At 31.4% G+C, this 69,413-nt stretch overlaps 2 protein-coding genes across 2 annotated transcripts; one reads left to right on the forward strand and one right to left on the reverse strand.

Annotated features, from left to right (window-relative positions):
- Positions 1-25,020: 25,020 nt before the first annotated feature.
- Positions 25,021-27,689, forward strand: LOC139847838 (uncharacterized). Its single transcript, XM_071837564.1, has 7 exons — positions 25,021-25,361; positions 25,494-26,094; positions 26,231-26,320; positions 26,432-26,497; positions 26,616-26,681; positions 26,788-26,847; positions 27,165-27,689. The coding sequence occupies exons 1-7, from the start codon at positions 25,123-25,125 to the stop codon at positions 27,306-27,308; spliced, it is 1,266 nt and encodes a 421-aa protein (XP_071693665.1). The 5' UTR covers positions 25,021-25,122; the 3' UTR covers positions 27,309-27,689.
- A 3,026-nt stretch (positions 27,690-30,715) lies between these two features.
- On the reverse strand, positions 30,716-35,002 carry LOC139846747 (NAD(P)H dehydrogenase (quinone) FQR1). Its single transcript, XM_071836241.1, has 4 exons — positions 34,813-35,002; positions 32,970-33,063; positions 31,697-31,959; positions 30,716-31,155 (listed from the first exon to the last, which is right to left on the reverse strand). The coding sequence occupies exons 1-4, from the start codon at positions 34,833-34,835 to the stop codon at positions 30,927-30,929; spliced, it is 609 nt and encodes a 202-aa protein (XP_071692342.1). The 5' UTR covers positions 34,836-35,002; the 3' UTR covers positions 30,716-30,926.
- Between the last annotated feature and the right edge of the window lie 34,411 nt (positions 35,003-69,413).

Raw genomic sequence — 69,413 nt, forward strand, 5'->3', positions numbered from 1 at the left:
ATTCATACTTTAATAATTCACTTTAATAATTCATACTTTAATAATTCACTTTAATAATTCATACTTTAATAATTCACTTTAATAATTCATACTTTAATAATTCACTTTAATAATTCATACTTTAATAATTCACTTTAATAATTCAAAAATCTATTATAAATAGAATTCAATAGGTTTCATTATTTCATAGAAACTTGAAAATATATTTCTCTAAACTCTCTCAATCGAATTACATATATATATATATATATATATATATATATATATATATATATATATATATATATATATATATATATATTTACTTAGTATTATTTCAAGATATTATTAGTGTACATAAAATACTACGACGGAGTTATATTCAGACGATTTCAAAATAAGTTTTCAAATGGGATAGAGCTAAGGAAATTATGGGTTATAGCTATGAAGGTTATGGGTATTGATCGAGGGTATTGCTCGTGAGGTCAACCTAACGTTTATCATTTTCGTTGCGTCTACGTACTTTCCTGCAATATTGAATCACAATATTGATACGTGAGCATTCATATCTTATCATTTATATATTAATAGTGTATCCCTGACTAGTGCTCGAGTATATATGATTATGCATGTTTGTATGCTTAGTTTCGTCGTTAAATAGTTTATGATAAATCACGAATTTGATACATATGCTACTGAGATAAGTTATATGATATGCATGTCGTTGAAAATCTGAAGAAAAAAATTAATAACTTTTCATTTAGAAATCGTGTGGTTTCGATGAACGGATTAAAAGATATGGTCAACTGAATTATCATTAATTTTAATATTATTATTAAAACGATTATTATAACTGTTATCAGTTGATGTTATTACTAAAATTATCTTTATTACTAAAAATTAATATTTTTATTGAAACTATCATTTTATTATTTTTATCATTATTATTATTATCAATATTATTTTATCAAATAAATATGCGTACAAAGATATTTTTACCACACGTAATGTAATTACATTAATAATACATACCACTATATTTTTATAATATTAAGTGAATTTTATAAATTTTATTATTTGAGATATATAAAAGTATATTTTTATCATATATGAATTTTAATATAAATTTTTATTTATTAATAAATGACTTGTATTATTTAGTATAATAAGATCTGATAAATATATTTAAATATATAAAACTACTATATATAAGTTATATAATAAACATGTATAGATTTTGGAAGTCATTTTGGGTCAAGTTGACTTTTGTTGACTTTTGCATGTCGGTCTCGAGCATTAGGATTGTGATACACTACGACTTGACCTAAATTGTTAGACAGATATTGACCACCATATAAATATATATACTTAATATAGGTTCGTGAATCCGAGACAAACACTGCACTTGTTCAGTGCCGTCATATACATAATTGCTACGAAATACAGTATTGTGAGTTTCATTTGCTCCCTTTTTATATATATTTTTGGGCTGAGAATACATGCGCTGATTTATAAATGTTTTACGAAATAGGCACAAGTACTAAAACTAATTCTATGTGGGTTTAAACCAGAAATATACACTTAGCTTGGTAACATTAAACTACTTGTCTATGTACGGTAGGCGCGAATCCTAAAGATAGATCTATTGGGTCTGACAAACCCCATCCTGACTATGGGATGCTTTAGTACTTCGAGGTTATTTTAAACACACCTGATCTGGTGTACTTCAGAGGGTAAAACATGAACGTTAAAGCTTGTTACCGGGTGCCTACAACTTATAGAATACTTTTATACACTTGCGAGTGTACGGATATTTATAGAAACTGAAATCTTGTGGTCTATTACTATTACGGAAATGATGGATTAGGATAAACTAATGAACTCACCAACCTTTTGGTTGACACTTTAAAGCATGTTTATTCTCAGGTATTAAAGAATTCTTCCGCTGTGCATTAGCTCATTTTAAGGATATTACTTGGAGTCATTCAAGACATACTTTGAAAGACGTTGCATTCGAGTCGTTGAGTTCATCAAGATTAATATTAAGTCAATTATAGTTGGATGTAATATGAAATGGTATGCATGCCGTCAATTTTTGATGTAAAGAAAGTTTGTCTTTTAAAAACGAATGCAATGTTTGTAAAACGTATCATATAGAGGTCAAATACCTCGCGATGTAATCAACTATTGTGAATCATTTATAATGTATATGAACGGGTCCTTTCAGTTGGTATCAGAGCGGTGGTCTTAGCGAACCAGGTCTTGCATTAGTGTGTCTAACTGATAGTTATTAAGATGCATTAGTGAGTCTGGACTTCGACCGTGTCTGCATGTCAAAAGTTTTGCTTATCATTTTTAGTCGGAAATCATCTACTTACCATCCTTAGGAAATTACCTGCTTATCATTCTTAAGTCTAGACGCGTTTTCCTACATTTATTGCATAATAGTGTATAGACGAATTCTTATCTTAGCATATCTGTTACTGTGAACTGTCACTGACATCTTTCAAAGATTCCTCCGTAATTTATGGGATTTTGGTATTATATATACATATGTAAATTATATATTGAAGAATACCAAATCTAAATTCTGCAATCTATTTCTTACCAAAAAAATTCTTTCCCTGATCATACAAGATGGATCCCTCAACCAGTTCGAGTTCCTCGAATTCCAACAGCTATGCCGATATGGATTTCCACATGAGCTCTGAAAGCAGCGTGACCGGAATGGATCAACCAATTAGCCATCATCTATTCTGGATGAATTAGGGATGGGTTCGTAATCTACTTAACCATTGGAAACAAGAAGAAGTCGATCCCTTTCATCCACCACATTTCCCTCTTGGCAATGAACCTGAAGCACTTACCGGCGAACCTGTCCGAAACACCATTTTCTCTTTCATTTCCAGAGTATCTCGTCATGATTATATACTACACCAAATTCTAGATCTTATTTATCCGCTCGTCTGAACCGACAATCACCCCGGTGTAATAGAAGAAGTCAACGAGCTTCGCGCTCGGGTAGTGGCTTTGGAGAATATGGTGCAAAGGTTACGAACACCAGCAGTAGCACCAGCAGCATAACCAGTACCACCATCAACAACATCAACAGTACCATTACCACCACCAACAACAACCGCATCGCAAACCTCAACTTCATAATCTGTCCCACGAGCATCGACGTCATACGCCATGTAGATACCAAGGAATACCACAACGATGAAGTATTGATTCATAACTTCATTGGGGAAACATTCTACGGCGATTATGTAATTTCTAAAGTTTAGAAATTATCTATCTTAGCCTTAACCATAAATCAAATGAGTTTAATTTAATATTAACTCATTAAATCAATATTACATCTGAAGAAATATACGCATATATATTTCCATAAAGACTGTAATAAAATTCTTTTGTACAAAATATTAATTGTGAAATTTTTTTTTAACGGGTAGGTAATACCCGAGAGATATATAAATTCACAATTAATATGTTACATTCTTCGAATCTGATTCAACAAATAATCCATTATACTCCCTACTTTCACAACAATATACATTCTTTTATAGAAATCAAAACAACCATACTCATTCAAAATCTAATTACATATTCTGATTTTGAAATCTCAGAATTCGATTCAAGATATAACCGAAAGCATCACTTTTAGATTCCTAAATCTTTCAAAACTATACTTTGACTTCAAAACTGTCCTAGAACCTCATTTCTATTCATGGAACTCACAAAAATATTTGTATCATTCAAAATCTTAGAACATCATATGCATATTAACAATTACAATATGTGTTCAAACACTTCGAAGTTCCTAAAGACATGCGAGATGATGATCCAACCACATATTACCCACTGTCATGCATCTGAAAAGCTCTCGAAACCAAAGTTATAGTTTAACACGTATCCGTGTCAGATCCTTTGATATTTATTACCAAATATAATTTTTCAATCTCTTTCCAAAATAGACAGTTTTGTCACAGCTCCAGCAAATCACCTTCATTTGTTTATATGAATAAACCTTATTATAACAATTACCCCTTCATCATTGTTACCGGGGAACCTTTCATATCTCGCCACATTAGCAGTAAACTTATCAACAACTTCATTAACCTTTGACTTAAGCCTCTCCGAAAAGCCACTATACTTATTCATTAAAACCCCATCATGTACTCACCTACATCCTGTAACAATAATTGTCACACCAACTACTGGGAATTAGCAATCAGTATTTTGAATTTCGCGACAATTTTACGTCAAAAGTTATACATATAACGTCTATCTCCTAGACTTACATACTTCGAATGTGAATTTTCTGAAAAACATCCCAAACTATGAATTAGTTCTCTGAAATTGGAAAAATGCTGATGAAGCAGCAAAAACTGTAAATGACTGTAACAGTCAAAAGTTTGATGATAAAGAATTGTATGGTGGTAAAGCTGAGAAAAAGAGAAGGTTTGAAACTGGAAAACGGATTGAGCAGACCATGAAGGAGGCTGTGGACAAATCACAAAGACTAAACCTGCCTTCAAAGGATCCAAATGATTCAGTGTCTACTGAAATCGTTAGCAAATACCTTACTTCTTATTCTAAACCTTCACAGACAAATCTTCTTCATCATCCATATTATCGTATCTTTTATTATAATATCTTCGATATTCCTGAAGATATTTTCACAACTATTCTTATCCGATATCTTTTATCTCTTCGCAATATCTGCGTTACAACATAAAAAGAAACTGTGTTAGTTTCTAAATTTAAAAAAAAAAAATTGAATTTAAAATAGGAATGTTTTTGAAGTAGTGTTGGGAACTGAAGCATGAGCTAGTATAATATAATGACACTTGATCAACGTGATTATATTACAGTAAGTCATGCTGAGTTTCTAATGGAACGTGATGATTCACAGAACATACCATCATCATGTACTGTTTACACGACTCTTACATTCTACCCAATTTTCAAAAATATTAAGAACATATCATCTTGATAGCTCTATATTTTTGGATATTCTGGTAATTTGCCAAATCAAGATCGTGCCATTACGATTTTCTTCTTGGAACATTAACTATGTTCATCCAAAAATTCATATCTACGAATTCTGGACTATTATCCGGTTGACTTAAGATCGGGAAGAGAAAATGAAAGCATGAAGCTCCGAAATATAATGGAGAATATAAAGCCCGATAACAACCCCGAAATTACAAACCGTGTATATAAATGCGTATAGCAATATAAAGACACGGGAGAATGAAAAACACAATAACCCCAAGGTAATGGTAGAAGAAAATAACTTCCTCCGGTGGTAGATGAAAAAGAAGAATGACAGATATGAAAGTTAAAAGTATATCAAGAATCAATACTGGATGAAGCATATTAACGACTGCTTTAAAGTATGAATTGGGGAGAAAGACTAGAAGGTGTGAGCTGTGGAAATAAAGAAACGAAGGGGGTGGAATTATAGTAAAATATCAGACAGAGAAATCGAGACAGATTATCGCATTTAATCAAAGAAGATCCTGATTTCCTTAATCGCCGAAGAACCAAATCTTATTGCAAAGATTTTCTTTAAATCCCATGAATTTCGGAAATCAATCATAACTACGTCATCGGTTAAAATGAATATACGTTTACTCATTTCACTCTCTTGCGATAGCTTCACTTATACTCTTCGCGTAATCAAATTGTTTTATCTATATTACTCAATGATGATAAAACTCTATTTATCAACTCATATTCGTCATGAAAACAAAGCAAAAGGAAAGGTAATAGCACGATTTGATTTGTCAAATTACCAGAATATCCGAAAAAGACCGAACCATCAAGAAAAATATTTTCTTGATATGTTTAGAGTTTAAATAGAATGTAAGAGTCATGTAACATGGCAAATGATGATTATAAAGTCTATGAATCATCATCTTCCATTAAAAATTTAGCACGGCTTACTGTAATATAATCACGTTGGCCTGACGTCATTATATTATACTAACTCATGCTTCAATTCCCAACACTTCTTCAAAACATTTATAATTTAAACTTGAATATAGAAACTAAAATAGTTTCCTTTATGATGTGATAAAGTTATCGCAAAGAGATAATTAATTGCGAACAAGAATCGTTATAAAGATATTTTCAGAAATATAGAGGATATTTATAACGAAAGATACGGTGATATCTTCGAATTTCTAAGATCGAAGGATGATAAAGAAGATTTGTCCGTAAAGGTTTAGAGTCAGGGGCAAGGTATTCGTTGATGACTTCAGCAGATACTGAATCATTTGGATTCTTTGAAAGTAGATTTAATCTTTGGGATTTGTCCACAGACTCCTTCATAGTTTGCTCAATCCATTTTCCAGTTCCAAATCTGAGCTTATACCATTCTTTATTATCAAACTTTTGGCCCTTAAGACCTTCTACAATTTTGCTGTTTCCTCTGCATTTAATGCAGTCATATTTGAATCTTCGGTTATCAATGGTTTCAAGAAATTTTATTTTTTAGATGATTAAACGCTGATTGTAATCGTCAACGGATCTAATGGTTAACGAATAGGCGTTATTGATTTTAAAAGTAATGAATGATAATTTCAGTGGTTTGATGTGATAATTCATTGCAGAATACAAATGAATATAATTCGTGAATGTAGTGATCTTTAGGAAGATAACACCTGCTAAAGCTTTACTTGAATTCCGATATGTTAATTTCAGAATGTGTAATTGATTTTGTATGAAGATGATTGTGTATCATTGTGAAGGTAGTGCGTATAATTAATGATTTATGAATCGAAATTGAAGAATGTACAGTAAATATTTCTCGGGTATTACCTACCCGTTAAAATATTTTCACAATTAACAGTTTGTACAATAGAATTTACAATCTTTATGAAGATATACGTTCATATATGTATTCTTCAGATATAATCATGGATTTAACGAGTTAATATATATTAAACTCATCTGTTTTGCGGTTTAGAACGAGAGTAAATAATCTCCAAAACCTTAGAGATTTCATAATTGTCGCGAAATATTTCGCTAATGAAGTTACGAATCAATACATTCATTGTTACAATTGATTTATTATGAAATGGAGTTTATTGTGTTGAAGCAGTGATTAACAATTGTTAAGTCATTAACGAAGGGTGTACATCATAGCATATTAGTGATATGAATTAACCAAGTAGTACATACTGGTTGAGATTCACACGTAATTGCTTAGTACGACAAGATTTATTATTGTTCTAAATCATAAATATATATAAGGTATACATATATAATTCTTCACGAAGAATGAGTCAATACATCTTAGCTCATTATTACTAATATTCCTTCGTATCTATGGGCGTATGATGTTGATGTTTGAGATACTGAGTGTGATGTTGAGGCGTGGGATGCGGATGTTGTTGTTGATGGTAATGATGGTACTGGTTATGCTGCTGGTGCAGCTGATGCGTGTAGATATCGCACCGTATTCTCTAGTGCCACCACTCGAGCGCGAAGCTCGTTGACTTCTTCTACTATTCTGGGATGATTGGCGGTTGGAACAAGGGGGTGAATAAGATCTAAAATCTTTGATATTATATATTCGTGACGGGATACCCTGGAAAGAAGAGAGAAAATGGTGTTTCGGACTGGTTCGCCGGTAAGCGCCTCAGGTTCTTCGCCAAGAGGTGAATTTGGTTGGTGGAAGGGATCACCTTCTTCTTGTCTCCATTGATTGAGTCGGCTACGAACCCATCCCCAATTCATCCAGAATAGATGATGGCCGATTGGTTCGTTTGTTTCGGTTACGCTACCGTTGGAGCTCGAGGAGTTCGAGAAATTCATATTATGTGTTTGGAATAGGGTTTGATATGAAATGGGTATTGAATACTGAATGATATATTCGTCTCCTTGAATACGTATTTATAGCAAAAAGATTTTCGTAATTTACGGAGGAAATTTAGGAAAAGTGGTAGACGAGGTCTATTGGGATAGATATGATAAGATATGATTTGTCTATACTCCAATAATGGCAGTATGACGTGTCGAGATTATAAAACGATAAGTATGTAATCTAATAATCTTTCGATTAAAGACTTTCAATTCGTATACTGTGATAACCCAATGACATTTTCCGGTTCGCAAACCGATGCATAAAGGTATAAGGCATATAGGTACGTGATATAACAGGGAGTTATATACGTTTGAGTATGAATAGTAACAATTATAGGAGTTTCAAAAATCATGGATAATATTTCATGTAATACATATGTAATACACAAAACCATGATAGATGACATAGGAATGTCAGGAATTTCAGAAATCATGGTGTCGCATTTAAATGCGGTGGCGTAATTGGATAATACTTAGGGAAGTGAGCAGAGTTCTTAGGTTGGCTCAGCATTCTAAGATAAGTAAAGTTTCTAAAGTATAGTGTAGCATTTAACAGTTAAAGGCAACAAGTGAAGGCACTACGGTCAAGGAAAGTTGTAGTCCAATATTGCTAAGGTACCTAATTGTATAAGGCACACATAAAATGCAATCCTGGTTCTCTACAACAACCTGCTCTGATACCAATCTGTCACGTCCTCCAGATAGGGCCTGAAAGAATAACGTGACTTAATATATCAATTCACAGTTGTATAAACGAGAACGACTCTACATGAGACGTTTTGTTGAGTTTTGCAGCGAAAGATAAATATGTCTTTAATTGATATGATATGTAATGAAGACTCCAAGCATAGCAAGCAATCATCATCAAAGCAGTAGATATACAGCGGAAGCAATATTTAAGTACCTGAGAATAAACATGCTTAAAAAGTCAACACGAGGTTGAGTGAGTTCATAGGTTTGTCATAAATAATGATTTCAGTAATAGTGTTAGACCACAAGATTTGTTTTTCATAAGTAGATCACTCAGATCCAGTCAAGTTGATCTCCCGTAGGATCAAAAAGTTATGCCAGTGCGTGATATTTAGACTAAACGTTGTTTGCCCCGTGACAAGTTGTTCTGTCCTTGTCGTTTTAATTTCATTATCAAGTAATACAAAGACTTAGTCAAATGTATGGGGGATGTTACTCCCGATAGGCCTATCCCCAATAATTAAGAATGCCATAGCAATTAAAAATATCACTGTAGGGACTTAGTCGGACATAGCCGGGTATAGCATAGTTTTAACAGTTGGTACTGATATTTAGACTAGACTTTCAAGTTTACCCCGTAACAAGTTATCGTTTATACTTGTCGGTTGGGGACTTGCTGGTTATAGTCCAACATATCACAGTTTAATAGTTGGTACTTGTATTTAGACTAGACTTTCAAGTTTGCCCCGTAACAAGTTATCGTTTATACTTGTCGGATGGGGACTTGCTGGTCATAGCCCAAAATATCATAGTTTAATAGTTGATAATTGTAAAACAGTTATAAAAGTTGCGCATGTATTCTCAGCCCAAAAATGTAAAGAGTAAAAGGGATCATATGAAACTCACATTAAATAGCAGTTGAAGTATTCCACGCAAGAAGGAAAGTAAAGCAAGTAAGTGATCTGGATATCAACTAGTAGTAATTCTTCAAAGAGAGAATGAGAGAAATTTTGGTGTGAGTTTGAATTAGAAATGAGGGGTATTTATACTTGAAAAAATTAGGTAAAAAGAATAAAATAATTAAAAGAAAAATAAATATTTTAATTTTTAATGGGATTTTAAAATTCAAAAGTATTAAATGTTAGGTCATGCGATAATGCACAAAATAAAATAATAAAAGTAGTTTTTCATTATAATTTTTAATTAAAAAGTAATTTATTTATTTTATTTAAAAAATCATATATTTTAAGGATTTTTTTATATATTTTATTTAAAATAAAAAAATTGATTTACTACTTTTCCAAGAATATTTGTCAATATTTTTTTTATTCATAATAACAATACTGATAATAAAGATATTAATTATTGATATCTTGTTTAAAAAGGATATTAATAATAATAATATTAATATATCAAATAAATGCGTAATTATTTACAAATAATTGTTCGTGAATCGTCGGAATTAGTGGAGGTTAAATGAAATCATATAAAGATTTTTGTTTAAATTTTGCCGAAAATTTACGGGTTTTCACACAAAATATCTCAATACATTTATAAAAAATATAAAAGCAAACCCATCCGAGCGCGGATATTTTTCACTCTCACAATCCTAAATCGCTTCTCGAATCTCCTTTCGATACATCCCTTTGCAACCCAACATTATCATCTAATGACAGCCGAGTTCTACTAATGCACCCCGCAGATGACACCCTTGAAAATTTGACCTGAAAGAATTATTTGAAAGCTTTTTTTATAATCCCTGGATTCGTGACCCAAACACTATTTAGAGACAAACCTTGAATTATTTTTATACTCTTTCGATATTTCAACAATCCATGAAAATACTTCGTATTCTCATCCCCTTCAATATTTCACTTTATCATAGCCTTTCGAATGACATCTTGATCATCCATTTCTTGAATATTATTAAATATTAATCTCTTGCGGTTGTACCAATCGTTCATTGTAATCGTTTTTATCCGTTGTACCCGAATCCAACCTTGATTCAATACCCAAAAGCTCCCGAACTTCCCGTATTCGAGATTTCGCATTGATTTTTTTTCTCCTTGACGCACTCCTTTATACCTCCTTTTAAGAACTTCAATTTATCATGTAATGTCACTTGCTCCGCATACTCTTGATTCTTAAAAGATTTATCAATAAATGCATCAAATCCTTCCATCTTAACCTACAAATGAAAGAATTTAAAAGGCAAAATCCATTTTATTACTGTGAAAGAATTTAAAAGGCAAAATCCATTTTATTACTGTGAAACATTATAGGCAAATGATCCGAAAATCCACGATTTAAAGCTACCAATTTATAATCCGTTAACTCCTCCACCGCGTTATGAGAGACAAACACTCTATCGATTATATTCATTTTATAAGCCGCCTTATTCATCCATGTGAACCTTGATCTCATAAGTTCACCTCTTCTAAACCTTCATTTCGGATAAAAGAATTGAAAACAAGATCTTCGGATTTATTGAATGAGGATCTAATTTTTCTTTACAACTAACTTCGTTCATATTTCCGAACATAATATACTCACCTACGTTATTATTAATAAACTTAAGTAATCTTTCCTATAAACTTGCCTCTGGATTTTCATTTTGTGGAACATATATATTAATCATAAAATAATCAAAGTTAGATGTTACCCATTTTCCTTTAACGATCACGTAATCAGTATCACACCAAACCCTTTTTTTAATGAAGAAATTCGGATTTCAAACGGATATAATACCTGCCAACATACTACGCAATAACGAACAAGCATAATCAAATGCGTAATTCTCCCACATCATTTTGAACCGAAATTACGCTAACTTCGACATTTTTGATTCTTGAACACCTAGGAAATGATTGTTATTCGCATAACACATGTTCTTCACCCACACCCCTTTCTTCCACTTTTTGCAAACCCCTTATATTAACCGAGAGTAACCTTATTGATGAAGCACAGTAACCCCAATCGAATTCGCCAACTGCTTATAAAGTTCTCTCGCTTTTTGTTCATCGATACCCGTCTTAACACCAACCACAACAACATTCTCCAATCTTTTATTGCCCAACTATCCTTTGTTGTGTTAACAGTTGAAAACGAAAAAGCACCCTTGCTATAACAAATAAATTTATCATCCCCTTTCTCCGCTAAACATTTAAATTTCCTTCAAAGGGCATGTCATCACCCTTTTTTCACCATTTTCAAAATCAGGATAAACAACTTTGTAATTCTTATCGAACTAAGTTTCCTTAATAGTGATTCGTATTTCTCCGATGGTGTAAATGAAATGTCATCATCCGAATCGCTTTTCTCTTCCCACAACTTAATCGTCTATAAACCAATATCACCCACACATAGACGTCATAAAACACCCCATTGATTTCAATTGGTTTTACATACGAGTAAAGCAATCTCAGATTCGTATTTATCTTAAAAGCTGCACATGCATCTACCATATCAAATAAACACCAAATCCAAAGTCCACCAACATATTAGATCGCACTGTTTGCAAATCCCTCTTCCTTAAACACAGTTCGAAAACTCGACATAGTCTGAACATTTTTAAGCTTAACCAAAATCGATTCCATTGGGTTCGACATTAGTACTAGATCTTGTGCTTCATATGTCACGCATGAACTTAATTTTTTACAGCAATCTTCACAAATTCTGTCACCACTTTAGCATACGTTCATGATTTATCATTACTCAATCATTCCCGTAAGACATTAACCTTATGATCATGAATGTTATTGAATTTTTTGTTGCGATATTCACCATTACGATGATCTTCGATTTTTTAAAACCTAGCTACAATCGTGTATAGTTTTCTATTTTCAATTTGAATCGTCGACAATAACCTAGGGAAGGTCACGACATCTTTCACCTCATCAAACCTAACGATACCAAATCTGGTACCCAATTTCAATTTCTTGAAAGCAACGTAAGAATCAACGATATGTCTATACGGTTCACATAATACCCACACACCTTTACGATCGATCCTATCTTATAAATTTGTGATATAGAACGTAATTGTATTCGATGAATCATTATGGTATGGATTAGCGGTTTTGTGCTACCATTACGTATCTTATAATACCACCCATCATCATCCTTGCGAGAAACTGGTCTTCCACCATACATTGATCAAAACAACGCCAGAAAATGGTTGAGATCCAAGTGATTAGGGCAGCCTTAATCACCCGATATTATTGGAGCGTCCAATTAGTTATTCTGTATTTACAAATATACAATAAATAAATGTTTAATATAAATTAAATTCCAGGAAGCTCTAAATCATAATCATTTCAAAATGTATTACTAGTTTGATTTAAATCCGAAACATGGATTTTAATACCTAGTATTCTATAAATATGATTTATTTGGTTTATGATCACTACCGTATCATCAATATTACTTTTTTTTTTAGAAAAAATATTAATGTATATAAGTATAAGATGCAACTAGATAAACAAAAACAATTGAACGAAAATTCAAAATTAGCACGTTGGTGTGGGCGTAAAATAATGGTTTTGACTTCACTTGCGTGTGTACGCGTACATAACTATTTATCTCTGCAAACTACATTGGTTGAAAGTTGAAACATATATAACTTTTGTCATTTGTTTCTTTTATATCTATCATTGATGAAATTAAATACAATCTTAAGGGTGCAAACTAAAGTTCCACATCTATTATAGGATAATAAATGCATGCATATAAGTCTGAGGGAAACTCCATCTACTACCAATTGGTTTTAAAAAAGCGGAGAATATTGGGCTTATATTGTAGGACATGTTTTGAGGCTATATGAACTTATCAGTGGTATCAGAGCCATGTTATAGCCCTGACGTGGTGGACGACGTAGTGGGCGCACCTCTCCTCACTGTGACGATGAGTGAACCCAGTAAATGTTCGAACGGAGGCCTAATGGAGGGACTTAGGTTTGAGGAGATGTTTGTAAGGGTGCAAATTAAAGTCACACATCAATCATGATATAATAGAAATGTATGCAAATAAGTATAAGGAAAACTCCTTCTACTACAAATTTGGTTTAGAAAAGGAGGGAGTATTGGGCTTATATTGTAGAACATGTTGTTGGGCTATATGATCCTATCAATGGTATCAGAGCCAGGCTATAGCCCGGATGTTGTGGATGAGGCAGTGAGCGCACACTGAGCGCACGGTGCAACATAGCGCATGTCTCGCCACTGAAACGATGAGTGGACTCAACTACCGTTCTAGGGGAGGCCTAAAGGAGGGACTTAGGTTAGGGGATGTTTATAAGGGTGCAAACCAAAGATCAACGTCAGTCATAGAACAAAACAAATGTATGCATATAAGTGTAATGGGAACTCCCTTAACTGTCAATTGGTTTTAAAATATGAGGGACTCTTGAGTTTATATTGTAGGACATGTTGTTGGGCTATACGATCCTATCAACAAAAACTTTATTATAAAACATAGAATCAACACAAAGTTGTATTATATATATAACAATATAATCCTACGTTCCTACTTACATACGAATTTTGAAATTTGATTGAGCTTGATTAAAGTCGTTATCAATTAGTAACATACATATCTAGTCTAGTTTATTACTCGTAGTAAACAATTATGATAGTTTGATAATTAACTAGGGAGTTGTTATTCACGCGTTGTTGCGTCGGCAAGAAGATTCTTGTTGTATATTATTATATGTTTCTTATTAAAAGGTTTTTCTCTTAGGAACAGGATAAAAAAAATAATAATAATAACCCATTCAAAATATCAAATTCAAATAATTTAAGCTTCACTAATTTAATCAATCAACATTCATATAATTTAAATATTTTTGTTAATCAATAGTAATATGTGATATGTGGGATAACCGGGGGGGGGGGGGGGGGGGGGTTTATGGAAAATAAAAATAAAAATTGTAGAATAAAAAGTTGTAAAAAAGATTAAGAAAAGAATTAGAAAGTATAAATTATATAATTAGAAAGAGATAGGGTTGAAAATGAAAAATAAAATTGTAACATCCCGCATTTTTCCGTTAAATTATTTTAACGCCCGTCTTTTTTTTAGATAATATCTTTCGATATCTAAATTCGTATCTTTCGTTAACTGACGTTCTTAATGTTTCCGTTATTCGATTATAACATCTTCTGTTTATTCTAGCGTATTTAAATTAATTCGTTTGCTTAATTCACGCACCCGCTTTAAACTTGAGGGGCCGAAGTTGGCTAGTGGGCAAACTAGTTGACTAGGTCAACTTGTCAACTGTGATGACCCGGAAATTTCTGACCAAATTTAAACTTAATCTTTGTATGATTAACGTTTCCGACACGATAAACAAAGCCTGTAAAACTGAATCTCAATATTTTTGAACTACTTTCAAATGTTCAATTACCCTTCGGTTGTTCTCGACGATTCACGAACACTTATATGTAAATAGATACATATATATACTATAACTTGAAAGCGTAACAAAGTATTAATTGTATGAAAATATAGCGACGTGTATTTAAAATGTGTTTATGAATATTGAATATTTATTAACTTGGTCATAAAATGTTCTGATTTAAAACAATATTATTAAATATACTTTGATAGATAACGAGACAATGATTTATAGAAGTAAATGACCAAAACACTCAAATGTATAAGTTATATTTTGAGTGGTATAGTTTATAGATAATTTAAGTCTATATTTTGACAAAGGTACGAGTCGCGTAACGAAAAGTACTAGTTTTCTAAGCGTACGAAAATGCATTCGAGAAACCGGAACCGGGACATAAGTCGAGTGACAACGTACGAGTCATCGGAACCAAAAATTTCAAATCAACTATGCACAGGAATAAAATATAATATATAATTAATTAATTTAAATTATATATATATTATATATATTATATTTAAATATGTCGACAAATGTGATGACCCAGAAATTTTGACTAAATTTAAACTTAATCTTAAATGATTAATGATTTCGACACGATAAGTAAAGTCTGTAAAACTGAATCTCAAAAATTTTAAACTATTCAAATACCCTTCAGTTGTTCTCAACGATTCGCGAACCATTATATGTAAATAGATACATATATATACTATAACTTAAAAACGTAACAAAGTTTTAATTGCATGTTACCGTACATTAAACTTATTGGTTTATATATCTATTTGAATATATATGATTTCAAGTTATTTAGTAAACGATAGTAACATTCGATTATTGATTCGATTGATATTTAGATAAGTTAACTAAAATGTGTAAGATGAACAAGTAAAACACTAATTTGCTACAGTATTTTCAAATTGCTACAGTACCCAAAATGCTACAGTATTTTCGAAAATCACTATTTGCTACAGTAAAATTTACTTTGCTACAGTGAATTGTTACAGTAAAAATTGAATTTGCTACAGTAACTTGCTACAGTAAAACACTATTTTAAAAATGTATTTTAACAAATAGTGAGACGATGATTTATAGAAGTAAATGACCAAAATACTCTAAAGTTTAAGATATACTTTGAGTGGTATAGTTTATGGATAACTTAAGGCTATATTTTGACAAAGGTACGTGACACGAAACGTAAAATGCAAGTTTTCTAAAGGTACGAAAGGACATTCGAAAAACCGGAACCGGGACATAAGTCAAGTGATGACGTACGACTTATCGGAACAAAAATTACAAATCAACTATGCACGGGAATAAAATATAATATATAATTAATTAATTTAAATTATATATTATATATATATTATTTAATTATGTCGACAAGCATTAGGACAAAATTATGTGAGCTGGAAAAATGGGCCATGCGATCGCATGACCAATGGCCTTCAGAACCATGCGATCGCATGGGGTCTGGGGACAGGCCACACCTATAAAAACTCGATCATTCTGCTTCTGTTTTAACATATATTACTCCGTATTTATTTTATTTATTATTATTATTATTATTATTATTATTATTATTATTATTATTATTATTATTATTATTATTATTATTATTATTATTATTATTATTATTATTATTATTATTATTATTATTATTATTATTATTAATAAGATTATTATTAATCTTATTATTTTTATTATTAGTGTTATTATTTTTGCGATACAAAAAATAATAATGTACATAAAATATTACGACGGAGTGCTGTCCAAGTAATTTTCAAAACGAGTTTCCGAGCGAGATAGAGCTAAGGAAAATATGGGTTATTACCAAGGAGGTTATGGGTAATGTTCGGGGGTATTTTTGTGAATCAAACCTCGTGTTTATCATCTCCGATGCGTCTACGTGCTTTCCTGCAATATTGTATATCAATATAAAACAGTGAGTTCATTGATCCCTTTTTATACATATTTTTGGGCTGAGAATACATGCGCTGTTTTATAAAATGAATACAAAAACTAAAACGGATTTGAGTGAGTTTCATAAGATCCCTTTTAGTCTCTAAATTTTTGGGCTGAGAATACATGCAAATGCTTTATTAACCGATATACAATATTTATATGCGTGAGTTTCATTTGCTCCCTTTTTAATTGCTTTTGCAATCTATATTTTTGGACTGAGAATACATGCACTTTATTTTAAACACAATGGATACAAGTACATACTAAATTCTACACTGAGTTTGAACCGAAAATCGCTTAGCTTTGGTAACTAGTAACTGCCAGTTATAAGAACTGGTGGGCACGAGTAGTATTATATGGATCCATAGGGCTTGATATCCCCGTCCGAGCTAGAGCACTAGCCTTTTAACGGACGTATGTTATTTGAGAAGCGTACACGTTGGTTTGCGTGTATTATTAAGATGATTATACAAAGGGTACAAATTATATAAACGTTAAAGTTTAGTTACCAGGGTGCTCAATTTTGTAGAACCGATTGATAAACGTTTCGGATGAAACAACTAAAATCTTGTGGTCCACCTTTTATGTAAAACCTATTGATAAACGTTTTGGATAAAACAACTGAGATCTTGTGATCAAGCTTTACATACAGATGATTTGAAATGTTAAAACATATTGATAAACGTTTTGAATAAAACAACTGAACTTTTGTAATCCACATTGATATACGGATTATGTGTAATATTAAAACTATGAACTCACCAACCTTTGTGTTGACACTTGAAGCATGTTTATTCTCAGGTTTCTAGAAGTCTTCCGCTGTTTGCTGATACGTGATACAAGTTATGTGCTTGGAGTCATACATGCTATATACAAGAAACTTGCATTCACCAAACCATTACCATGTACCTTATTTTGACTGTATTGTCAACAAATGTATTATTGTAAACCATTTAAATGGTGATTGTCTATACGTAGGAATCATCAGATGTTAAAAACCTGGAATTTATATATTCATTTATGAATTACCTTTTAAAATGAATGCAATGTTACAAAACATATCACATAGAGGTCAAATACCTCGCAATGGGACCAGATGTTGATGTATTCGTCCAGGTGGATTAGGACGGGTCATCACAATAAACAAAACAACAAACGATTGTGAGCTGGATCAGAGGGCCATGCGATCGCATGGCCATAATGCCCATAAACCATGCGATCGCATGGATGGCTGGGGCAGGTCAAGTTCTATAAATTCAGTCGAATTCAGTTTTGGTGTACACACATACCATTTTATCTTCTCTGCTCTCTAATATATATATATATATATATATATATATTAAGATTAATAATATTATTAATCTTATTATTATTATTATCAGTAGTATTAGTATATTTTTATTAATATTATAAATAAAATACTACGACGAGGTTATGAGCGGGTTATTTTCAAAACAAGCTTTTCGAACGGGATAGAGCTAAGGAAAGTATGGGTTATAACTATAAAGGTTATGGGTATTACTTGGGGGTTGTGATCATGAGTCAAAGGTCAACCTAGCATTTATCATCTCCGTTGCGTCTACGTACTTTTCTGCAATATTGAATATCAATATTGATACGTGAGCACTCATATTTTATCTTTTATATATTAATAGTGTATCCATGACTAGTGCTCGAGTATATTTGATCATGCATGCTTGTATATTTAATTTCGTCATTATATAGTATATGTTGAATCACGAATTTAATATATATATATATTACTGATATAAGGTATATGACATGCATGTTTTTGGAAAGCTGGCGAAAAATTATTAACTTTTCATTTAGAAATCGCGTGATTTCGATGAACGGATTAAAAGATATGATCAACTGAATTATGGTTGACGTTAATTGAAATTGTGTTTGAAACTGTAAATTAATATTTAAACAACTTGTTTATAAGATTGATAAATTGGATTTTCAAATATTACTAATCGAGTAAAGGAATTTCTATATAAGGCACGTCTCGTCTTGTTGAACAATTATCAAGGTTGACTGTCTTATCATGTTTTAAAGTTTTATAAACACTATAATCTGATTTTACAAGTATTGGAAAACTATGTGAAATAATAAAATACTTTCGATTGCCATGATAATTCAAATATAATATAGCTCCTGAAATAAATAATATTTTGAATTTGATAAACTATAAATTCGTTCAATTACCAAGACTTATACTATATTAATAAACATGTATAGATTTAAAGATCATATTGGGTCAGGTTGACTTTTGAGATGACTTTTGTATGACGGTCTTGAGCATTAGGATTGTGATACACTATGACCTGACCTAGCTTGTTAAAAATCTATTGACCAACATATATTCTCTAGGTTGAGATCTATGGTTACTTTGCATTCCGAGTTTTGGTCACATTCCGGTGAATTACTTTATGTGCTGCTAAGGTGAGTTTCATTTGCTCCTTTTCTAATTGCTTTTGCAATCTATATTTTTGGGCTGAGAATACATGCACTTTATTTTAAAAACAATGGACACAAGTACATACTTAATTCTACACTGAGTTTGAACCGAAAATCCCTTAGCTTTGGTAACTAGTAACTGCCAGTTATAAGAACTGGTGGGCGCGAGTAGTTGTATATGGATCCATAGGGCTTGACATCCCCATCTGTTCCAGGTATAGAAACCCTAGCCTGAACTATAAAACAGACGCATACTATTTGAGTTTAGTACATGTTGGATTGCGTGTATTGTACATGTTGGTTGCATGTATGTTAAAACAGGGGTACTTATTATAACGTTAAAGTTTAGTTACCAGGGTGCTCTGTTACGTAGAATCTTTTGATAAACGTTTCGGATGAAACAACTAAAATCTTGTGATCCACCTTTATATACAGATTATGCGAAACATTAAAACTATGAACTCACCAACCTTTGAGTTGATACTTTCAAGCATGTTTATTCTCAGGTTCCTAGAAGTCTTCCGTTGTTTGCTTATATGTTAGAAAAGCTTTGTGCATGGAGTCATACATGCTTTATTCAAGAAAACGTTGCATTCACAAAACCATCATCATGTATCTATTTTGACTGCATTGTCAACGGATGTATTATTGTAAACTATTATTTACAGTGATTGTCTATATGTAGAAATCATCAGATGTCGAAAACCTTGGGTTTAAATATTCATTTATGGTATACCTTTTCAAAAGAATGCAATGTTTATAAAACGTATCATATAGAGGTCAAATACCTCGCAATGAAATCGATGAATGACGTATTCGTCCATATGGATTTGGAGCGATCGTCACATCAACCCACCATCTCATCCACTCATTCACTTCTTCTCCTACTTCCCTCCTTTTTCTCTCTAGTCACCAAGAACACCATTTCAACATCTTCAAAGATTCATCATCCATTTCCAATCTAGCAATCAAACATCAAAACAAATTGTACTTTTGGAATCCTTGCATCTTCCTCTAAGTTTTGGTACTAATTTCACTACTTGGGGTAAAGTTTCTAAAAACTCTAGATTTCTCTAATTCGATTTATAGACTTGAAATGGTGTTAGTTAGTGTCTATGGCTCAAGTCTAACATGAATATGTGATTTGTTTGCTCGATTTGTTGTTTTGGAGTAACTAGCATGAACACTTGAAATGGGTTAGTTTAATTCTTGATTTTGGTTGATCAAATGTTGTTTAAATGTTAAAGTTCATGTATTAAATGTGTTACTAGCATCATTAGCTTCGTTTTGGTATGTAGGTTGATTTAGAAAAGCTTCATTTACAAAATTGTTGAATTCATGATTCTTGGTTAGGGTTTGATGAACTTTAAAAGGGATTTTTGATGCATTGAATGCTATGAAATGTTGTTAGTAAGTATTTAGTTGCAATGTATGTTTAATTACCTTCGAAACGACATATCGTATGTGTAAATTGGATTCCCGAATCATGAAATGCATTTTATGAACTTGAAACTTAGATAATGAACTTTTAATGATCATTCGACGGAGTTTTTGTTTTTGTAAATGATGTTTTTGTTTGATGAAATATGTTTAGTTGTATTCCTCGTCAAAATACCTTTCCAACGATATAAGATACGTATTTTGAATGTTTACGGTTCATAAGTTATGGTTGTTTGAAGTTGGATTCGTGCGTTAAGTGTTCAAACTGCCCAGATTTGCTGAACAGATAGTCTGAGCGCCGCTCAAGGGCTTGGAGCTCCGCTCCGGGCCCCGACTGTCCAAAAATGCACATTTTTGTTTAATTCTAACTATACTACGCACCCCCGATTAACATGAAACTTGGCCAATATGCTTATATATGATTAAAAACCTCAGAAAAATTGTCCGAGACCCGACCCGAACGTGTTGACTTTTTCGTTGACTTTGACTTGACCAAAGTTGACTTTTGTTCAAACTTAACCAATACTTGTTTAAACCGTTCTAATCTTCTTGTATACTTGATTCTTGCATGAAACTTGACAACTTGATTCACATGCTTTATAATCGAGTCGTAATGAGCCATATGACTAATTGAACAACTTTGACCAACCGTGTTTACCGTTATTGATACAACCTACTTATTTAGGTCAAGACTAGCATTCGTTCTTGCACACGTTTACTTGTGAAGTACTTTTATACTCTTGCACTCAAGGTGAGATCATAGTCCCACTTTTACTCTTTTATACTTACATTTGGGATGAGAAAACATAAACGTTTCGTTTTACAAAGTGAACACAAGTACGAAAACAAGCATTCTACGTACGAGTTAGAACAAAAAATGCCTCAATTCAATTATCATTAATTACACTTGCAGGATGTAAGCGAGAATTTATGTTGTGTGGCCATACGGGTTTGACAAACCCTCATTCGGACGGTTCGCTACCGTTAAGCGAATGAAATATATTTTCGGGTATAAGTGTAGGTTCTAACACTTTATTTATGGGGTTCGTGGAAAGTTAAGCCTTGATAATTGGGTGCTCATGATATCAACTTTTAGAATGTATTGCTATTATTTCAACGTTATAAATCTTGTGGTTCAACTTACTTACTTACTCACTTGCTTACTAAACCTATGATTTCACCAACGTTTTCGTTGACAGATTTTCTATGTTTTTCTCAGGACCTTGAACGCTAAGTGATACATGCTTCCGCACTCTATTTTGATTACTTGCTTGGGGTCAACCATGCATGCATACGCTAGGGATAGCATCTTTGGATTTAAACTTAAAGCATACATACTTATGCTATTTATAGCAACTGTGATTTTCAACTTATTATGTCGCAAGTGATTTCATTTATACTTTATAACTTTTGTAAACTTAAACTTGTTGTCGAACCGTTTGGTAAACTAAACTTTGTAAGTCTTGTACGTTTCAAATGAATGCGACATAATTTTGGTCAAACGCGTCTCATTTAGGGACTATGACCACGCAACGGGACCTAAGTTAACGACGCCGTCAATGACGATTTTGTCGGGTCGTTACAAAAATGAGTTGGAGAGTTAGATGACTTAACATGATAAGTAAAAGAGGTGGGAGAAAATATTGAGTTGTAGCTTAGCTGGTGGTGGTCTGTCTCTCTTAGTGAGAGGTCAGGAGTTCGACTCCGCTGGGCTGCAACATTGCACTCAATGTTATCCATGAACTGAAGTATCCACTCATGTCGCCTTTCGCTTAGTGTGGGGGCAGCAGGGAGGGAGGTTTTACCGACCATACCTTCGGATTGGTCTGGTTTTCCTTCATGGCAGTAGTTAGGGGCGGGTTATGCAACTACGCGAAACGAACACGTGGGTGGTTAAGTCTCTCTTGATGATCCCAAACTGATATCCAGAAAAGAAAAAAAAAAAAGAGAGAGAGAGAGAGAGAGAGAGAGAGAGAGAGAGAGAGAGAGAGATGAGAGGGTTAAAATGAAACAAAATAAAAACTGGAGAAAAAACAAACAAAAAATCTTAGACACATGATTCAAACTCAAGCGGCCTACCAAGAGACTAATCTCAATTTACCGCTACACCACAATTGCATTTTTATTACATTTAACACATTTAAATTCTAAATTCTAAATAAATGTAAAAAAAAGAAAAAAAAGATAAATAAAAAAATGTGAAGTTACTTTTCTAGAGAAACTATACACTAAACCAAAGTATGCTAAAATGAGATATACCATAATTTAGATGTCATATTGTTGTATGATCATATGCTTAATTGCGCATATGTATTATCCACACAACATTTGCGCATCAAAGATGCGCATAATGAATCATGTGTAGCGCACGAAGTTAAGGCGCAATAAGCCAGTTTGAGAAACACTATAAATAGAGAAGTATGGATTTTATTTAAAGGTTATACTCTGTTTTGTGATAACTATATCATATACAAAAGGTATGAGACTAAATGTAGTCTTAGGAGCATTGATTGATTGATCACATAGATCGTTACAAATGAGACATGGTGATCTTACATTCCAAGATTGTGATTATAAGAATGAATGTCAGAAGATCTATAAAACATGACAATAATCTCAAATATCATTCCACTCAAGCTTGTTTTATTCAATATAATTGAAATAGGTCCGATCATTGGATAACAAGTTTCATACTTAATACTACAAATATAGCAAATATTAAGAAATACAGAAAAAAAAAATACAATGTTATAACCTTCAGTATATATGGTAATGTCCCATTTTTTTTTTAACAAAATTACATTTAACCCAATATTTTTTTTCTAAATGATGATGATGAAGAAGATAACAACAACAACAACAACAACAACAACAACAACAACAATAATAATAATAATAATAATAATAATAATAATAATAATAATAATATTATTATTATTATTATTATTATTATTATAATAATAATAATAATAATAATAATAATAATATTATTATTATTATTATTATTATTATTATTATTGTTATTATTATTATTTTTCTCAGATTTCCAAAAGGTAGATCATCGTAAGGTCCAAATTCAAGGCGTCAAAGAAAAGGAGTGGACCGGTGACGAACCTGCGGAACAAGCACAAGCTTCCTGCGGTAAAAGTATATCGTTGCCCCACCACCTCCCGCCCCCATTAGCGATGCACAATCACCACTAACTGGCAGAAAAACCACCCGACCTTCTGATGAGGCTAAATCTGCCACCACCGGAAAAACAATCACCGCCAGCGGTCACCATAATAGGGTGGTGAACCACCGACAACAACAGCCGATATTAACAACAAAGTAACAAATCTAAGAAGATAGTGGATTCACCATGCATCTGTATCTACTGGTGACCACTTCCAACATGGCGGTGAGCCACTAACCACCACCGTTACAAGCAGTTTCGATATCTCAGTCGCCTGAAAGAACGTGAAAACGAAAGAAATATCCAGGCCACCATATACAAAACAATCACGAGAACCATGCGGGATAACGGTGGCCACCAGATCTAAACTCTAACGTCCAGAATGAAGGTAGAGCATCACCGTCGGTGAAGAAAAAAGAAAGGATTGTCGGATAAAGACTCAAGGGGAGAATACGAAGAAGGGGAGATATGGGATCGAATATTACAAAAGAAGGGGAGCACGATAAGATCTGTTGACGGTTATACCCTCCGGACTATCGGTGAGATGTCGGTGGCTGGAGCTGGTAGCACATGTCACGACGACTACAAACCGGAGAGGGCAACCATAAAGAGAGGAGAAAAAATAGGTGTGTAGTGGAATAAGTAAGGTGCATAAATTAGAGTTACAAAATTGATGAGAAAGTCAAACATGGTCAATGGATCGAATGAGGTATTTGCTGAAAATTAATGATAATATAATTTAATTATAAATAATAATAATTAATAATCATAATAATAATTCCTCTATGGTTTATTATTATTATTATTATTATTATTATTATTATTATTATTAAATAAACCATAGAGGAATTATTATTATTATTATTATTATTATTATTATTATTATTATTAAATAAACCATAGAGGAAAAAACAAAAAAACAAAGGTCAACTTAGACTAGCATTCTCCTGTTTATCTGTTTATATCATACCTACAAAATTCCATTTTACAGTTTCATATAAATAGAACACACACACACACCACCCACTTTGATTTCATTTTTATAACCTTGAATTAAAATTACTTTTGAAACAAGAACAATAATTCTGAAAGTATCTTCAAGATCATTAAGTAAATTATCTTTATTATCTTGATATTTTAAATAAAAAAGATGGCAGATAGCTGGTGGGATTCAAGAACAAGACCAGCTTCTATGGATTCAGTTTCGGTCACCTCCATGAATCTTTTTCAGGACACCACTGAAAGCACCACCACAACCACAACCAGTGGCGGCGGCGGCCGTACCAGTACTGGTCATGTGTTCGGCAACAACCCCAACTTACATATGATGGAATTAGGTCTTTCATCACCACCAATTTCACAGTCTTTGGATTGGAATCAACCTTTATAGTAAGTCCATAATAACATTTTCTTGTATTATTTTACTACAAAAAAACCCTAATAAATCATGTTTTTGTATTATTTTTTTTGTGTTTTAATCTTTTGGTTGCTAAAAGGTTTAATCTTTTTGGTATAAAATAGTCGTGAAGATCAAAGTAACGATCATCATCAAAGTGGTTACCAAACCCTTATTCCAGAAGATCATAGTTTGAGCTCAAACACTAGTAACTTTCAAGAATCTCATTGGAAGTCAAATAAAATATACTCCGATTCACCAACCGAGTTTAAGCAAACCGATGTTCGAGGTGTTCGTTTAGAAGAACCCGTGAATTACAACGACGAAAACAGATTAAATCCAAGCTTCCAAACAATGGATAGTTCCTATGGAAGCAACTCTATAATATTACAAAGTTTATTTGGTTCAGATCATAACACGAATCAACAACATGATTCAGGTTATGATCAAAACCAAGGTATGAGTTACTCTTATCAGTCTAGCTATGGCGGCATCACCATGCCTGGCGGTGGCGGAGGAGATTACTGTACTCCTCCGCCGCCTCAAGAATTCTCAATGAATTCACCACCAAAAGTTCAACAACCTAATATTGTTTCTCCACTACACTTCTCCAACAACGCGCGATTTTGGAATGCGTCTGCCACTTCCATGAATGATGATGCAAGATCAAGCTTCTTCCCATTGCAAATGCAATCACCTTCATCAACTATTGAAGACAAACCCAAGGTAGTATATCATTAATCAAGATTAATCAATAAATTAACACTCAATTAATACACTCACATGTTAATATGTTATACATATAACACTAAAAGTCTGATATTTTATGTTATTTTTGTCAACTTTTTGTATATGTAACAAGAATCCCACATCAGAAATAGTGAAAAAAAGCAATAGCAAATCATCAACTAAAAGACCAAGAAATGACAACCCACCATTGCCAGCTTTTAAGGTACACATAAATCTCCTTTTAAATTAGTACTCTTTATGGTGCGTGCTTGATCGAAAACAACACAAATAAAGTTGATTTGTTTTGTTTTGTGCTGATTATTTGATTGATCAGGTGAGAAAAGAAAAGATGGGGGACAGAATCACTGCACTGCAACAATTAGTTTCACCTTTCGGAAAAGTATGCATGATCAATATCCATATCTTGAGATTTTTATTATCATCCTTTTAATGATTAGTTCTTGAAATAAAAGTATTGTTTTCGATGATCATTCTAATGAATTTATGATTATTTTCAGACTGATACAGCATCGGTGTTGTCCGAAGCTATTGAATACATCAAATTTCTCCATGAACAAGTTAATGTAAGAACTCGTTTAATTTAAATCACACAAATATTGTTCTATTAGTTCAAGATTCATATATAGAGGAAATGCTTATATATCTTATGAATCTTGATTATTTCCTCAGGTTCTAAGTACTCCATACATGAAAAATGGAGCTGCGATCATGCAACAACAACAACAACAGGTACCTATTTATTAATACGTTAATCAATAAATATTCTCGTTTTTATAAAATTTTAAATTTATAATGATTATATTTTCACTCACTCCAGTGTCCCCTATAAATTTCTATTGAATGTAAGATATATGTTTGATGAATGTCAGTTTTGCGCGATGATAACAAATGAGAGTAAATTAGAAAGTTTGATGATATATGACACTAATTTATTTTGCAAGTGGACAATTACTTTGGAATATATATATAAATAGTAATGTAGACATTTTTCTAGTACGGAGTATGTATATATTGTATATTCAACTAACGATCTAGGGTTGATGCAGATTTCGGATAATGCATTAGAAGAATCAAGACAAGATTTAAAAAGTCGAGGGCTTTGTTTGGTACCGATATCAAGTACATTTCCTGTAACACACGAAACAACAGTCGATTTTTGGACACCGTCGTTTGGAGGAACTTTTCGATGAGTGTGAAAACACGAAAGCATTTGTACGTTGATGGGGCCAGTAACTATCATAAAAGGAATTAATTCTTAGTAATAAATAATAAATATCTTGTAGAAATCTCATGAGAAAGTAAAGGAGAAAGGATATGAATATTTAAAAATGTTAGGCCAGCTACAAACAAAATGATGCAGCTTAGGCAAATCATATGTTCTTAGTTAAAGTTGTTCCTCTTTGTACATAAAAATTGAGTATTTGTAATATAATAATTGTAGCATTAATAATGATTAGTTAACTAAAGTTTTGTGTAGGAATATGTGAGAACCTGATTATATCCTGCATATATAAAAGATTATCTTCTTTTATCTATATACTGTACTTCTTTTAAAGAATCTTATTGAATTTTACAGGTATTAGTAGCTAGCAAAGTTTTAGTAAGGATTATTTGTTTTAAAACATAGTACATGACCATATATATCCATTAATCAATTGAATGGAGAGCTAGAAAATTGAGCAAGTTCTAATTCTAAATTTGCTTCGTTAAAGCGTATTCTTACGTGACGGTTTTAGTTCGGTTCGATCATTATCCTTGCTTTTGTGCTATTAAGTTGCAAAGCGATTATGTTACTTAACAATCATATACTCTGTCATACATTATTAATAAGTATTACTCGTATTTATATGTATGGTACATCACTAACTAACTAACTAACAAGTTACATGTGATTATACAGAGATAAAGTGTATATATTCTATGGTGATGACCACAATGTCTTTAGGTTTCAACTAAGTTGATTAACCCATATTGACTTGATGGTCCTCTTGTTTGTTAAAATGTATGTTTTGAGAAGTAGCATAAAATGAAGTAGAAAGGAATATAATTGTGGGAATAAATTAGTTAGTGGAATTTTGGTGTTTAATATTTTTCATAAATAATATAATATAATTATATATATTTATATTTATATATTATATATTATTATTAGTTTTTTATGTGTTTAAGATTCCTAAAAGGGAAATGGAAGGGTGTTGGTGAAGGAGTAAGAGGGCCCATGATATGTGCTTTATTATCAAATGGTCTATAGCTAGCTAGATTTCAAAACAATTTTTTTTTTTTTTTTTTACTTACCATCTTGTTTTTAAAACATAGTCCATAAATAAATACGTATTATTGTGTTGTTATTTAATGAAATTTCTTAGATTCTTCTATAATGATATGATTAAATGAACAAATGCGTTACTATAAATATAAGTAGAAAATATTGATTAACGTTTGATACTTATGGGACTATAGCTATTAATTATAGTGAATGATAATGTAATCAAGTAGTAGGGACTAAAACAATGATTTGCTAGATAATAACCCTAGCTTCACGTTGAAGGATGAACGAATGACACATAAAGTACTATCTTCATAATAATGTGTACAACTATAAACTATAATAATGATAATAGTTCGGTGAAGAAAATTTTTGTCATGTCGGTACTCTCTAGAAATGTGTTAAATTTGTCCTCCTTTTATGAATTATGATGACGGTTAGTTTAGGACTAACAAGGTCGACATAATCCCTTTTCGGTTATAACATGTTCACTTGCATAAGAGCGAAATTTTATGTGCTCTAAAAGACTATGTGACTAGGTGTCATTTATATCATCCTTAAAGAATACACAGAAGGAAAAAAGGGTGAAATTTTGCAGTTTTGCCTACAAGCTTTTATTTACATATACAATTACTAGTTTACTACTTACGTCTTCATTAAGACTTTGAGTTAACGATCCAATTCTTATATTGCAGTTTCAGCTACAAGCTTCTGCTTACACGTTAAAGTAATTCAAATAAAATATAGCTTCGTTTATTTATTTTCAGTTTCTTTTGTTTTTCATCTTTATCTTTATGTTTATTCTTTTATCTTTATTACAAAAAGTAGTATTACTAGAATTGTAAACCATATTAAAATGGAAGAAAATCATTACAATTCCAACTTGTTACACAATCAATATAAAGTTACAAGTAATACAATGCAAAATTTATTGTCCAACGACACGTTCTTATGCACTCCATATACCCCAATGAAGCCGATACAGTTTCGAGTACCGTACCGCGAAATTTCATTAGATGTGAGTATAATCACAAAGGTCGTAGTTTTTTAATTTAAATAAAAACGAATTATTCTGAGAAAACAGTGCAGAAAATTAGGTGTGATGTTGTATGAATTATGTAAGCATGACATAAGAGGAGAAGGAAAAAAAGAGAAAGCTATAGAAAACAAAAAGGAAGTAGTCTATGTTTAATTAATTTAATATTTATTATTTATTATTTATTATTTAATTATAAAATTGTAAAAAGTGACAGCGACAACACTGGCTTCCCTCATTTTCCTTTAATAATACTCCAACCCACCCAAAATACTACCCACATCATTACAATATACTTCAATTTTCATACATTAAATTATTAGCACTTCCTACTTGTCATTTTATATATTTTTGTGCCAATTCATCATCGATTTGAGGCTTATAAATTGTTACATATTTTAAACACTCAAACTATATATAGTTCAAATATTATATTTTGTTAGTGATAATAGTAATAAAGTACATACAATGATGTTATGCAAGTAATATAACTACAAACTAAACTCACCAGTTGACCCAATTCATATCAATAGAACACAACTATAACTTGATATATCTTCCACTTTTACAGCAAATTGAGACCGTTTAATCGGTTTCGTGAAGCCAACATAGAATGTGTCTTGCTAGAATCAAAACTAGTTCAAATAGTGAGTTGTCATAAACGCGTTACTGGATACGAGTCTTTCAGGGACTTGGAAAAGGCACATAATAGTATACAAGTATTAGAGTATTTCCACTGTTGTCAAAAACCTATACAAGACTGACCTACCACACACATAAAGTTGCACACTTGCACCTGTAAGGCTGTAAGGTCATACTTTGATTATGACATTAAAACATAAATTACTTTTTATGAATTAGAATTAAAGAAATCGTATTAGAAGATCAAAATTGATGATATGTCGTATAATACTGTACAAAATCTGTTAATAGATTCGATATTGAGAGCGAATATAGGAGTTGGCACTTTCAACCAACTTACTGGATAAGACAATTCGGGCTATATATTTTATTTATAACGGGTCAAACAAGTTGAAGTTGTCAAAAACGAAACTTTAGTGTATGTAACATCATAACTCATTTTCTGTCTAGAATAAATGGATCAGATTCATGAATCATATCTAACACAAGAATTATTTATAAAATGATCTGGATCCGATCTGTTTTGAACCCAACCTTAGCATGTTTAAAAAGTTACCCATTCGCCCTGTTATTCAACCCCTCCCGTTTTTCAACATGTGCAGAAACTCATACCTCATGGTACTTGTAAAGTTAAAACACTGGCATCGTACGTAATCAAGCATATTATTTATTAATCCTTATAAATGACGAATCACAACTTTAACAACAGAAACCGTACACATGTAAATGTATGTAAAACAACCAACCATCCTTTGGCAATCACACAGAAACAGAAATTTAAATTTAAATAAAACTATAAAGAGAAACAATGTAAACCTTCTTGATATATAGTATGCTTTTGTATTAAGAGGGATGAATGAATCATTAAGCTCCCTTAAGTTTCTTGGTGATGGTGGCAATGTACTTTCCCTGGTGAAATGCCTGCTCGAGTTCAAGCTCAGATGGTTGTCTGGAACCATCCCCAGCATAAGTCCCTGCACCATAAGGACTTCCACCTTTCACTTTCTCCATTTCAAACATGCCGGCTCCGAATGTGTATCCGATTGGCACAAAGATCATTCCATGGTGAACCAATTGAGTGATGGCTGTCAAACTGTTTAAGCAAATGGAAATCATGTCAAACAGATGTAAAGATATGACAAAGTTTGAAATGCATTGCTCTATTCATATATCATACATATAAACTTATTAAGGCAATAACGACAATATAATTAGAGATACTCATATCCGCGTTTGTTAAAACTAAATGATTTAACACTAAATGATTTAACGTTGAATGATTCATAATCTGAATAATTCATAAGATTCGAAGTTCTGAATGAATGAAGTTGGTACTGAATGAGAATAACCTTTTTGAAAATCATTTTGAATGAATAAATAACAATATTATTGTTTAATATGTGTTCTTAATATAATTTAAACAAGATATTACATAAATTTAGGTGGTTAGAGAGTATTTTTTTTCTCTGGATGGTTAAGCACTGAATGCTAAACCATTCAACATCATATGTTACTGAGAGAAACAAACGCACCGAACCATTCAATCAAAAGGTAATCAAACGCACCCTAACACAAACTACATTCAGCTTCAAAAATTATTTTTTGTTCAGGGATTAAAAAAAAAGGGTACTTACGCGGTGGTTTCTTGACCACCACCTTGAGATCCAGTGCTGTAAAAGATGCCAGCTGGCTTGCCAGAGAGTGACTGGGCTCTCCAAAGACCACCAGTTGAATCAAAGAAGGCTTTAAACTGAGCAGACATCATACCGAATCTTGTCGGAAACCCGAAAATAAAACCATCTGCTTCAGCAAGGTCAGCTGCTGTGATTATTGGTGTGTCGCTCTTAGGAGCTGCGCTCATTTTTCCAAGAACCTCTTCGTTCAATGTTTCTGGAACCTGTAGCCCAAATTGAGTACTTAAGTCAGAAAACTTAAGACAAGAAATACTTTTAGTCTAGCTTTCATTTTCAGATGATGAGTTGCATAATGAGCGTTTACTGGTTTTTTATTCTGCCGTAGTAGAAATATTAAAAGTGGCGGGGTGGGCGGGTTCTAGTTGAGATGTGTCATTAGTCCATTAACCGTGCTGAACCAGACTAGACAAGTTGGATTGACCGATAAAAGTTCTATGTCCATATTTATTTTTCTTATACATATATAGTCAATGAGCTGATTACGATTACAAAAACAGTAGTATACAACGATAATCTAAATCTTTGGATACATATTACGGTTGTGTATATATGCATTAAAAACTTTTAATCCGTTCCTCTTTTTCCAAATGTTTTGATTTGTCCCAAGTAGAATAAATGTACTTTAGGTCAGGAAACTGAATACAAGGAATACTGTTTGGTCATAAAACTGAATACGAGGAATCCTCGTCGAGGATCTTGTAACTTTTAATTTCAGATAATGAGTTGCATAATGACGCTTACTGGTTTGTTATTCTGGTGTAGTAAAAATGACAAAATGGACGGGTGGGCGGGTTGTGGTTGAAATGTATCATTTCAGTAAAATGTGCTGAACCAGACTAGACAGGTTGGGTTGACCCACAAAAGTTCTGCTGTCAATTTATATCAGTCTAATATGTAAATACTATACGAGTTGATTACGACTACAAAACCAGTATTATAATATGATAATCTAAATCTCTGCATATAAATGACGAGGCTGTGTTTATATGCAATGAAAATAGTCTTTGGATGACTTTTGGCCCGTTTAACCCGTTTCTCTTTTTCCAAATGTTTTGACTTGTGACGTCTAAGAAAAAACACAAGCCCCAAATCTACCCATTCAATACGGGTCAAAATTGCTAAGTTTCTGCAAGTGTCTAATTGGGTTGGCGGTGTTTTTAAAAGATTGGCAATGCTTTAGCAGATGAAGATCAAAACTAAGTAAATCAATTACCTGCCATAATTTGGCTTCAACTCCTTCAACAGATGCAGCTCCTTTCTTTATCTCTTCAGCTAGCTTCTCTACATGTCCATACATGGAGTAATACCTGCCACAAGGAACTCAACTGTTAATAACCTTAGACAATTGTTCTCAAAATACAAGAATGCAACCTATTTCTATAATTAGAAAATCGAAAAATCTTGATTCAATAAGAGAACACATTCATGTTTGTCCTGCTTGAAGGTATACAAATCGTAAAATAAATTAAAATACAGATCAATTGGTTACGTCTACAGAAAGAGGCTTTCAATTACAGGACATCAGACATCTTGGAACTAAATGAAATAAATAATACTTCGTGTCTAATCTAATGAATGTAAAAAAAAAAATCACCTATTGATTTATGCAAATTATTTTACGTCTCTTTGATACAAATAAGGTTAACTGGTCAATGGGACTATAGTACTGGAAAGTATAAGACAAAAACTTGAAGTGGAACAGTGTTCTTAGTTATTGTTAAACTGGAAAAGAAAGAAAATTTGTTTTATGTCAACTTAAAGAAACCAAATTTCGGTGTATATTCTTTTGATTGTGATCTCAAGTATATGTAACGGAAATTGAAGAGCGCTATTATTATTAAAAACTAGACCATAGTTTCCTTAAGCTTAACTAGGCTGAGAAAAACATACATATTATTCAACAGAGTGTCCTGCCATTGGACGATAGTTGCAGACTGAGGATGGGAACATATTAACCTAGGTACTTGGGGTCCCTATGCTTAAACCTGTCTAAAACCTTCTAAAAGTGTAATTCTTTTTATATGCATCAACAATGCTACATACCACTATATTGACTTCAAACTTTCCTTTGACCATAGAACAAATTCAGAACAAGAACTTTACTACTAAACTATAACATAAAAGACTCGTGAAGTGTCTGCCATAATTGCAGTTCACATTATCTACCCTTCAACGCTCCTTTCAAATAAAAGCTAAATCAAGTGACAAGCATGACTTTACTACTAAACTATAACATAAATGACTCGCAATTGTTTCCAGTACAATAATCCAATATTTTAGTATTCTCAGTATCAATCAAATATCTCAGCATTAAATGAACACGTAGAAAATCGTTAGCACAAAGATAAAAGTTCTAGCACTTGCAAAAAACCATAGCAATAAACAAGATGTATCTGCATTTTCATTGATCAATAAGTAGAATACGTCTTAACAGGTTTCTAACTTAATGTCGACCAGTCAAAAATGTTCACCAGTCAATGATCCTTTTCTTAAAGGCAAACTCACACACAATACGAATTTTTCTACGAATATACAAACGATCTGAACTTGAACCCACAACCTTTTAGTCAGAGGGATTACCTCAATACCGCTAGACCAATGGCCCTTTGGTACCGGTCAATGATCTTAATCTAAAGTCTAAAGTTGAACCAGCTTTTACACAATATCAATCTGAAACCTAAACCAGTCAATGCATTAAAAATACACATGTAATTAAGTAATTCCATTTTGTGTCAGCTAGTGCCAATTTCATTACAACTGTACTGTAAAATATCAATCTGAATCGTGACAATTCGAGGCACTTCGAACTACACATCTAATTCTAATTTCTGTCTGCAAATTTAAACCTAAACACACATCGTCAATCATCAACACTACAGCTCAAATCAGTCATACGGAGTAGTACAACTTAGGGATACTACAGTCTACAAATTACTGCCCTAAATTTGAATTACAACTTTAATCAACGATCCGAATAGCAAATAATCATTCACAGATAGGTATACATAGGCAATACAATTTCAAAATTGAAATAAAAAGAGATGAGAGATACTTACACGATATACACTTTTGTGGCCATTGATGTGAGTGATCGGAAGGTGTAATTAGTGTGTGTTTTACGGTCGGGGATCGGTCAAAGATTTTGAAGGACGATTGATTGAATTGACTGTGAAACAATGAGCACTAACTTGACTTGTATTTATATCCAGTTCCAGGTGAGCCGGTTGGCAATTCACTTTGGGTGAATTAATGAATGAAACGGCGTCGTACTGGTTGAAAAAGGATAAATGCCCTTGTATGCGTGGGTAATGATGACATGTTGCTGTCACGCCACCATCATTTTTCTTTGTCAAAGACGTCTTCTCACTAACACAATAGAATCATTACATGCAATTTTACAATATTTTATATCTAAAAGATTATTCATTCATCCTTCCAAATCTATTGTCAACAATAACATTTTAAAATGTCTAAATTAATTGTCCACTTAAAAATAAGTAAAAAGTAATGGGTAAGTAATACTGGATATGTGACGGATACTTTTTTTCAAACTGTATTTTTGTGTCTGAGCAAAATAGATTTGAGACGGATTGAGTAAATCTTATATCTATTGTCGATTATTCCATTTTAAAATACCCCAAGTTAATTATCAATTCATAAATGGATAATAATAATAATATGATACGGAATATAAATCTTTTGTGCCTCTACTTTATTCAATTATTCATATAAGACAAAAAGATCGGTAAAAAGTAAGAATTAATATTAAAAAGTTAACAAGAAAAAGTACAACATGTGACAGATATATTTTCTTAAACTGTGTATTTTTTATCTACGAACAATATATTTGGGATAGAGGGAGTACATCATTGGCGAATCTAGAAATCTAGTCACGGGTATTACTATTTAAAAGCTCAAAAAAGTTTACACTATCCAATAGGATCACTAAAAAAGACTACCATCCAGTAATATCACTAGTTAAAAGGCTAAACTTTTTTTTTTACTAAATTGTGTATTTCATTAATAGCTCATATTACCACTGCTAGACAAATACATCTACCCATGTGTAGTATGTCCACTTGCACATACAATAACAATCGATTAGTTTTTATCAAATATGAATCAGATAATGTCGTAAACATATTCATTTAATTTTAATTCATTTCCATATCTGTATTCATTTAATTTTAATTCATTCATTCATATCTATATAAGTGGTTTAGTTTATACCCTGAATATTTAAAAAATGTTATAAAATTTTCTAATTTGTGATAACAAAAATGTAATATAGAATATATATATATATATATATATATATATATATATATATATATATATATATATATAATGTTAGATAATTAAAATGTATCCACAAAAATGTGTCATATTTGTTGAAGATATAATACAATTTGTTAAATTTACTATTAAATATGCACTATGACAATGAATGTTTGATATGTATATTTATTTGATATTTGATTAGATATACGTGTTTTATCGTAATATATTATAGTTAGTTCATTATATATTTGCAAATAAAATGTATATGTAATTGTAAATGCATTTTTAATAATTTGTTTGCAAATATTTATATTGTTGTATTTAAGTATGTATTTCGAGTTTTAATGAATATATCCATGAATGTTGAAGCGCCCCGTCCTAATCCATCCGGACGAAGTCCATATTGATTATAAACGATTCATAATAGTTGATTACATCGCGAGGTACTTGACCTCTAAATGATACATTTTTACAAACATTGCATTCGTTTTTAAAAGACAAACTTTCATTTCATCGAAAGTTGATAGGTATGCATACCATTTCATAATATCCAAACTATAAATGACCTAATCCGTCATTTACTTAATAATAATCTCTAATGAACTTCAACGACTCGAATGCAACGTCTTTTGAAATATGCCATGAATGACTCCAAGTAATATCCTTAAAATGAGCAAATGCACAGCGGAAGATTTCTTTCAAACCTGAGAATAAACATGCTTTCAAGTGTCAACCAAAAGGTTGGTGAGTTCATCAGTTTATAGTAATCATTTCATTTTCATCATTTTAATAGACCACAAGATTTTTAAATATTATAAAACGTGCAGAAGTCCCATTCCAACTGCACAAAAAAATATCTTTCATATGAAGAACACCTGGTGAGGATTCAAAATATAATAGTAACCATCTGTGCCGGTCTTTCACCACACGGCTGAATACATGTGCCTTCAAAATATAGAACCTATGTGCCGGTCTTTACACCCCACGGCTGAACACATGTTTATAAAATATAGGCCAACCGGTGCCAAAATGTCATAAATAATAAACCATCCACCCGGCTCGGGAGCTCATACGCTCCAACGGAAACCGGGGGCTAATGCGTGTCATAATAATCAACCCCAATCCCAGATAATTCTATCATAGAATGCAGTTAAGGTACTTGTGTCTATTTCGTAAAACAGTTATAAAAGTTGCGCATGTATTCTCAGCCCAAAAATGTAAAGGGTAAAAAGGCAAATGAAACTCACCTAATGTATTTTGTAGTAAAAATACATATGACAACATTAGACAAACTGAACAATGCAGGGTTTGCCTCGGATTCACGAACCTATAACATTTGTATATATATTAAAATGTATAATCGTATTCGAACACGTTTATATATTATAACTTGGATTATATATTATACTTATTTAGTTTGTGTATATATTTTAAATGTTTAATATTTATATATTTCGTTATATTAATATATATATATATATATATATATATATATATATATATATATATATATATATATATATATATATATATATATATATATATATATATATATATATATATATATGGTTAGTATTAGATGAAAATATTCTTAATTCGTTATATATAATTATTTATATAAATAATGTTATTATAATTGGTAAGTGATATATAAACTATTTATATGATTATAATGTATGTATTAAGTATATTTTAGGTACAAAATAATTATTCGTAACGAAAATGATAGTTTTTATAATAATGATTTACTAATAATAATAACTTTCTTAATATTGATAATACTAATATAAATAAAGATGTTGTTAAAATTGATACATATGTTAATAATAATAATAGTAAAACTAATAATTACGAAAATGATATTTATACTAATATTAGTGAGAGTAATAATAACTTGTATTATTTTATAACAATAATAATAATAATAATAATAATAATAATCCTATTACTTAATAATAACAATAATACTAAGTAATTATAATAACTTTAGTAATAATAACCATTATAACAATAATAATTAGTACTAACAATAACAATAACAATAATAAGGAAAATAATAATAATAATAATAATAATAACTAGTAAAACTACCTTATAAGCCCTTGTAAAAAAAAATATGGCTGCCGCGAGATTCGAACCTAAGACCCCTCGCTAAACCGACACCTCCCTAAACCATTCGAGCTGTTTGCTTTTTCTGAAATTAATCCTCACTATTATTTATTTATCTTGATTATTTTTCCTGTTCTATTTCTCTTCTTCCCCAACTATCCAGTCGACCAGAATCCCTTCCACTATCTGAGTAACAATTTAATTCTTGATTTACGATCAAAATAAACAGCAAAATTTAGAGTTTGCTCTGAATTAATTTAAAACAGAAACAAATAAAAAAAAAAATAGCTGTGACAGCCGTTTTTGGTTCTTTATGAACTCAAAATCAAATCTTAATTTTTAGGAAGTTTTAGATCATACCCATAACATGAAAATGGTTTCAAATCAATATTAGAAACTATCTGTTTCATCAATTGAACTTATAACATCACAACAAGCTCGAATTTAACAATGAACAAATCGTTTGACTTTTAGAAATTTTGTTTGACTTCGAAAATTGAGGCTCTAAAGGACGAATTGAACTATGAGTTTTTGTATATAGTTTGAGAAGAAGGTTTAAAACACAATTGTATCTACACTTTCTGAAATTTTATTTGAATTTGAGGTTTTAAAGAATTTGGACATGAGCAAAGCACAAAACCTGTGTTTTTCGTTTTCTGTTTAAATTAAATCGATAGGTAGCTGTAAAATATATTACCATTTGATAGTTGATAAGGTAATGGTGTTTTATATTAATTATCACTAGATGAAAACGAGCTGTAAATCAGAACTCATCGACAGAGAAATCCATTCGTACATGGAAGAATAAAAAAAATATAAATAATAACAATGATTTGTACTGGATTGTAATATATAGATAAAGTGATTCAGACATCAATCAGATTTGAGATAACAAACAAGAATTCAAAACAGTTGGTGTTGAAAAAAAAAGAACGAATCCTTGTTTCTGTATGTAATCTAGTTACCTAATTTATATTTAATGAATAATAATTAATCATAATTATAATATTAATAATAATAATATTACAAGTAATATTAATAGTATTAAATAATAATAATAATATAATAACAATATCAGAATAATAAAGAAATAATAATAATACAAATAAAAATTTTAATATAAAGAAAATGATAGTTATAATATCATTACTTATAATACTAGATATATTAATATTAAATTATATAATTCAAATATAAAATACAGTTAATGCATTTAATAACACTGATATAACAATAATAATACCAATTACAATAATACAAATGATACTAATAATATTAGTAATAACAATACTAATAATCCTATTAATAACTACAATTATAGTTTTACTACTAGCTATAATAATATTACTAATAATGATATTCATAATAATAATAATAATAATAATAATAATAATAATAATAATAATAATAATAATAATATTAATTTAGCAAATTTACATATATGAATTTTATATCTATATATTATATTAAAATAGTATCATTCATAATGCTGATATTAATATTAATATTGATATCAATATTTATTTTAATAATAATAATGGAAGTAACAACCATTTATATATCACAACTTTCATATTCATTTTTGTATAGTTTTAGTAATAAAGGAAGTAATTATAATAATAATATTTTTAATCGGTACTCAAACTGATCATATTAATACTACCTATTATTAATTATGTAATATATAATATCATATATAGAATATTTATTATTCATACATATAATATAATAATAATTATACATTGTTATCATATAAATATGCATTTTATTTATAACTTAGTTATTTACATTTTTAATTCTAATAGCTTAAAGTGTATTTTTATTAGTTAAATTTATATATATATATATATATATATATATATATATATATATATATATATAGATTTATATTTATATTTATATTTATATTTATATATATATTTACATATTTAATTACACACTATTGTTCGTGAATCGTCGGCACTAGTCACAGGGTAATTGAATACATGAACATAGTTTCAAAGTTTTCAAGACTCAACATTATAGTCTTTGCTTATCGTATCAAAATCAAGTAAGATTCAAGTTTAAATTTGGTCAGAAATTCCCGGGTCATCAGAGTACCTACCCGTTAAAGAAATTTCGTCCCGAAATTTGAGTGAGGTCGTCATAGCTAACATTAAAAATATTGTCATGACGAATTTGAGCTGATAAATAGAATTTTATTATCATTGAATAATATGGATAAAATGACTCAATTAATCGAAGCGTATGAATGAAGTTATCACAAAAGATTGAGATGAAGAAATGGAGATTTTCCATTACTTTTGACGTAGTCGCGATTAAATTCCGGAATTCAAGGGATATAAAGAAAATCTTCGAAATTTAAAAGATTTGATTCTTCGGCGAAAAAGAAAATTAAGTTAAGATCTCTATAATTAAATATGGTGTTCTGCCTCGATTACTCTGTCTGATATTTCCACTATAAATTCTACTTTTTTCGTTCCATTAGTTTTCACCATTCCTATACCTTTTTTCTTAGTTCATACATCCAAAAGATTGTGAAAATGCTAAATCCCGTTCTAATCCTTGATATTTTCCTCATTATCATTTCTGTCATCCTTCTTTTTAATCTTCCACCAGAAAAATCTGTTTACTTGTACTATTACCTTGGAATGATACTATTCGTAATTATACTGTGTCTTTATATTGCTATTCGTATTAATATTCACGGTTTGTAACCTCCGTGTTGTTATTGGGCTTTATGTTTTCTCTTATATTTTGGAGCTCTTTGCCTTTTTATTCTCCTCTCGATTCCTAGTAAAGCGAGCAACGGTCCAGAATTCATAGATATTAATTTCGAAATGAACATAGTTAATCTTCTAATAAAGAAATGGTAATAGCACGATCTTGATTCGTCAAATTACCAGAATATCCGGGAAAGATAAAACTATCAAGAAAATATGTTCTTGATATGTTTATATATCAGATAAAATGTAAAAGTCTTGTCACATGGCACATGATGACGTTATAATCTGTGAATCATCATGTCCCATTTAGAAACTCAGCATGACTTACTGTAATATAATCACGTTGATCAAGTGTCATTATATTATACTAACTCATGCATCAGTTCCCAACATTACTTCAATAACTTTCATATTTTAAGCTCGAAAGTTTACAGAATATAGAAACTAACAGTTTCTAGATGATGTAACACTGATAGTACGAAGAGATTAATGATTTCAGATAAGAATAGTTATAAAAATATCTCCAGAAATATGGAGGATATTTATAATGAAAGATACGATAATATCTCGGAATATCTAAGATCAGAGGATGATATAAACTATTGTCTGCAAGGGTTTAAAGTAATGAGCAAGATATTCACTAAAGACCTTAGCAGACATTGAATAATTCGGATTCTTTGATGTCAAACTTATTCTTTGTGATTTGTCCACGGCTTTCTTCATAGTTTCGTATAATCTGCTTTTCGGTACTAAATTTTCTATTGAATGTTTCCATTATAATGATACACAGGAAGCACGAAGAGGTATATAATTTCGGACGAGAATATTTATGAAAATATCCTCAGAAATATCGAAGATATTGATGATGATATTTTGGAATTTCTAAGTTCGATGGTTGATTGAGAAAAGATTTTTTCGTAAGATTTTAACATGACTTCGGAGCAAGATATTCTCTAAAGATTTCAACGGATCCAAAATTATCTGAATTCTTTGAATATAGGGTATGGTCCTTGTATTTGTCCTTCGTCTCCTCATGGTTAACTCTATCCGTTTTCCAGTTCCAATGTTTCTGAGCTTTTCCAACATATTATTCTTTATCATCAAACTTCCGACGACTAAGGTCGTTTACGGTTGCCTACAGTTTCTGCTGCTTCATTCAGCTATTTCAACATTCAGAGTATCGATTCGTAAACTGGGTGCCTTTTCAAAATTTCAGAATTGAAGATCGTAATTCTAGGAGATAATTGTTATATGTATACATATAACTATTGATGTAGAAATGCTACGAGATTCGAAATACTGATTGTTGATTCCCGGTAATTGGTTTGACAATTATTGTTACAGGGTATAGATGAATACAAGATGGGGTTTCATTAAATATAATGATTTTTCGGAAAGTCCAAATTCATTGAAGTTGCTGGTAATTTTACTGCTGATGTGGTGAAATATAAACGGTTCTCCGGTAACGATGACGACAGGCAAACTTATATATCGAGGTTATAATAAGGCTAATTCGAATGGAAGTTGAAGTTGATTTGTTGAAGCTGTGATAAAATTGGCTAATTTGAAAAAGAGTTGCAATGTTATTTTCGGTAATAACAATGCTAAAGGAGCTAACACAGACACGTGTTAAACTTTTACTTAGGGTCCGGGAGTTTTCAGGTGCATAACTATATGCGTCAATCTTTTCTTCCATAGATGAAGTGCGGTTGGTTCATCCTTTCAATTGAGGTATTTTTAAGAATCATGAAAGGTTTGAACGCAGATTAGAATTGTCAAGATACAAATGAGGTTTAAGATGAAATCAAGTGGCAAACTTGAAGAATTGTTTAGTTTCATATGTTATAATCAATATTTTAATTCATTTTATTTGTCCAATCATTGTAGTCCACAGTTAGCAGTCTACAGTCACTAACTCAATAATTCATATATAGTTTAATATACAATATTCGAATTAATTAATACGTATCGTGACCCGTGTACATGTCTCAGACTCGATCACAACTCAAACTATATATATTATTATAGAATCAACCTCAACCCTGTATAGAGAACTCGATCATTACTGCATATAGAGTGTCTATGGTGATTCCAAATAATATATATAGATGCGTCGATATGATATGTCAAAACCTTGTATACGTGTCCCGATATTTAAAGTGCGTAAAATGAAAAACAGAAATTAAATGATGATAAATAAAGTGCGTAAAGTAAATATAGAAAATTAAATGACAATAAATAAAATTGCCAGAATGTAAATTGCGATAATTAAATTGCGATAAATAAAATGTAATCAGTTAGCTAGGAACAATTAGCTAGGAACAGTTATCGTGGATTCTTAACAAAATTTCTCATAGTTAATTTGTTTGTTTCTAACAAATTTTATTTTGTCAAATGTTTTGTTCATTATGCCACTTGTTGGATTCTGATAAATCAAAATCTCAATATCAAATTGGATGAATATGGTTATTCTGTGGTGAACGAATTTGTATATCGATGGATGTAAGTAGGATAGTAAAAGACTGTTGAATCAGATTCGAAGAACGTACAATGTAACTTATTAATGTGAAATCTAAATATTCCTCGGATATTACCTACCCGTTAAAATATTTTCACCATTAACAGTTTGTACAATAAAACTTTTAATTACCATCTTTATGAAAACATATATACATATATATTTTCTTCAGACGTAATCATGGATTTAATGAGTCAATGTGATATTAAACTCATCAGATTTACGGCTAGAACTAGAGTACATAATCTCTAAAACATTAGAGATTATATAATCGCCATGAAGGACGAAGATAGTTTATGTAGAACGATTCGTAGAACGATGATTTTGCTTGAGGTATAGATTGCGAGGTTGAGACGTGTGATGATGTTGTTGTGGTTGGTACTGGTTATGCTGCTGGTGCTGCTGATGTGGTACTGTTGCTGTCGGTGCTACAAGTGTTGTTGGTGCTGAGGTTGGTGATGATGTTGGTGTAGTAAGTATAGCTTATAGATCACGCACCATTCTTGTCAGGTTTTCTATCCTACCCTCTATCATTTCTATCCATCCACTCATCTGATTCGATAGATCTTGATTATCAATTCGAAGTTCCCTAACTTCTTCTAATATTCCCCTTCTATTGGTATTCGAAAGTAGAGGTTGAATATTTTCTGAGATTGCAGTAATGCGACCTTCGAGGTGAAAAACTTTAGCAAGAAGGGTGAATATAGTGTTGCGCATAGGTTCACCGATGAGTACATCGTTTTCTCTGATGTTAGGAGGTAAGTTTGGTTCGCAGTAGGGCTCGCCTTCTTCATATCTCCATCGAGTGAATAAGTCTCGGACCCACCCCCATCTCCTCCAGAAAGAAAAATAACTAAATGGTTGAGGCACTTCTGGTCCATTGACTTCAGAGTCTGCTTCAATATACATCTCGAAATCGCTTCCAGAACTAATGGAATCCAAGCTAGGTGTAGGATCCATCTCTCACGATCAGTTAAAGGGTTTTGATATGAAATGATTTTCGAATATCGAATGATATTCTAATTATGTATAGAATATCTATACATACTTCCAAAGATCCCGTGAATTACGGAGAAAATTAAGGAAACGTGTCAGATAAAGTCTACAGTGACAGATACGCTAAGATATGAATTTTGTCTATACACTATTCATGCAATCATTGCAGTAAGATGTGTCTAGACTAAGAATGATAAGCAGGTAATTTCCTAAGGATGATAAGCAGATGATTTCCGATAAAAATGATAAGCAAAACTTTTGACATGCAGACACGGTCGAAGTCCAGACTTACTAATGCATCCTAACGACTTATCAGTTAGACACACTAATGCAGACCTGGTTCGCTAAGACCACCGCTCTGATACCAACTGAAGCGCCCCGTCCTAATCCATCCGGACGAAGTCCATATTGATTATAAACGATTCATAATAGTTGATTACATCGTGAGGTACTTGACCTCTAAATGATACATTTTTACAAACATTGCATTCGTTTTTAAAAGACAAATTTTCATTTCATCGAAAGTTGACAGGTATGCATACCATTTCATAATATTCAAACTATAAATGACCTAATCCGTCATTTACTTAATAATAATCTCTAATGAACTTCAACGACTCGAATGCAGCGTCTTTTGAAATATGTCATGAATGACTCCAAGTAATATCCTTAAAATGAGCAAATGCACAGCGAAAGATTTCTTTCAAACCTGAGAATAAACATGCTTTCAAGTGTCAACCAAAAGGTTGGTGAGTTCATCAGTTTATACTAATCATTTCATTTTCATCATTTTAATAGACTACAAGATTTTTAAATATTATAAAACGTGCAGAAGTCCCATTCCAACTGCACAAAAAAATATCTTTCATATGAAGAACACCTGGTGAGGATTCAAAATATAATAGTAACCATCTGTGCCGGTCTTTCACTCCACGGCTGAATACATGTGCCTTCAAAATATAGAACCTCTGTGCCGGTCTTTACACCCCACGGCTGAACACATGTTTATAAAATATAGGCCAACCGGTGCCAAAATGTCATAAATAATAAACCATCCACTCGGCTCGAGACCTCATACGCTCTAACGGAAACCGGGGGCTAATGCGTCTCATAATAATCAACCCCAATCCCAGATAATTCTATCATAGAATGCAGTTAAGGTACTTGTGTCTATTTCGTAAAACAGTTATAAAAGTTGCGCATATATTCTCAGCCCAAAAATGTAAAGGGTAAAAAGGCAAATGAAACTCACCTAATGTATTTTGTAGTAAAAATACATGTGACAACATTAGACAAACTGAACAATGCAGGGTTGGCCTCGGATTCAAGAACCTATAACATTTGTATATATATTAAAATGTATAATCGTATTCGAACACGTTTATATATTATAACTTGGATTATATATTATACTTATTTAGTTTGTGTATATATTTTAAATGTTTAATATTTATATATTTCGTTATATTAATATATCTATATATATATATATATACATATATATATATATATATATATATATATATATATATATATATATATATATATATATATATATATATATATATATATATATATATGGTTAGTATTAGATGAAAATATTCTTAATTCGTTATATATAATTATTTATATAAATAATGTTATTATAATTGGTAAGTGATATATAAACTATTTATATGATTATAATGTATGTATTAAGTATATTTTAGGTACAAAATAATTATTCGTAACGAAAATGATAGTTTTGATAATAATGATTTACTAATAATAATAACTTTCTTAATATTGATAATACTAATATAAATAACGATGTTGTTAAAATTGATACATATGTTAATAATAATAATAGTAAAACTAATAATTACGAAAATGATATTTATACTAATATTAGTGAGAGTAATAATAACTTGTATTATTTTATAACAATAATAATAATAATAATAATCCTATTACTTAATAATAATAATAATAATAATACTAAGTAATTATAATAACTTTAGTAATAATAACAATTATAACAATAATAATTAGTACTAACAATAACAATAATAAGGAAAATAATAATAATAATAATAACTAGTAAAACTACCTTATAAGCCCTTGTAAAAAAAAAAAATATGGCTGCCGCGAGATTCGAACCCAAGACACCTCGCTAAACCAACCCCTCCCTAAACCATTCGAGCTGTTTGGTTTTTCTAAAATTAATCCTCACTGTTATTTATTTATCTCGATTATTTTTCCTGTTCTATTTCTCTTCTTCCCCAACTATCCAGTCGACCAGAATCCCTTCCACTATCTGAGTAACAATTTAATTCTTGATTTATGATCAAAATAAACAGCAACATTTAGAGTTTGCTTTGAATTAATTTAAAACAGAAACAAATAAAAAAAAATAGTTGTGACAGCCGTTTTTGGTTATTTATGAACTCAAAATCAAATCTTAATTTTTAGGAAGTTTTAGATCATACCCATAACATGAAAATGGTTTCAAATCAATATTAGAAACTATCTGTTTCATCAATTGAACTTATAACATAACAACAAGCTCGAATTTAACAATGAACAAATTGTTTGACTTTTAGAAATTTTGTTTGACTTCGAAAATTGAGGCTTTAAAGGACGAATTGAACTATGAGTTTTTGTATATAGTTTGAGAAGAAGGTTTAAAACACAATTGTATCTACACTTTCTGAAATTTTATTTGAATTTGAGGTTTTAAAGAATTTGGACATGAGCAGAGCACAAAACCCGTGTTTTTCATTTTCTGTTTAAATTAAATCGATAGGTAGCTATAAAATATATTACCATTTGATAGTTAATAAGGTAATGGTGTTTTATATTAATTATCACTAGATGAAAATGAGCTGTAAAGCAGAACTCATCGACAGAGAAATCCATTCGTACATGGAAGAATAAAAAAAAATATAAAGAATAACAATGATTTGTACTGGATTGTAATATATAGATAAAGTGATTCAGACATCAATCAGATTTGAGATAACAAACAAGAATTCAAAACAGTTGGTGTTGAAAAAAATGAACGAATCCTTGTTTCTGTATGTAATCTAGTTACCTAATTTATATTTAATGAATAATAATTAATCATAATTATAATATTAATAATAATAATATTACAAGTAATATTAATAGTATAAAATAATAATAATATAATAACAATATCAGAATAATAAAGAAATAATAATAATACAAATAAAAATTTTAATATAAAGAAAATGATAGTTATAATATCATTACTTATAATACTAGATATATTAATATTAAATTATATAATTCAAATATAAAATACAGTTAATGCATTTAATAATACTGATATAACAATAATAATACCAATTACAATAATACTAATGATACTAATAATATTAGTAATAACAATACTAATAATCCTATTAATAACTACAATTATAGTTTTATTACTAGCTATAATAATATTACTAATAATGATATTCATAATAATAATAATAATAATAATAATAATAATAATAATAATAATAATAATAATAATATTAATTTAGCAAATTTACATGTATGAATTTTATATCTATATATTATATTAAAATAGTATCATTCATAATGCTGATATTAATATTGATATCAATATTTATTTTAATAATAATAATGGAAGTAACAACCATTTATATATCACAACTTTCATATTCATTTTTGTATAGTTTTAGTAATAACAGAAGTAATTATAATAATTATATTTTTAACCTGTACTCAAACTGATCATATTAATACTACCTATTATTAATTATGTAATATATAATATCATATATCGAATATTTATTATTCATACATATAATATAATAATAATTATACATTGTTATCATATAAATATGCATTTTATTTATAACTTAGTTATTTACATTTTTAATTCTAACAGCTCAAAGTGTATTTTTATTAGTTAAATTTATATATATATATAGACTTATATTTATATTTGTATATATATTTACATATTTAATTACACACTATTGTTCGTGAATCGTCGGCGCTAGTCACAGGGTAATTGAATACATGAACATAGTTTCAAAGTTTTCGAGACTCAACATTATAGTCTTTGCTTATCGTATCAAAATCAAATAAGATTCAAGTTTAAATTTGGTCGGAAATTCCCGGGTCATCACAAATTTAACTTTTCATTGATATATGTATCTAATTATATTCATCCATATTCGTATACATATTCATTTTAATTATTCATATCATCATGAATCGATTGGTCATTATTATCCCTATTTGCCCATGGTTCAATATTTAAATGGCTAAAAAAATATGGTCCAACAACATATATGTTTGAACCATTTATTAAATAGAAAAAGAACTAGTGAAATGACCTGTGAAATCACGGGTTTATTTAAACAAAATAATTTAATGACATATTTTAGATATTAAGTGAGTGTAAATGCTAAAGTCATTTGTTTTAATGACCCGTTTGACTAAGAAACTTGTCATTGTTTTTACAAACATATAGAGACATTTATTTTTGCATACATATGTAACGTAATTAATTTCGTAAAAAGAATCCAAATTTGAATATTAATAATATAATAGTTATAATTATAATTATTATATTAAAAGTAAATAATAATAATAAAGTTCGCTCAAAGTTGAGTATTTATATTTTAATAATAATAATAATAATAATAATTAGTAATAATAAATGTGTTTTAAAATTTTTTAAAAATTAAAATTACAATATATGAGAGATTAGTATTTCCTTTTATAAAAAAATTCATATTATTTTTTTAATTAAATTAATATTTAATTATGACATCATCATTATGAAAATTAGAAGGTAATTAGCTTTAAAATAATATTATTTATGACATCATCAACATGGCCTAAAATTTTTTCTTTTTATTTTTTGATTTTCTTTTGTAAAGGAAAAAATTTATTTATGATGTCATCATTTTAAGAATATAATAGAATCTATAGATTAGTAGAGTTGCATATGTTATTTTTATTATTATTTAAATTAAATTATTATATTATACCTTTCAGTATAGATTATAATTATGATTATAATTTTTCTAGCTACGGCTTATATTGATTAGTTTAATTTTGTGCTGGCAACTAATTGATTGTATCATGCATGTCACAATAAGGGGTTGTCCTTATTATTATTATTATTATTATTATTATTATTAAATAATAATGATAATATAATAATTATTGTTATTATGGAATATTATTATTAAGATATTAAACGTAGTATTTAAAGCTATATTCAATAAAAGTTATGTTTAATACAATAAATATTACTCATTTATGTTTATCAAATATGATGCTATGACTTCTAAATAAACCTTCCATATATTCTTAGGCACTACTAACCTCTATTTCTAACACAATTTGAAAACTATGTATCAAGTTGTTAATAACTAATTAGCCCGTGCCAATCTTCTCTACCCTTTACAAACCATGTGGCTTATTGCCACATGGCACCCTACCAATGAATCTGTCTCCAACCAACCAAATGTTATATTTTTATTGGTCACCTTATAACACCTGTCCCACCCCTTCTACCTGACACGTGTCCAGAAGCAAAAAAAAAAAAAAAAAAAGACGGTTTAGAGTCTGCCTTAATTTCTTCACTTTTGTTTTCTTCATACCGTGATAAATTAGGGTTAAGAAAAAACCTCTTCAAATCAGATTATGTGTTCATCATCAATCCATCTCCGTTTTTTGGGTGTTCATCATCAATCCATCGCCAATGTGTACAGATGTTGGATTTGTTTATTCTGCAAGCGGTTATGTAACCGTCTAATTACTCGACTAAATCAGATCTATCCATGGTTCGATGAAGGTACGTAAACTAGCTATGTCACTGGGATAAACAACGCATCAATGATAATTTGGATAACGAGCAAAATCAGCGTTATTTTCTTCTCCAAAAACCTTGCTTCAATCAGGCTTTCAATTCAACTTTTTGGGATCAATCGATTGCAATCAGACGTTTTCTATCACAATATATATAAAAGGCATTCTCTTTCACCATCCAGAAATTAATCCAAGAAGAACAGCGATTTAATTCAAATACCTTTATGTAGACCCTTTTAATTTTGAATAATCCCTTTTGATTTAATTTGATGTTGAATTAACTATTGTAATCTAGATCAATGAGTTTATTGTATAGTACAGGAAGTCAGGAAGAAACTACTGGTATGTATTGCACACAATGTGTTCGACGAAATGCCTCAATGGGATGTGCTTGAATTTTATACGCGATCATCTTCATGTTACAATCAATCATCAGACATGAGTAGACCAGTATATGAATGGTTATCATGTACATGAATGCTTGCATTTTAGTAGTAATAATTTCATGCAGGTTAAAAGAAGTTAGATTGACAATGCTATATGTTTGTTTTTCCATTTGTAGCTTTTTTACTAGACCCGACCATTTTGTCACCTGTTATGTTTGCTTGAAAGGCCTATTTTGAATGGGTCTCGGAGGCACACGAAACTACTACTGCTTACAAATAATCTTTTTAATGCTTTTTTTACTAGAAAATAATTTTTTAATGCTTATTTTGTAATTTAATAACCAATTTTATAACCAATAATTTTTGTTGTATTACTAGATTCGGCCATTTTGTCTCCTGGTATACTTTTTTCTCATATTGGTTACTTATACGAGCCTTCTCGATCTTGTGAATGTCTTTTGTGAATACTTGATATTTGAAATTTCTAAATCTGACTCTTTATTGTACAGATACAGAAAATTTGTTTGCTACATTCAAAGAGGCGCTCTGAATCTCATTATCTGTTGAATGTGTCTATCTTTTAGAAGGTATTCTTCTTTATTGATTTTTCAATATTAGGTCTTATGATTTTTGTGATCAGTTAGTTGATGATGTTTAATGAAACAAGTCATATATTGGTTAGTTATATAGTTTAGAATAACTTATTAAATGTGAAAGCTCAACTGTCTCTAACCATGCTTTCACGTATAATGATTATGTTGTTTAATATGAAATGAATCATATAGTTTAGTTCAATAAACTCCAAATGATTTGTCTAAACTGGTACATAAATGTAACCTAAAGCATGGTTTGACTTAGTAGTGTAATTTTGAATCACTGTATCATTTTATCAGGTTAACATATGATGATGTTTGAAAAGACATTGTGTCAAGCCATGTTTTAGACAAATATCATTTGTGGGATATATATGTTAACTATTTCTGTTAGATCATGGCTTAATCCAACTTAATGTACATATATTTTAACTATGGTATGCGTAATGTTATTTAAGTTGTTTAATATGTTTAATGACCCGGAATTTTCCGACCAAATTATACTTATGAGATTAATATTTACATAAATTAAACCATACCAACATGATAAGTAATCCAAATTGTTGAGACTTGTGTTTTTGAAAAGAGTTTTACACAACGTTTGACCGTCCAATATGACCGATGATATCACGAACTATATAACATATGATAATTATACGTTTGTGTATATATATGTATTTATATATATTTAACATGATCTAAGGATGGTTTAACATCTCATTGTGTACTAATGACAATGAGTTATAAGTATATTTTGAAACTACTAACTTAAGTTTTCAAAACGATAACTATACGTAACATTCTTTGATATATATACTTATAATCTATAATGCTTATACATGTATCATATATATAATGTATTTAATCACTTTTTAAGGACTTAAATACATAAAACAATATAAGTATATTCACAAAAGATAGCTATATTTGAATTCTCGTTCCGTTTCCTCAAGATTTCTATACGTATATCTAGGGTATATGTACCCGTATCATACCCAACTTCTATACGTATTTACTATTGGTATATACACATCAAATCAACATCCTAATAAAAATTATTACTGCCCTAGATATGAGGTAACTAGGATTTGTCAAGTAGTATGAATTATTAGTAAGAAAACAAAATTAGGAATCCTTTTCTTTCTTTATAAACTAAAAATGTTTTTATAAATGAACACCATTTATTCACTCCATTTTCTCATACCTACACCCTCATTTCTCTCTCAAAATACTCCTAACTTCATACTTGATCATCTCCAAGCATTTTCCCCATCATTTAGCTTCAATTACAAGCCTTAAACACCATAAGAAAACTCTTTCAAGAAAACATATCAAAATAACCACCCATTTGAAGAAGTTTACTTCCAACCTTTTGATCTAACTCCACCACTCTTTGATTCCAAGATTATTTCTTATATTTTGCAGTAACTTTGTCCAAGTAACTTGAGGTAGTAACCTTGTTCATAATCTTATTCAATTCATATTCATATAGCTATCTTATTTTGTGGTATAAAATTTTAACAACAAGAACATAGTTTGAATGATTTCAAACTTGTTCGCAAACTAAATAGATCCTTCTAACTTGACTTTTAAAACACTTCAAGACCTTTAATATATCATAATGATATGCTAAGCTAACAAGATATAACTTGGTTTTACAAAGAACATCTTAAAAACTGAATCTACGTCGTCGGAGTGCAACCGAGGGCTGTTTTGGGTTGGATAATTAAAAACCATCTTGAATTTTGAATTGGAAGTTCATGTTCTGGAAAAATGATATTTCTTATGAATATGTTAACACATAAAAATTTCATGGTTTAACTCAAAGTGTAACTATTTTTAGAAAAATGATCATTAAATGTTGTTTTTATGATGGAAAATGATCACTTTCATAAGTTTCACCAAAGTTTGACCTATAACCTATGATTTTGAATACAAACTAAGGTATTTTCAGTTCATATTCTTAAAATTTGACTCGATCCAAGGAAGTGGCAAGTTGAACCAACAAAAACGGAGTTGTAATGAAGAAACTACGACTAAAACAAGATTGGGTATCCGAAGCTAGTTTAGCTACGAAAATATTTGGAGAAAAAGTAAATTAATCATATCTTTTCTAATTAATATGATATTTTATATATAATTACTTATGATTTGATTTTATATATTTCAGGACCACCCGTAAACAACACGAGAAGATTAATCATAAGACCTCATGATTGTACGCAACACGTCATTTGACAACACGGTACTTTATGTACGCAACACGTCATTTGACAACATGGTACCATGGGTCGAGATTAATTCTGATCAATACGAATACGATGGGGTCTTTATTTATTTTATTTAAGCAACTAATTGTGAACCACTAACATCGGACTGCTAATTACGGACTAAGAAAATATTAAAAGTATTAAAAGTATTAAAAGTATTAAAAGTATATATATATATATATATATATATATATATATATATATATATATATATATATATATATATATATATATAACGATTACTTAAAAAGAAAATATGTTGATATATTATATATATGGTTAGGTTCGTGATATCTATCGGAGACCAAGTCGAATTAAATACCTTCAAGGCAAAGGTGAGTTTCATTTGCTCCCTTTTTAATTGCTTTTGCAATATATATTTTTGGGCTGAGAATACATGCGCTGCTTTTATAAATGTTTACAAAATAGACACAAGTACTTAAAAATATATTCTACGTTGAGTTGTACCACTGGCATATTTCCCTGTAGCTTGGTAACTACTATTTACATGGGTATTGTAAACGCGAATCCTGTTGATAGATCTATCGGGCCTGACAACCCCAACCGGACTGGATGACCAGTATTCAACGGTTGCACAGTACTTCATTTTGGTGACTACACTTGGTACGGTGTAGTGACATTTCATAATAAAGGGAATATGCGACGTTGATTAAATGTTAAGTATGGTTACCAAGTGCTCAACCACTTAGAATGCTTTACATACACTTGCGAGTGTATTATGTTTATGATTATGAAATCTTGTGGTCTATTAACATATTGAAATGATTGTTATGATAAACCTATGAACTCACCAACCTTTTGGTTGACACTTTAAAGCATGTTTATTCTCAGGTATGAATTAAGTCTTTCGCTGTGCATTTGCTCAATATAAGGACATTACTTGGAGCCGATCATCGCAATGGGACCAAATGTTGATGACTTCGTCCAGGTGGATTAGGACGGGTCCTTTCAGTTGGTATCAGAGCGGTGGTCGTAGCGAACCAGGTCTTGCATTAGTGTGTCTAACTAGTAGTTGTTAGGATGCGTTAATGAGTCTGGACTTCGACCGTGTCTACATGTCAAAAGTTTTGCTTATCATTTCAAGTCGGAAATCATCTGCTTATCATCCTTAGGAAATTACCTGCTTATCATTCATAAGTCTAGACACGTTTTACTGCATTTACTGCATTGATAGTGTATAGACGAATTCTTATCTTAGCATATCTGTTATTACGAACTTTGACTGATATCTTTTCAAAGATTCTCCGTAATTTACGGGATTTTGGTATTATATATACATATGTAAATTATGTATTAAAGAGTACCAAATCTAACTCCTATAATATATTCCATACCAAAAATACATTTTCCCCATTATACAAGATGGATTCCGCATCTAGTTCGAATTCTTCAGATTCCGACAGTTATGCCGATATGGATTATCGAGTTTGTTAGGATGCATTAGTGTGTCTGGACTTCGACCGTGTTTTCTTTAAAAAATTATTGCTTAACATTTTTGTTGGAAACTATATATTTTTAACATATGAATATTATGTGATATATTAATCTCTTAACGTGTTTGATATTATGTGATAGATGTCTACCTCTAGAACAAGTCCCATTGACTCACCTAATAATAATGAAGAGTCAAATGTAAATTGGAATGATTCGTGGACTGATTCACAAGTTCCCGAAGAGGAACCGGAAGAAGAGTCGGAACCGAAAGAAGAATCGGAACCGGAAGAAGAAATAAACCGGTGGGGGAAATAATAAAACGGTTAAGTAAAAGAGAATCCTCAACCAACCGACCAAGGTTAATTATGGTCAATGGTGTTTCCGCCAAGGAAGCAAAATATTGGGAGGATTACCAATTCTCCGATGAATCAGATTCCGACGAGAATTCCGATGATGTTATAGAAATTACCCCAACTGAATATAAAAAGGCAAAAGAAAATAATAAGGGAAAGGGCATAAAAATAGAGAAATCTAATTCCAACCTCGATGAAATTTATATGTATCGTCAACCCCCGAAGTCCTTAAGTTGTAACAATGACCCGGGAACCTCTAAACCACCAGGTTTTTCTAAACCAATGTGGACAACGACGGCTCATATTAGGGGAACATCATATATCCCTAGAAACTTGGCAAAACGAACCAAAACCGAACAAGAAGAAACGAGCGAGTCGGAATAAGATAGTTGTATTCGTGTGGTGTAATATATGTAATATAGTGTGCTTATGCTTTATGATATATGTAAAAATTGCTTGTATTAATAAGTATTTTTTTTATGAATCTAACTCTTGTCTATTTTACAGTATAAAAACACAAAATGGATAGACAACCCAATATTTTAAGAGACCTACCCGAAGACATGATTGATGAAATCTTGTCTAGAGTCGGTCAGAATTCCTCGGCACAACTATTTAAGGCGAGATCAGTTTGTAAGACATTCGAAGAACGTTCCAAAAATGCATTGGTTTATAAAAGGCTTTCGTTCGAAAGATGGGAGATATCACATTGGGAAATCCATAAGTTACGATGTGTTTACTTTGACGCATATATTGCGGGGAACCCAAATGCTATTTTACGCAATGGGTTAAGAAATTATTTTGACTCAATATATCCGAATATTGGACTTCGTGATTTAGAAAAAGCGGCTAACATGAAACATAAAGAAGCATGTTATGCTTACGGATTAGTAATGTTCGCTTCTCACCAAAGTGAGAACAAGAACATCGGGCTACAACTATTAAACAAAACGTTCCCACAAGTGACGGAGTCGGTAATTGGGGTAAGAAATGAGGTTTTTAGATTATTACGGGACTGTTGGACATTACGTAACCCTCGTCCCTTTGACGACGTTACAACACGCTGTCTTATCAACGGTCATAACGGTTATGTTCCACAAGACCAAGGATGGGAAGTAATTCTAGTAAAACCAGAATGCATGACTTGTTTCTGGACGTATGAATTACGTGTCTTTATTGCCTTTGCTGAACGACTTGTGTACTAGCTAGAATTATCTTCACAACCATCTTGTATCAAATTTATTGTGCCCTATATTTCATGCTATATGTAAAATAAGCGGTATTGTAAGTTTGTAAAATATTGTGTAAAAGTTTGAACGCGAAATATTATTATAATCAGTTTTTCATATAGAATTGTAGTAGTTGAATTGTATATTAGCTACTAAGTATGAACTTAATGGGTAGGTACTACCCGAATTTAAACTTATAAAACGCTAATATGAAGAAAAAACTTTTATAAATGAGTTTATATTATGCTACGAAATACTATTAACTACTCTTAATATTCTGTATGATTAACTTGTTCCATTTGACTATTTTGAAGGAAATGGCACCGACTACTCGACACACCGTGAATATGAATGAAGAGGAATTCCGTACTTTTCTAGCTTCAAACATAGCCGCAGTACAGGCTGCGCTACATACCAACAATAACCTTGGATCTAGCAGTACAGGAAATCGTGTAAGATGCACCTACAAAGAATTCACTGCCTGCAAACCTTTGGAATTTGATGGAACCGAAGGACCGATCGGATTGAAACGGTGGACCGAGAAGGTCGAATCGGTGTTTGCCATAAGTAAGTGTACTGAAGAGGACAAAGTGAAGTACGCTACGCATACCTTCACAGGTTCTGCGTTAACATGGTGGAATACCTATCTAGAGCAAGTGGGACAAGACGACGCGTACGCACTACCGTGGTCAGCATTCAAGCACTTGATGAACGAGAAGTACCGTCCTAGAACCGAGGTCAATAAGCTCAAGACAGAACTTAGAGGGTTACGAACCCAAGGATTTGATATTACCACGTACGAAAGACGATTCACAGAATTGTGCCTATTGTGTCCGGGAGCGTTCGAAGATGAGGAAGAGAAGATCGACGCGTTTGTGAAAGGATTACCGGAAAGAATCCAAGAAGATATAAGTTCACACGAGCCCGCCTCCATACAACAGGCATGTAGAATGGCTCACAAACTAGTGAACCAGATTGAAGAAAGAATTAAAGAACAGACTGCTGAAGAGGCCAATGTGAAAGTCAAAAGAAAGTGGAGGAAAACGGTGATAAGAATCACCAATACAACAACAACAGCAATTACAACAATAATCGCAACAATTATCCCAACAATCGAAACATCAATCGCAACTACAACAAACGGCCCAACAACAACAACAACAACAACAACAGCAACTACAACAATCATCCCAACAACAATAATAACCGCAACAACAACAACAATCAGAAGCAGCTATGCCAAAGGTGTGAAAAGTATCACTCGGGGTTCTGCACCAAATTTTGCAACAAGTGTAAAAGAAATGGTCATAGCACGGCGAAGTGTGAGGTCTACGGACCAGGGGTTAATAGAACGAAAGGAACAAATGGTGTCGGAACGAGTAATGGCGGAGCAAGTAGTGTCGGAGCAAGTTATGCCAATGTAGTTTGTTATAAATGTGGAAAATAGGGCCACATTATTAGAAATTGCCCGACCCAGGAGAACACGAATGGACAAGGCCGCGGAAGACTTTTCAATATTAATGCAGCAGAGGCACAGGAAGACCCGGAGCTTGTTACAGGTATGTTTCTTATTGACAATAAATCTGCTTACGTTTTATTTGATTCGGGTGCGGATAGAAGCTATATGAGTAGAGATTTTTATGATAAATTAAGTTGTCCATTGACGCCTTTGGATAGTAAATTTTTACTCGAATTAGCAAATGGTAAATTAATTTCAGCAGATAATATATGTCGGAATCGAGAAATTAAACTGGTTAGCGAAACATTTAAGATTGATTTGATACCAGTAGAGTTAGGGAGTTTTGATGTGATAATCGGTATGGACTGGTTGAAAGAAGTGAAAGCAGATATCGTTTGTTACAAAAATGCAATTCGCATTATACGAGAAAAAGGAAAACCCTTAATGGTGTACGGAGAAAAGGGCAACATGAAGCTACATCTTATTAGTAATTTGAAGGCACAAAAACTAATAAGAAAAGGTTGCTATGCTGTTTTAGCACACGTCGAGAAAGTACAAACTGAAGAAAAGAGCATCAATGATGTTCCCATTGCAAAAGAATTTCCCGATGTATTTCCGAAAGAATTACCGGGATTACCCCCACATCGATCCGTTGAATTTCAAATAGATCTTGTACCAGGAGCTGCACCAATAGCTCGTGCTCCTTACAGACTCGCACCCAGCGAGATGAAAGAACTGCAAAGCCAATTATAAGAACTTTTAGAGCGTGGTTTCATTCGACCAAGCACATCACCGTGGGGAGCTCCTGTTTTGTTTGTCAAGAAGAAAGATGGTACATTCAGGTTGTGTATCGACTACCGAGAGTTGAACAAACTTACCATCAAGAACCGCTACCCACTACCGAGAATCGACGACTTATTTGATCAACTACAAGGCTCGTCTGTTTATTCAAAGATTGACTTACGTTTCGGGTATCATCAAATGCGGGTGAAAGAAGATGATATTCCAAAGACTGCTTTCAGAACACGTTACGGTCATTACGAGTTTATGGTCATGCCTTTTGGTTTAACTAATGTACCAGCTATGTTCATGGACCTTATGAACCGAGTGTGTGGACCATACCTTGACAAGTTTGTCATTGTTTTCATTGATGACATACTTATTTACTCAAAGAATGACCAAGAACACGGTGAACATTTGAGAAAGGTGTTAGAAGTATTGAGGAAGGAAGAATTGTACGCTAAGTTTTCAAAGTGTGCATTTTGGTTGGAAGAAGTTCAATTCCTCGGTCACATAGTGAACAAAGAAGGTATTAAGGTGGATCCGGCAAAGATAGAAACTGTTGAAAAGTGGGAAACCCCGAAAACTCCGAAACACATACGCCAGTTTTTAGGACTAGCTGGTTACTACAGAAGGTTCATCCAAGACTTTTCCAGAATAGCAAAACCCTTGACTGCATTAACGCATAAAGGAAAGAAATTTGAATGGAAGGATGAACAAGAGAAAGCGTTTCAGTTATTGAAGAAAAAGCTAACTACGGCACCTATATTGTCATTTACTGAAGGGAATGATGATTTTGTGATTTATTGTGACGCATCAAAGCAAGGTCTCGGTTGTGTATTAATGCAACGAACGAAGGTGATTGCTTATGTGTCTAGACAATTGAAGATTCACGAACAAAATTATACAACGCATGATTTGGAATTAGGCGCGGTTGTTTTTGCAATAAAGACTTGGAGGCACTACTTATATGGGGTCAAAAGTATTATATATACCGACCATAAAAGTCTTCAACACATATTTAATCAGAAACAACTGAATATGAGGCAGCGTAGGTGGATTGAATTGTTGAATGATTACAATTTTGAGATTCGTTACCACCCGGGGAAGGCAAATGTGGTAGCCGATGCCTTGAGCAGGAAGGACAGAGAACCCATTCGAGTAAAATCTATGAATATAATGATTCATAATAACCTTAATACTCAAATAAAGGAGGCACAACAAGGAGTTTTAAAAGAGGGAAATTTAAAGGATGAAATACCCAAAGGATCAGAGAAGCATCTTAATATTCGAGAAGACGGAACCCGGTATAGGGCTGAAAGGATTTGGGTACCAAAATTTGGAGATATGAGAGAAATGGTACTTAGAGAAGCTCATAAAACCAGATACTCAATACATCCTGGAACGGGGAAGATGTACAAGGATCTCAAGAAACATTTTTGGTGGCCGGGTATGAAAGCCGATGTTGCTAAATACGTAGGAGAATGTTTGACGTGTTCTAAGGTCAAAGCTGAGCATCAGAAACCATCAGGTCTACTTCAACAACCCGAAATCCCGGAATGGAAATGGGAAAACATTACCATGGATTTCATCACTAAATTGCCAAGGACTGCAAGTGGTTTTGATACTATTTGGGTAATAGTTGATCGTCTCACCAAATCAGCACACTTCGTGCCAATAAGAGAAGATGACAAGATGGAGAAGTTAGCACGACTGTATTTGAAGGAAGTCGTCTCCAGACATGGAATACCAATCTCTATTATCCCTGATAGGGATGGCAGATTTATTTCAAGATTCTGGCAGACATTACAACAAGCATTGGGAACTCGTCTAGACATGAGTACTGCCTATCATCCACAAATTGATGGGCAGAGCGAAAGGACGATACAAACGCTTGAAGACATGCTACGAGCATGTGTTATTGATTTCGGAAACAGTTGGGATCGACATCTACCGTTAGCAGAATTTTCCTACAACAACAGCTACCATTCAAGCATTGAGATGGCGCCGTTTGAATCACTTTATGGTAGAAAGTGCAGGTCTCCGATTTGTTGGAGTGAAGTGGGGGATAGACAGATTACGGGTCCGGAGATTATACAAGAAACTACCGAGAAGATCATCCAAATTCAACAACGGTTGAAAACCGCCCAAAGTCGACAAAAGAGCTACGCTGACATTAAAAGAAAAGATATAGAATTTGAAATTGGAGAGATGGTCATGCTTAAAGTTGCACCTTGGAAAGGCGTTGTTCGATTTGGTAAACGAGGGAAATTAAATCCAAGGTATATTGGACCATTCAAGATTATTGATCGTGTCGGACCAGTTGCTTACCGACTTGAGTTACCTCAACAACTCTCGGCTGTACATAACACTTTCCACATCTCGAATTTGAAGAAATGTTTTGCTAAAGAAGATCTCACTATTCCGTTAGATGAAATCCAAATCAACGAAAAACTCCAATTCATTGAAGAACCCGTCGAAATAATGGATCGTGAGGTTAAAAGACTTAAGCAAAACAAGATACCAATTGTTAAGGTTCGATGGAATGCTCGTAGAGGACCCGAGTTCACCTGGGAGCGTGAAGATCAGATGAAGAAGAAATACCCGCATCTATTTCCAGAAGATTAGTCAACACCTTCAACAGCTTAAAATTTCGGGACGAAATTTATTTAACGGTTAGGTACTGTAGTGACCCGAACTTTTCCATGTTTATATATATTAATTGAGATTGATATTTACATGATTAAATGTTTTCAACATGTTAAGCAATCAAACTTGTTAAGACTTTATTAATTGAAATATGTTTCATATAGACAATTGACCACCCAAGTTGACCGGTGATTCACGAACGTTAAAACTTGTAAAAACTATATGATGACATATATATGGATATATATATATATAGTTAACATGATACTATGATAAGTAAACATATCACTAAGTATATTAACAATGAATTACATATGTAAAAACAAGACTACTAACTTAATGATTTTTAAACGAGACATATATGTAACGATTATCGTTGTAAAGACATTTAATGTATATATATCATATTAAGAGATATTCATACATGATAATATCATGATAATATAATAATTTAAAATCTTATTTGATATTATAAACATTGGGTTAACAACATTTAACAAGATCGTTAACCTAAAGGTTTCAAAACAACACTTACATGTAACGACTAACGATGACTTAACGACTCAGTTAAAATGTATATACGTGTAGTGTTTTAATATGTATTTATACACTTTTTAAAGACTTCAATACACTTATCAAAATACTTCTACTTAACAAAAATGCTTACAATTACATCCTCGTTCAGTTTCATCAACAATTCTACTCGTATGCACCCGTATTCGTACTCGTACAATACACAGCTTTTAGATGTATGTACTATTGGTATATACACTCCAATGATCAGCTCTTAGCAGCCCATGTGAGTCACCTAACACATGTGGGAACCATCATTTGGCAACTAGCATGAAATATCTCATAAAATTACAAAAATATGAGTAATCATTCATGACTTATTTACATGAAAACAAAATTACATATCCTTTATATCTAATCCATACACCAACGACCAAAAACACCTACAAACACTTTCATTATTCAGTTTTCTTCATCTAATTGATCTCTCTCAAGTTCTATCTTCAAGTTCTAAGTGTTCTTCATAAATTCTACAAGTTCTAGTTACATAAAATCAAGAATACTTTCAAGTTTGCTAGCTCACTTCCAATCTTGTAAGGTGATCATCCAACCTCAAGAAATCTTTGTTTCTTACAGTAGGTTATCATTCTAATACAAGGTAATAATCATATTCAAACTTTGGTTCAATTTCTATAACTATAACAATCTTATTTCAAGTGATGATCTTACTTGAACTTGTTTTCGTGTCATGATTCTGCTTCAAGAACTTCGAGCCATCCAAGGATCCGTTGAAGCTAGATCCATTTTTCTCTTTTCCAGTAGGTTTATCCAAGGAACTTAAGGTATTAATGATGTTCATAACATCATTCGATTCATACATATAAAGCTATCTTATTCGAAGGTTTAAACTTGTAATCACTAGAACATAGTTTAATTAATTCTAAACTTGTTCACAAACAAAAGTTAATCCTTCTAAATTGACTTTTAAAATCAACTAAACACATGTTCTATATCTATATTATATGCTAACTTAATGATTTAAAACCTGGAAACACGAAAAATACCGTAAAACCGGATTTACGCCGTCGTAGTAATACCGCGGGCTGTTTTGGGTTAGTTAATTAAAAACTATGATAAACTTTGATTTAAAAGTTGTTATTCTGAGAAAATGATTTTTATTATGAACATGAAACTATATCCAAAAATTATGGTTAAACTCAAAGTGGAAGTATGTTTTCTAAAATGGTCATCTAGACGTCGTTCTTTCGACTGAAATGACTACCTTTACAAAAATGACTTGTAACTTATTTTTCCGACTATAAACCTATACTTTTTCTGTTTATATTCATAAAATAGAGTTCAATATGAAACCATAACAATTTGATTCACTCAAAACGGATTTAAAATGAAGAAGTTATGGGTAAAACAAGATTGGATAATTTTTCTCATTTTAGCTACATGAAAATTGGTAACAAATCTATTTCAACCATAACTTAATCAACTTGTATTGTATATTATGTAATCTTGAGATACCATAGACACGTATACAATGTTTCGACCTATCATGTCGACACATCTATATATATTTCGGAACAACCTTAGATACTCTATATGTGAATGTTGGAGTTAGCTATACAGGGTTGAGGTTGATTCCAAAATATATATAGTTTGAGTTGTGATCAATACCGAGATACGTATACACTGGGTCGTGGATTGATTCAAGATAATATTTATCGATTTATTTCTGTACATCTAACTGTGGACAACTAGTTGTAGGTTACTAACGAGGACAGCTGACTTAATAAACTTAAAACATCAAAATATATTAAAAGTGTTGTAAATATATTTTGAACATACTTTGATATATATGTATATATTGTTATAGGTTCGTGAATCAACCAGTGGCCAAGTCTTACTTCCCGACGAAGTAAAAATCTGTGAAAGTGAGTTATAGTCCCACTTTTAAAATCTAATATTTTTGGGATGAGAATACATGCGGGTTTTATAAATGATTTACAAAATAGACACAAGTACGTGAAACTACATTCTATGGTTGAATTATCGAAATCGAATATGCCCCTTTTTATTATGTCTGGTAATCTAAGAATTAGGGAACAGACACCCTAATTGACGCGAATCCTAAAGATAGATCTATTGGGCCTAACAAACCCCATCCAAAGTACCGGATGCTTTAGTACTTCGAAATTTATATCATATCCGAAGGGTGTCCCGGAATGATTGGGATATTCTTATATATGCATCTTGTTAATGTCGGTTACCAGGTGTTCACCATATGAATGATTTTTATCTCTATGTATGGGATGTGTATTGAAATATGAAATCTTGTGGTCTATTATTATGATTTGATATATATAGGTTAAACCTATAACTCACCAACATTTTTGTTGACGTTTTAAGCATGTTTATTCTCAGGTGATTATTAAGAGCTTCCGCTGTCGCATACTTAAATAAGGACAAGATTTGGAGTCCATGCTTGTATGATATTGTGTAAAAACTGCATTCAAGAAACTTATTTTGTTGTAACATATTTGTATTGTAAACCATTATGTAATGGTCATGTGTAAACAGGATATTTTAGATTATCATTATTTGATAATCTACGTAAAGTTTTTTAAACCTTTATTGATAAAATAAAGGTTATGGTTTGTTTTAAAATGAATGCAGTCTTTGAAAAACGTCTCATATAGAGGTCAAAACCTCGCAACGAAATCAATTAATATGGAACGTTTTTAATCAATAAGAACGGAACATTTCAACTAACATCGGACTGCTAATTACGGACTAAGAAAATATTAAAAGTATTAAAAGTATATATATATATATATATATATATATATATATATATATATATATATATATATATATATATATATATATATATATATATATATATATATATATATATATATGTGTGTGTGTGTAATGATTACTTAAAAAGAAAATATGTTGATATATTATATATATGGTTAGGTTCGTGATATCTATCGGAGACCAAGTCGAATTAAATACCTTCAAGGCAAAGGTGAGTTTCATTTGCTCCCTTTTTAATTGCTTTTGCAATATATAATTTTGGGCTGAGAATACATGCGCTGCTTTTATAAATGTTTACAAAATAGACACAAGTACTTAAAAATATATTCTACGTTGAGTTGTACCACTGGCATATTTCCCTGTAGCTTGGTAACTACTATTTACATGGGTATTGTAAACGCGAATCCTGTTGATAGATCTATCGGGCCTGACAACCCCAACCGGACTGGACGACCAGTATTCAACGGTTGCACAGTACTTCATTTTGGTGACTAACTTGGTACGGTGTAGTGACATTTCATAATAAAGGGAATATGCGACGTTGATTAAATGTTAAGTATGGTTACCAAGTGCTCAACCACTTAGAATGCTTTACATACACTTGCGAGTGTATTATGTTTATGATTATGAAATCTTGTGGTCTATTAACATATTGAAATGATTGTTATGATAAACCTATGAACTTACCAACCTTTTGGTTGACACTTTAAAGCATGTTTATTCTCAGGTATGAATTAAGTCTTCCGCTGTGCATTTGCTCAATATAAGGACATTACTTGGAGCCGATCATCGCAATGGGACCAAATGTTGATGACTTCGTCCAGGTGGATTAGGACGGGTCCTTTCAATATGAGCATCTTTTTAACGCATGATTATGATAGTGTTCAATCTAATGATAGTGAGATGTTTGAATTTCTGACCAAATAGTTATGGATTTTACAGATAAAATGGCCAACGATCAGATAGTGAGATATTCAGGTTTTTCAGATTCTAAATAGTTAAGTATTTAGTAGAAAAAATGGCCATAAATCGTTGTTTTTTAAAAGTCGATATATGTTTTGTGAAATTAGATGCAAGGCCTATCAAAAGAGGTCAAAGGAAAGGGTAAATAATTAATATAGTCAGTTTGAATGCAAGTGTTGTGAAAAGATCAGAAGCAAGTGTGTACAAGGAGCAGCAAGGGGTTTTGAGCAATTACTCTTCTGACACAAAAGCTCGACTGCATTCGACTATTATTAGAATGTGTATGGTGCAGCAATGGGTAAGTTTTTATTTATTAAATCTTGTGCCTTACTTGCCATCACCACATATCTCTTTTGTAACTCATTGATAATATATTTTACAACACCGCTAACTACTAGATTTGGGATATAATTCATAACTCAAATTAGTGTTCGATAATTACATAAGGTATTTTATTTGATTGAATGAGTTGATTTATACCTTTTGTGACTATACATATCTCATTATAGTTGGGTATGAGTCATTTTAATATGAATCCTTATTTACATCTGCACCGTGGTATAATTTATTATCTATTTCTGTATATACATAGTGTACGGGTACTACTTGGTTCGTTGATGCAAGCATCGTAAATATTGCATATATAATTATAAATCTAATAAGTAATAAAGTTTGTTTTGAAAAAATATAAATCGTTAGTTATTCGCGCATCATGGGTAACGCAAGCACATATTGTTTAATATGTTGTTTTTTAGAGATTCCGTGCAGGTACATGAGTCCCGAAATAACAAGGCTTTCATTCAGAATTGAATTCATTGGTCGGTAAGAGTTTTTCTAATGAGTTATTGTATTCTATGTGAAGTATAGCTTTGTAATGAGTTTAATGTTTTTTATTTTCTTGCATTTAAATGGATTTTTTTTTTACATGCTGCAGGTACATTTGTCCAGAAACATCACAAGGCATTCATTCAGAATTGAACTCATGTGATATTAGAAGACACTTTATCCAACAGTCAATTGAAGGTATTGTCTTTGTGCTATATATAAATATAGTGGTTGTGTTGGAGTTGATGTTAAAGGTATATACAAAAAATGTGTCTATCTTTACCCATTTACAGAGTGATATTAAAAAAATATACAACAATGGTGGCTATCCTTACCCATTTACATACTGAATTTTTTGATCTGAATTGCGTATTCTCTCAACGTTGGTGTCCCTATAATGTTACTACGAATATTGTTGGTATATTAAAGGTATGTATACAACAACAAAGGTACCTTGTCCCCGTTTACATATTTATGATTAGATTTGGATTTCGTATTATCTTAAAAGAGTGTTGTAACATTTGTGGTTTTCATAACTTTTAGTATTTCATTATGACTAATTATAACTTAAGATTTTTTTAATAATATAGTCTGGTTTATATTACTAATTATTTTTAATTCCGTTAGTACTTGCATTATTTAAGTTTAATGCACTAATTAGTTTGCTCCTTATGGCTTAAGAAATACTATGTAGTTTTGCTCCTTTTGAAACATTAGTTTTTTTTCCTTTTTTCTTTTTTGCTGACTTTTGTTATTATAGAATTTGATATAGTTACTACTTATTAGCATTGACACCTCCTGTTAAATCACTTAATGCTAATTATTGATATTGATAAATAATACTAATTATTGATATATAATATTATGTAATTGTGTAAAGATTAGATACATTATCATTGTTACATAGAATGCATGCCCTAGGATCTGTTTTAGCTTACTTTGTGTGAAGATAGGATAATATATATATGATATAATAAATTATAAACTATACGTTGACTACGAACTTGCAAAATTACATAAATCACTATTTAATGAGTGATCTATCAGTGTTTCTGAATGTTATTAGGTGGATTATAATGAAAATTTTGTCTTTTTCGTGTATCGGTACATTGATCAGTTGTTCAGGCTGCAGAGGTTATCATGGTTTGATTTTGATGTTAATATGGATTCGAGGGAAAAGTATTTGCCTATCGATATGAAGGTTGGTGGTTTGCTTTCATCCGTTGTTCAGGTTGCAAATGTTAAGGTCAGGTTTTTTTTTTTATTATTATTTTTTTTTTAAATTATACAAAAGATATATCTTGCTTTTTGCTGCTACAACTTTCCGTGCTGGCAGCCTCAGTCTTCGTCAGGTTAACATAACATTAATCCTTTGAACATAATAGTATTTGGTCTATATTTGTTTCATACCATTAGAATACATTACAACTATATGTTGTTGTACGCCTTCGCTTGAAAGAACACTGATCTTTGTCACTGCACAAAAGAAGTAAATAGGTTAATCCTTTAAATTTATATGTTGTAATGTAACTAAGTGGTGCAACAGTGGACCTGGAGCTGCATACCAAGTATGTTCCTGGGAGTCCTGAATCGATTTATGATGTTGATCGGAGGTTTTGTAGAAAAACTCAAGTAATTCCTCCACTTCCAGAGGACAAGTTCCTTCGGAGTTTTAGCCTTATTGTTTGTAGCCAAATGATTTGCAATAACCATATATCCTTATTACATTCCCATGATGACGTGTGTGGTATTAACAGATGATTATGCTGCTGGATATTACAGTTATAAGGTATCTTTATCTTTTTTTATGGCCTTGATTATTTCTTTCAAGTTTGTTTTTGAGTTTGGTATCAGTTTGTTTGCTGTTCGTATCTCTTATGAGAATTTTTTAATTGTTAAAATAACTTGTGCAGTGAGCTGAAGTGCTGTTTGCTGATGCTTTCTCAGCATTTGAAGATGCTGGATTACATGATGACAAGGTCCAGTTAATGATCAAAATGTTTCATAATATAGTGGTACGGTCATACATATATATAGTTACTACTTATTCTGTTTCTACCAATCTTATACTTAGTCTTTATAGGGCCCTCCGTGCAACGCACGGGCTTTTAAATGCTAGTAAATTAATAAGTATCACTCAAGAACTAGAACATGTAGCATATTCCATATAAATTAGGTAGGCTAATGTATCAATCATTTATCGTCACATTACCGACTTTTAAGTCTTAACTAATTTTCCCTTGACCTATTCAATAGAACATGTGCATTGTCAAATTTTTATGAAAAGATGATTGACAACTAACCGTGGCGGATTAAGCATTTTAAGGTGATTTGTAACATGATATTTACTTCTTATCAAAATAAATTTTGAATTTTTATATGAACACGCACGATTACACATTACACAATTTCATTAAAAATAATTAATATTTATTTTAACTTATAACATATAATACATTGAAACGGACTAATAACATTAAACATATATTTAGCAACATATCGTGGTTAAACAGCTTACGGATGAATAAGATTAGTTGTCTTTTAAAATAGTAGACCTTTTTGCTCGGTTCGTCCCTTGATTTAGACCAAATAGCAATCAGAGTCTCTTGGTTATTTTTTTGCAATTATAATCCTTTTATTTAAAAAAAAAAATGCATCAGAGTCCCTATGTCAAAAAGCCGTTAAATAAAGTCCGTTAAATATTGACATGTACATTGCATGTGAGGGTACATTCATCTTTTTACCTTTCATTTTCATCATCGTCTTCATTTTCAACATCATCATCTTCAAAACCCTAAGTATAACTATTATTTTTTAATTATAAAGACTCAAGCTTGAATAGGTTGCACCAGTTAGCTACATATATACATACATAT

Source organism: Rutidosis leptorrhynchoides, chromosome 5 (genome assembly GCF_046630445.1).
Source record: "Rutidosis leptorrhynchoides isolate AG116_Rl617_1_P2 chromosome 5, CSIRO_AGI_Rlap_v1, whole genome shotgun sequence".
Lineage (NCBI taxonomy): Eukaryota > Viridiplantae > Streptophyta > Magnoliopsida > Asterales > Asteraceae > Rutidosis > Rutidosis leptorrhynchoides.

What these genes read in the sequence shown, in the direction of transcription:
- LOC139847838 (XM_071837564.1), top strand. Translation starts at nt 25,123, where the DNA reads ATGGCAGATAGCTGGTGGGATTCAAGAACAAGACCAGCTTCTATGGAT. An exon ending in GATTGGAATCAACCTTTATA is followed by an intron (nt 25,362 to 25,493) that starts GTAAGTCCATAA and finishes GGTATAAAATAG; the next exon opens with TCGTGAAGATCAAAGTAACG. An exon ending in TTCTCCATGAACAAGTTAAT is followed by an intron (nt 26,682 to 26,787) that starts GTAAGAACTCGT and finishes TTATTTCCTCAG; the next exon opens with GTTCTAAGTACTCCATACAT.
- LOC139846747 (XM_071836241.1), bottom strand. Translation starts at nt 34,835, where the DNA reads ATGGCCACAAAAGTGTATATCGT. An exon ending in TTGAAGCCAAATTATGGCAG is followed by an intron (nt 31,960 to 32,969) that starts GTAATTGATTTA and finishes TTTGGGCTACAG; the next exon opens with GTTCCAGAAACATTGAACGA. An exon ending in GGTGGTCAAGAAACCACCGC is followed by an intron (nt 31,156 to 31,696) that starts GTAAGTACCCTT and finishes TTGCTTAAACAG; the next exon opens with TTTGACAGCCATCACTCAAT.